We start from the raw sequence: 72,089 nt of genomic DNA, 5'->3' as shown, positions 1-72,089 counted from the left end.
TGTATATTTTATCCCCTTTAAGTTGGGAGGATTCGAGGAAAACCTTGAGATAGTTCGAAGGATAAATAATGAGACGCGGATAGACTGAGAAGACAAGAAAGTAAGAAATTAGGAAAATTGGATGAAGGAAGTGACCTTCAAGAATGTGAAGTGTAAGATCGGTGGCTTGATACCCAGAAAGGGAGACGCCAGGTATGAAAGATATCCCAACATTGAGGTGACTGTTGAGATTAACAACAAAAGTAAATAAGGAATTATTAAGAAGAAGTTCACGTTGAACATGACCAATATCTTCCAGAACATCCATGTTATCATTACCAAATCAGGAAAGAAAAGCGGATGACCATTGTTATCTTTTGGAGTCCATATGGATTGACCTCAATTTGAATAAGGATGCTATTATGAAGTTAGGTATAGACTATCGAGGTGGGAATGATGAATAAGATAATCTATCAAGGATATTTGACTTGATATATCCGTGAAAGGATGCAGGTACCTTTTAAAGGTGGAATTAAGGATAGAACATTGGTAACTTAAAATGAATCCTAGGGGACTGCATAAAGGTTGGCATGTCACCCTTAATAGGGATAGTATGAGTTTTGACAGTATGATTGGGAAAGGATTAAGGTAATAATAACCTTTAAGGATCAGTGGAGAAATTTTCAGAAGTATATAGACAATGGTTCTACTATTAGTAAATGGTATTGTGATATGCCCTGTATCTAGGGAATACAGGAGGAACGATTGAAGGATAACCTTAGAGGTTTTATAAGGAAAAAGGTAATATTCAAAATTCTCAAGAATAGAAATGTTGATAAAGGAAATATGACATAATTATAATGATGCCAGGTGGGGCACGTGTTAAACCACGAGAAAGTATGGATCGAACCAGTAAAGGTCGAAATTATTCAGGGCAATTAGGACTTAAGATAAAAGATGTTCTAAGTATGATTGAGAGTCAGTCGTGACAGTGATTAACCTCTAAAGACTGAGGCAATAACTTATGGAAAAATGGTGATATTTTTTTTACTCATCAGATTTTAAGGAATACATCTTCACAAAAGCAGTGATTGAAATAAGGTAGAAAATTTATTTGGAGGTGGTTAAAATGACATTGACTATAAGGAAATTTTAATATCAGGAAAGGCCAAAGAGGTGGCCGACACTTTAAAGGTAAGAGGATAATTATAGGCGCTTGTGCCAGAGGAATACAGTGATGATGGTTAAAACTGTGAAGGTTGTATTATGGTTTGGAAGATTGACATTCCTTCTGATGACTGTGCAATACCCAACCGTAATAGTAGTTGGTAAAGGTATAATTCGTGTAATCGCCATGAACGGGCTATCTATCTTAGAAGGTCCTATCTTGAGATAAGCCAGGACCATATTTCCAAAAGGACTAGACGAACCTTTGAGTTAAGTCTTCTATTTAAGGCATATGATTAAGAATGGTATTAACCTGCTATCGTTGCTTTGATTGAAACTCTTCTGCAATTTTATCTGCTTCATGTCATGAAAGCACGTTAGGATCTGGAGTGTTCTTCATGAATTATGAATGGGGGTTATGTTAACTCCTTAGAAGTATTCTATACGACATGTATGGACTCCGTATGGTTAGATATTAAGATTTCATGGAAAGTGAATGACGACAGTAGGTCAGTGGTGGACCATAGTAATGCAGCAATGATTCTGCGAGTAATGAGCTGGTTACAACCATGAGAGTTGTATTGGAATGGATGTTGAGATTAAGTACCACTAATCGGGTCGTGGTGATGTATAAGTTATCATTGAATAGACTAATTAAGTAGATTATTTACCTATTGAATATTTATTCATCCTTATCAATTGAGGGTCGTATGACTATACGAGGAAGGTTGCGATGCAAGCATAGAATTCTAGTAACGATGATGTCTAGAATGAGATCCCAGATTCGATTTTCAATGTCGAGGGAGTTTCAAAGGTGATTGTGTATAAGCTCGAGGAAGAGCATGGGTCCATAGAATGATGGACGGAATAGAAATATTTAGGCATGGGAAATACGATGCTATAATACTTGATGCTGATATAAATACGTATATGTTTTGTTCTCCTATGACAAACCTCTATAGTTCAGAGGTAGGTTCCAAGCCAGATATTTTGTGGCAGTATATTTTTTTTATATATACAATTCTCTTCAGTTCGTTCTTTTCTCTTCTTTTCATTTCATGTAAGTTGAGAAGAACAACCCTTCCAGAAGGGGAGGTATTGCCGAATGACTATCTATCTGTGTGATAGAAGCCTAGTAGGATACCAACTATTGTTTAATTGCTTGTCAAGTACTAAAGGCTGGCCACCTTCTGTACTAACTATGCGAGATAACAAGTGTTCATGATCATAGTGATCTCTCAATAAATTCTTTTACTTCTATATGAAGGATTAAGCTTTCAAAAATAGAAACAGCTGAAAAAGGAGTAGTAAAGTTATGGTGGTATTCAGAATGGGAACACATTCGTAATACTAAGGTTGACGTGGTTATTAAAAGGTTATAGAACGCTAACGAGCAAAAGTATAACCAGTATAATATTAGGAACGGAAGGTAGTAGCGATTACGAACTCGAAAAGAATGGGTATTGAGAAGCAGAAGCTCTAATGCTAAAAGCTATAATGAGAGTCTGTGCAATAGACTTGAAAGAAATTGGAATGATCACTTAACACGGATTGAGTTTTCTTACGACAATATATCATATGTCATTATCGAGGTGTCACCTTATGAGATCCTTGAGGGAAGATAATGTCGATCTCCCTTATGTTAGGATGAAGTTGTAGAGCGCAAGATGCTCAGACCAGTAGTGGTCCAAAGGACCAAGGATATAATAGATCTAATCAGAGGACGGCTGGTAGTAGCCCAAGATAGGAACACGAAGTATGTTGATTTGACACGAAAGGACAAGGAATAGGAAGTGGGGGACCTAGTGTTGTTATAGGTATTCCCTTGGAAAGGAAGGATGAGGTTCGGAAAGAAAGGGAAGCTAAGTCCACGAATTGTTGGACCCTTGGATATATTAAGACATATTGGGAAGATAGCATATGAGCTAGCCCTACCCCCGAATATGTAGCAAGTTCATAATGTGTTCCACGTATCAATGTTAAGAAAATGTAATTCGGATGCCAGATAAATAGGGGCATAGGAGCGCATAGGCATGCGACCAGACATAACCTATAGGGAGCAACCAGAAAGGGTTATAGATCGAAAAGGGACAAGTGCTTAGGAGAAGGGTTATCAAACTAGTCAGAGTTTGATGGTAGAACCACAATGTGGGAAAATTAACTTGAGAGTTAGAAAGTGCAATACTAAGAAAGTATCCCTATTCATTTCTATCTGATTCCGGGACGGAATCCTTTTAAGGAGGGGAGACTGTAATAACCCCAATTTTTGGAAATTTTTGAAACCCTTATGAATAGTGTTTTTGCTGAATGAGAAAATTTTTCATGCCACACTATGTAGGGGTTCTGATATGGATATTCTGAGATTTTATTAGTACTTTATATAGGATATAAGTGTATGTAAAGATCGTCAGAATCCAAATCCGAACACTTTGATTTTTCCCGGAAATCCAATAGATACGGAAAGAATTGAGTATAAGGTAACAGGATAAAAGGATTTAAATTAAAAGATTATAATAGAGGATCATAAAAAGGAATATAATGTATTGAGAAAGGTTAAGGGAACCTAAGTAATAAGATCCCGGGTATGATCCCTCAAACGATAAACGAAAACGAAAGTTAAGCGAACAGTATAACAGATCAGCGGTCATTAGGCAAACAATTAGGAAGTTAATCAAAGGGATTAGAGAGGATGATGTCACCCAACCAATGAGAAGAGGACAAGGAGGGGAGGATGACATCATGAGGATGACACAAGCATGACATGGGAAGGAAGGAGATGTGGTGGCTTTTTAACCACACAAAATCAAGGGCAACTAGGTAATTTACTAAAACAAACACAAAAATCAAACCAACCAAGCCAAGCAATCATTTTTCATCAAAATCAAAAAGAAACCAAGGCATTGTTCTTCATGCTCTCGGCCAAAACAGAACCAGAACACTAAAACTGCTGTATCTCCTTCATTTCTCACTCAAATATTGTGTTCTATAGCTCATTGGAAAGGTATTGAGATGGCCTACAACTCTTGTTCACAAGTCTCGTCCAAATAATCATGGTAAGACCCTCATTTTTACAGTTCTTTAAATCGGACTTTTAGAAACTTCAAAGCCTAACTTTGTGTTCTTGATTTCTTTGGAAAGATCAAGCTTGTAGGAGGCTCCCTAAGGCTTCCTAGCAACTTAACACCTCCCAAGGAAGGTATAAACTTCAAACCCTAGCCTTTACTTTATTTGTTAGTAAGTTTAATGGTTGGTGTTGTGAAATGAGAAGCATGTATTGTGATTATTAGTAGTTTGGTTTGATTTGGAAGTGTTTTGGTAATTGAAGCTTGATTATAGTTCATAGGTCTTGATTGTGGTTGTTTGAGTTGAAAACCTTGGAGATTATGGACTGATGTGGTATGGTTTAGGTGAAGTTTTGTTGTATTGATGGTTATGAGTTGGTTGGTGGTTAATTGGAGTAGTTTAAACATTGGTAATCGCGTAAACATAGCCGTCGTAACGTCCGATTTTCTTTGGACTGTTTTTGTGCATAGCATTAGGACCCGAGAACCCCCTGCTAGATTATGACCACTGCCATCTTTAGATAGCTCATGTTATGAGCTTCGTTTTTATATATAGTTCGTTCGATTCCGATGCACGGTTTAGGAGAAACGACCGTTTCAAGTAACGGCGTTTCGCGAACGAAACTTTTCCCCTCGCCTTACTTTGAAACATAGGTTAAAGACCAAAAAGGGTTAATTAATGCATGAAACATTTATGGTAAGTGTGTTAGGCAGTTGGTAAGACACTCGCGAAAGAATCGCCTTAAAACTCGTAAAGGATTAAATTATTAAAAATGGTGGAGCCGAGGGTACCCGGGTGACTTAAGCAAATCAGTAAGCGCAAAACAAGCGTTAGAGTCTAAGTTAGTTAAAGTATAGATTTACAAGTGACTTTGGTTTAATTCCAACTTACTTGTTGTTTATAGGTTACCAGACTCGTCCCGAGCCTTTTATCACCCCAAGTCGCTCAGGCAAGTTTTCTACCCGTATAACTGTTGTTGTGATGTATATGTGTATATGCATGATCTTGCGATAAATGCATATTGGTTATTAGCAAATTCTTGCGATATATTGTAGCATGTGATATGGTATATATGCATGCCTGTTTCATATTCTTGATTTATATATCTGTTGGTTCAAATGCTTATAGTTGCATAATACCTATGCTAGAGGATAGCGGTAATTTGCATATACCCTTAGTACAGGGACCCAAAGGTGAAAATATTTTCTAAAACCGGGAGTCGAGGATCCCGAGTAGATTTTGTATATATGGATATATATATATATATATATTTATATATATATATATGGTTATAGTTTTCCAAACTATTAATCGAATAAGGTTTATTCGATAACTTTAACTTTATTTTATTATTGAATATTATTTCGAATATTATTCGAAGGCGTATGACTCCTTTTATTTATTTATTTGAATATTATTTGAATATTCATTCGAGGGCTTATGACTCTTTTATATTAATTATTGAATATTATTTGAATATTCATTCGAAGGCTTATGACTCAGTTTATATTATTTAATGAATATTATTTGAATATTCATTTGAGGATCTATGACTCCGATTATTTGCTGAGATATATTCTTTATTTTATTAAAGAATAAGGTGTTAATGATCAAACTTATTTTTGATTATTAAAATAAAGATAATACTTTCATATAAGTATATCTTTGGTTATTTAATACTCGTTTCAAGTATAAGTTTTAATACTTCTACTTCAATTATTTTTATAAAGATTATTCTTTATGGGAATATTATTTAAATAATAATATTCAGTCATTTTCTAAATATTCTGGGGACTGATTTACTTCATTAAATCAGCTTTACTCCAAACACTCTATAAAGTGTTTTCGAGTCTTCAAAATGATTTTTAAAGTCAGAGCGGATCCCAAAATTCATTTTTATATTTAAGATCTTCCTTTTTAAGGGGATTTAAATACTCGCTCAAAACCTGGGGAATCCGGCTCTGTGGTGTATTTTATATTCGCAATGAGGTTGCAGTTTTGGTAAATGAATTGATTACTTGCCCAATGTTCGGGAAGTAAGCCCATCTAATTGAGTCGGCATAAGCGACAGGCCGGGGTACGGTCTATCAAAGTGTAAGTGGCTGGGTGGCAGTCCATCAACGCGTAAGAGGCCGGGTGGTGGTCCAGCACAAGGTCCTAATGAGGCCAGGGTGATGACCGGTGGGGGATTCATCCATCTACTAGTAGAAAAGGTTACTTATTGGTATCTTTGCCTGATCAGCAAGATATCTGGTTTATGCCAAAAAAATTCTTTTCCTTTCCAAAATTCATTGGATATTATAACTCTGTTCATACTTTACATGACAGAGATTTTCAGGAAATGTATGAGATATATATATATATATATATGGATATATATCAGGACTTAATGAAGTATCTCGTAACTTCATTATTTATAATGATATTTCAAAGATTGAATCTATTCAAGTCTTATCTTGTAGTCTCATCTGGGTGATGAACTTTGAAACTGATTATAACTTGAACGGTGGTAGTTCAAGTAGTATTTGGATATAAAGTATATTGGAGTATCTTATAACTTCATTTTTTTTAAAACTTATATCTAGTAAATGATTATCTTATGCATGACAAAGATTTTCAGAAAAACGTTGAGACAAGGTTAGATATATGAGATCACCTTGCAACGGTATTTTTATACAGTTATACACTGGAACTCTGTGTGTTTTATGCATGGAATATGTTGAAAAGTATATATGTATATATATATATATACTGAATATTTTGCGACTTCATCGCATTAAGATATCAACTTGGTTCATTTCTTTTGACCAAGACTTTCATGAGTACTATGAGAAGGCTCATATATTGTTAATCATTATACATATTATTTTGGTGGGCTTGCTGCTCACCCTTGCTTTCTTCTTTCATCACACAACATCAGATAGATAAGATGAACCGGACCAAGCTCCCGATTCGCAAGAGGTTAGGAGACGTTCCGCAGTTTTCTAGAAGCACTGATGCCGCCGTAGCTGAGGTAGGAGCTACCAATAGGCTAGGCTTTCAACTTCTGATGTACCAGATTTATGTATATTTATGAATTGTAATAATGGCAAAGAAATGTAAATTTAGTCAGAGAACCTTTTAAGGTGTATTGGCAGATAATTATGGAATATAAGGACTTGTGATTATTTTTTTGGATGTTCATCTCTGAGACTATAACGTGTGGTGTGTGTGTTTATTGTGGGGTCACAGTGCAGAGTAGTTGAGTAATTATTAAGATTGGATGTTATTAAGGGAAATGGAACTCGTGACGACCCGGATCCCCGACCCCGGATCTAGGGGTGTTACAATTAAGTTGCCAACAACCATAGGTCAGGAACCAAGGCAAGCAATACAGATGTTGGACTTTGTGGTGGTGAAGACTAGTTCGACTTACAACGTTATAATGGGAAGAATAGGGATACATGCCTCTAAGGCAGTCCCTGCTTCCTACCATTCAGTAATGAAGTTTCCCACCCAGAATGGGATTGGAGAAGAAAGAGGAGATCAAAAAATGGCTAGAAGTTGTTATGTGGCCTCACTGAGGGCAGATGGAGTGGGGGGAAGGTTTTGCCTATTGAAGATCTGGATATTCGAGAGAATGATGAGAAAAAAGGGAAGCCAGTAGAAGACTTGGTCTCGATTCCTTTAGCTCCCGAGGATCCTGAGAAGGTGACTTTTGTTGGAGCCACAATAGAGGAGCCCCTTAGAGGGAAGTTGGTGAAATTTTTGTAAGAAAATAGTGATGTGTTTGCATGGTCAGCAACTGATATGCCAGGAATAGACCCGGAACTGATCACTCACAAGCTGAATATGGATCCAAATTGGAAGACAGTGAAGCAAAAGAAAAGTAGTTTTGACCCAGAGAGGTAAGAAGCTATAAAATAGGAAGTAGAGAATCTCTTAGAGGCTGGTTTCATTGAGGAGATACAATTTCTAGAATGGTTAGCAAACCCTGTAATGGTGAAGAAAGCCAATGGAAAATGGAGGATGTGTGTGGACTTCACTGATCTGAATGACGCATGCCCTAAGGACTGTTTGCCGTTGCCAAGGATAAATACTTTGATAGATGCCACTGCTGGACATGAGATGCTGAGCTTCATGGATGAATTTAGTGGATACAATCAGTTCAAGATGCTCACGAACGACATCCCAAAGGTATCATTCATCACTGACTTTGGTGTTTATTGTTATCTTGTTATGGCATTTGGTCTCAAGAATGCAGGAGCCACCTATCAAAGGTTGGTAAATAAAATTTTAAAGGATCTTATTGGCAAGACTATGGAAGTCTATGTTGATGACATGTTAGTTAAGAGTCTAGTAAAGATTGATCATATAACCCATTTGAGGGAAGCTTTCGAGGTCCTGAGGTACCACAAGATGATGTTAAATCCTATGAAGTGTGCTTTCGGAGTAGGGTCTGGAAATTTTTTGGGATTGATGGTCTCCAAGAGAGGAATCGAGGCCAATCACGATAAAATAAAGGCAATCCTGGATATGAAGCCACCAAAAACTATCAAAGATGTTCAAAAGCTCACTGGAAGGGTTGCTGCATTGGGACGATTTATCTCAAGGTCTGGAGATAAGTGTTTGTCATTCTTCAAGTCTTTAAAGAAGGTTAAGGATTTTGTATGGAGTGAAGAAAGCCAGAAGGCATTCGAGGAATTACAGAAATATATGGCTCAGGCCCTGTTGCTGGCCAAGGCAGCTTCAAATGAAGTTTTATACTTATACTTGGCCGTTTCAGAGAGTGCCTTGAGCGCTGTATTGGTCAAGGAGGAACTAAAAATCCAGAAACCCTTGTACTATGTCAGTAAAATTCTGCATGGAGCTGAGTTGAATTATTTAACTATTGAGAAGTTTGCTTTAGCCTTGGTAATGGTTTCGAGAAAGTTTTTTCCTTACTTCCAGGCTCACAAGATTGAGGTGCTAATAAATCAACCTCTGAGAAATATCATTCATAGTCCCAAGGCTAGTGGGAGATTGATTAAGTGGGCAATAGAGCTGGGAGAATTCGACATCAAATATAAGCCACGAACGGAAATAAAAGCCCAGTTAGCTGACTTCGTGGTGGAATGTACCATACCCAACCAAGAAGTCGGGGGGCAGGAAGATACCATACCTCAAGACAAGGAAGTTGCCATACCTCAAGACAAGGAAGTTGATAAGGGAGACAAAGAACAGGATGATAAGGAGAAAGAATATTGGGTGCTCTATTTTGATGGAGCATCAAAAACAAATTCAAGTGGAGCAGGCTTGGTTTTACAAAGCCCTGATGGGTTCTTGATTGAGTATGCCATGAAGTTAGACTTCCCGACCACAAACAATGAGGCAGAATATGAAGCTCTGATAGCTGGCCTCGGCCTAACAGGGACATTGAGAGTCAAGAACTTAAAGGTCTGTGGAGACTCAAAGTTGGTTATATCCCATATGAAGGGAGAGTTTGAGGCAAGGGATGATACAATGGCTAAATATGTCCACCTAGTAAGGGCTGTAATGACCCAATTCGATGAATGCCATATTGAGCATATTCCAAGGGAGGAAAATTCTAAGGCAGATGCCTTATCAAAGTTTGCTTCATCCGAGATAGAGAAAAGTTCAGGAAGTGTATACTTCCGCATTCTGAAGACACGGAGCATTGATGTTAAGCTTGTAGCTCCTATAGGTCTGGGGACGTCATGGATAGATCCCATTGAGACCCATATTCAAACTGGTTGGTTGCCAAATGATGCTACTGAAGCACGAAAGTTGGCTGTTCGAGCACTAAGATACTCTTTGATAGATGGGATTTTGTATAAAAGATCTTATGTGGTTCCTTACTTAAGGTGTCTCAGTCCCGATGAGGCACGCTTGGCTCTTGAAGAAGTACATGAAGGTATCTGTGGGAAACACTTGGGGGGCAGGGCCCTAGCTCATAAGTTAACTTGTTTAGGCTTCTATTGGCCAGAAATGATGGCTGATGCCAAAGAATATGTGAAAAAGTGTGACCGCTGTCAGAAGCATGCACCTGTCGTTAGACAACCCCCCGAGATGCTGACCTCCATCAACTCGCCCATCCCCTTTGCAATGTGGGGAATGGATATACTGGGACCTTTCCCTATGGCCACGACATAAAGGAAGTTCCTGATTGTAGCCATTGATTATTTTACTAAGTGGATTGAAGCCAAACCTTTGGTCAAAATCATAACTAAGCAGGCTGCACAATTCCTGTGGGAAAATATCATGTGCCGATATGGAATTCCCCGCATCCTAGTCACTGACAATGGAACACAATTCAATAATGAGGAATTCAAAAAGTATTGTGAGGAGAATGAAATTGAATTATGATTCACCTCTGTGGCTCACCCGTAGGCCAATGGGCAAGCGGAAGTTGCGAATCGGATAATCCTGGATGGACTAAAGAAGAGGATCGAGAAGTCGAGGAATAACTGGGTGGATGAAATACTTCCAATACTATGGGTATATAGGACTACCTGTAGGGTCACGACTGGAGCAACTCCCTTCATGTTAGCATATGGGGCAGAAGCAGTTGTTCCCGTAGAGATATCACGTTCCTCCCCCAGGATTCAAGCTTTCAATGCTGAGGAAAATGAGGAAGGGCAAAGGTTAGCCCTAGATCTAATTGATGAAGTGTGAGATGAGGCACATGCAAAGATAGTGGAATATCAGAAAAAAGGCTTCGTTCTACTACAACCTAAGGGTTAAAAAAAGGTTCTTCAAATAGGGTGACTTAGTCTTGAGGAAGGTGGAAGCTTCTGGTGTAGGGCAGAAAGGGAAACTTGCCCTGAATTGGGAAGGGCCATACAAGGTCAAGAGTGTTCAAGGTAGAGGAACCTACAAGCTGGAGACTATGAATGGTTTTGAAGTCCCGAGGACTTGGCATGCACAAAACCTGAAGGTTTACTATGTGTGAAGCAATTGAGCATGATTATCACTTGTCAAGATGACAAGTAGGTTGAAAAGCACCTTGAAGCTTTGCTTGCTTAGGATTTACATGTTTTAGCTTTATTTTGAGGTTTATTAAGACTTGTATAAGGGATGAATCCCAATAATTTATGAAGTTCAGAAAGTTTTCGAAATATGTTTAAATCTCTGTGGCAAGGCAAGTAAACTAAAGCACATGAAATGCAAGCATGAAATCAGATAAATATGAATGGATCAAATAAATAATACAAAGTTTGATAAAAAAAATCTCAAAAATAAGATAAAATAAATAAGCCACGCAGGGCTAGAAAAGCTCTAAGGAGCTGAGGTGCCCTCGGCATCCATATCATCATCCCCTCCGCTCTCGCTCGAAGTCTCTGTCGTATCGGAGGATGAAGAGCTGTCATCCTCAGCAGGCCTGGAAGACGACTCGGGAGGAGGAAGAAGCGGGTCCTGAGGGATGCGATCCGAGACAACTATTCGGGTATGAAACATCTGTAGCAAAGCCTCGTCATCAGGGCAGACATATTCCACCGGGTTAATATCAGGACAAGCCTCATTCACGGTCCCAAGGGCCGTGTCCCAACCAGTCCTAAAAAACCCAGGAAAGACTGAGTCGTCCCTTACCCTCATGGACTGGGTAAACTCCTCAGAGTCCAGATAGTTATCAATCACCTTATCTTTCTTGGACCGAAGCACCACCAGCTCGGCGTTAGACTCTCCGAGCTCTTCCTCCTTACGCTTGAACCTCCTTTCTAGAGCAACATACTTCTTCTGCTACCTCCCGAGGGCATTGTCGGCTTTGTCACAAGCCCTCTTCTATGATTCGGTTTGCCTCATAGTGCCTTGAAAATAGGCGTTAGACTGAAAGGAAACAATAAACAAAGGTGTAAGGCAAGTGAATACTACAAGTAAGAAAGATAAATTCCAAGAAATAATCATACCGAGGCTAAGGATTGAGCTCCCATGAGCTTGATCCTCTCCAAGTCAGGAGTAGCCACCACATCGGTGAAGTCCTTGGGAGCTACATTGTGGTAAGACCAATCCCAGGCGTGCTTCGTGGATCCAACCACGGTATCCCCTCGGCGGAATCCCCAAAGAGGCTGAAAGGCGCCCGTAGCAGCAGGGACAGGAGCAGTGATAGGGGCACTGTGGCCCTCAGCTCCCTCAGCTGGAACCTCCACCATGGGCTCCTTGTGCTTCCGTAGGAAGCTAGGCTCCGTAGCCTTTCCTCGAATGTCTAGGCCCGCAAGACGAGCCTTCTTCATCCTGGCAGTCTCCTCAATGGGAGGCACATTATCCTCGTTGATCTCCTTAGCAGCTGCAAAACAAGATAAAAAACAAAATAAGTGGTGTCAATAATGCATGAAACGAAATAAAATTGAGAAGGGAATAAAAATACCCTGTTGAGAAATAGAGGATAGCCCCACTTGGATGAGGGAGAACTCCTCTAAGAGAGTCCATCTAGTAGTAGTACCGTCATCCCGAGTAAGCTCATTATAAATGATAGTTTCCTCGGGGGTTAAGTGAATGGATTTGAGGCTACCATCACTAACCTTCCCGAAGGAAGATCTGAAGAGTGTGCCCTAGTCGCCATTCTCCTACCTTAACCCGACAAAACTATTCCTCCAATTTTGGTTATTGTCGGGAATAGAGGCGTTGTTAAAAATATGCTTACACTTGGGCCTTTGTTTAACATAGACCCAACCACAATTACCAGAAGAACTGTTATAACATTGAAAAACCTTCCTGAAAATAGCTACGGATAGGGGAAAACCTTCCCTAAGACAGCAAACCATAAAACATAAGATGTTCCTTCAAGCGTTTGGAGGAAGCTGGCATGGGTTAATTTGTAAATCAGCTAAAAGGTGAGGAATGAAGGGATGAAAAGGAAACCTAAGCCCAACATCAAGGGCATTTGTGTAAATAAAAAGAGTATCGGGTTTCCAGTGGCAAGTATGGTCGCCACCAGAAACTGGAACTAGCCTAAGGGGAGGACGAACGTTATAACGAGCGTTTAACTTATCATAATTTATATTGTGCCAAGTGTTGCAATGATTAAAAGAATCAAGATGTGCAGTGGAAGGATATTCGTCCCCCTAGTATTAATCATATTTATTAAAAACATGTAAGAAGAGCGGATTTCGACACCCTTACCTCGTTTTAAAGCCGAGGCTATTTTGGCCGCTCTCTCGGAATTCTTATCAGCCATTGATGAAGCTTGAAAGGACCTGGAAACCTTGGAAGGAAGGGAGGCTGAAAAACTAAGGAAGAGGAGTGTTGAGAGTTGGGAGGATAGAAGAGATTGAAGAATGAAATGAGAAGTGTGAAATCACACTCCCACACCTCACTCTTATATAGCCCTTGATAGGGCAAATTGGGCCTCAAAAAAGCCTATTTAGTCCCAAAATGGAAGAATCTGGAATGTTCCAGAAAATTTTGGAAAGATTTTAGAAAATTATTGTATTATTTGGCAAAATCTGGAATAGTCTAGAAATTCCAGAATATTCTGGAAGTCGGGCTTAAGGATTAAGGCCCAACCCAAGTTTAAATGGGCCTGGGATATTAAAATCTGTAAAAGCCCATGACAGAAAATATAATAAAAGGGCCCAGGTAAATTAAGCCTAGAAAAAGGCCCAGCTATCCAAGAGAAGGCCCAGTTTAGAAAAAGCCCAGTAAAGGGATCAACAAACCAAGCCCAGGGTCAATACTAAGTGCCCATAAAAGAATCCAGGCCCAAATCATGAGCCCAAATTCAAGTTGGAATAAATCCAGCCCAGATTTAGGGCCCAAATCAAATATGTGGAGTTACAGGGATAAAGAGTTTTCTGACCCTATTCAACCAAAAATTATATAGAAGTTCTGGTCGAAGTTCTTGAGGTCAGAATGGTTTCGATCAGGGTTATCTATGGAAGCTAATTCGGTCAAAATCTTATTTCCAGACTGAAAAGATCAGGATCCTGATCGAAAATCTTATCCCTGAAAATTTTGTCGACAAGAAAGCAAGGCAAGATCCTGATCGAATCGATCCTGTCCAAAAATTTGTCGACCTGAACTTAAAAGAGGGCTAATTCGGTCAAAAACGGGGAATCCTGACCGAAATGAGATGAAAAATCCTGGTCGAAAAATTTCCTGCTCGAAAATTAAAATAAATAAATATATATATATATATATAAATCCTAGTCGAAATTCGACCAGGAATTGAGGTCGAATGGATCCTGCTCGAAATTCTGTCGACCAGGGTATATTGATGGATAATTCGACCAGGATCCTGGTCGAACAGGATTCTTGCTCGAACCAGGTATATATAAAAAAAAGAAAAAAGAAAAGGGAGGGAAGAAAAATCCTGGAAAAAAAAATCGAGGAAATTCCTTAAAATATTTTCTGAAAATATAAATATTTTCAGAAAATGAGGAATAAATCTAGAAAATCAAGGAAAAATCCCAGAATTAAGGGAAAAATCCAGAAAATTAAGGATAAATCCCAGAATTAAGGGAAAAATCCAGAAAATTAAGGATAAATCCCAGAATTAAGGGAAAAATCCAGAAAATTAAGGGAAAAATCCAGAAAATTAAAGGAAAAACCCAAGAATTCAGGGAAACTTCTTGGAAATTAAGATAATTCCTAAATAATAGGGATAAAAGAAAATCATTGTAAATGTGTAGGTCGGTCCACACTTTACGCAAAGCGATACCCTGTAAGGGAACGAATGAACTTAACTTCTGCGAAATCTAGTCACTTTTTCCCAAAAGTTGAGGGGCAAATGATAGGGAATAAATAAATCCTGATTATGCAGTTAATGTTGCATTAATTACACGTGAGTTGGGCTACAAGGCCCAATAAGAAGATGTATGACATTCAAACCAAAAAGGTTAACACATTGATCAGGCCTGATGGACCAGATCAGGCCTGATGGACCAGATTAGGCCTGATTGAACAAAGAAGGCCCAAAACCCTGAATATTAATTAATTTCGTAATTAATTAATATGGGAGAAAAACATCTATAAATATAAGTCCTAGTGGGGATATAAATCCTTGTAGACTGGCCTCCAAGGAACCTGGTGGGATAAGGAATCAACTTCCTACCTCTTAGGACTCCAAAGTGCATTCTAATTCTGAGACTTGCCCACCAAGTCTCCTAACCCAAGTCCAATTCAGGGACTCCCAACATCTATATAAGGGGCCTCACCCCACAATCAGAACTACATTTTTTGACTTGATCATTGGCAATCAGCGAGGTACGTAGGTATCTTGTTAAGGCAGATTGAGTTACGAAACACAAGAGCAGTCAAATTGAGCCTCGAAGCTCACGTTCCTTAGTAATAAATACAGCAGTTATATACTTTACTTTTTAATCCATAACATCTTCGATTTCTGGAAACCTTACAACAGCAAACAAATACTATAACTTAACAACAAAGAACTCTTCAACAATAATTCAAAAACCAATATAATCGTGAACCACACCAACCACCTGATCCACCAGTACCACCTCGATAAATTGTCACTTTCAAAGCTTTTCAGAATTTAAATCCACCTGCATTTCATGATACCACTGATCCGGTAATAGCTAATACATGGATTAGGGAAATGGAAAGAGTTTTTGAATTGGTTCAGTTAGGAGAAGATCAGAAGATGCCATATGCTACTTATTTTCTGAAATGGAAAGTCATCTATTGGTGGGATTTAGTAAGAGCTATGGAAGCAAATCAGCCGGTTTTGTGGGAAAGGTTAAAGAGGCTATTCTAGGAAAAGTATTACCCTAAGTACATGCAGAATCAGATGGAGTTAAATTTCTTGAATTGAAGCAAGGAAGTATGTCTGTATTGGAGTACGAGAAGAAGTTTACGGAGCTGTCAAGGTTTGTGATGAAGTATACCAACACTGAGGAAGAGAAAGCAAAGAGATTCTGACAACGATTAGAGCCTTGGATCAGAGATAGAGTGGCTATGTTCGAACTTGATACTTATGCTGGAGTAGTACAGAAAGCTACACTGATCGAGAGTAATGGGATACGGTCAAGGAAGGAAAAGGATAACAAGAAGAGAAAGGTTCCATTTTATGGAGAGAAGTTTGAAGCCGGAAGCTCTCAAGACAGGAATGTGAAAAAGGATTGGATTCCATAAAGGTGGAAATTTTCAGAAGAAGGGAAATTTGAATAAGAGACATGATCCTAAAGGGAACAACCAGCTAAGACAAGGACAAGTTGGAGAAAATAGATTTCAGAGACTAGAATGCAAGCATTGTGGAAAAAGGCATCCAGGAGTGTGTAATAAGCTGAACATGACATGCTACAAATGCAACCAGAAGGGGCACTTGGCTAACGAGTGTAAGGTACCGAAGCCGGGAGTTACATGCTGTAAGTGTGGAAAGACTGGACACATAGCTAGGGAATGCAAGTCAACTAGACCAGTCAAGGCTTTGATGAATGTGGCAAGTACTAGTGCAAGCATGCCAGCCGAGGCATTGACATTACCTCCACCATCTACATCAACTCCGCAAGCAACAGCAAGGACATTTGATTTAAAAATGAAGGATGCTATTCAGAATTCTGAGGTGATAGCAGGTACACTTTTAATGAATAATGTTGAAGCTAAGGTATTGATTGATTATGGAGCTACTAGATCTTTTATATCAGAAACTTTTGTTGATAAACTTAAATGTGATAAAATGACTTTGAATGAGGTAATAGATGTAGTAATTGCGAATCAAGAGAAGATTTCTATGAGTCAATTCTGTCCTAAATGTTAGATTGATATTTCAGGACATAAATTTTCAGCAGACTTGATACTTTTCAAGTTAGGGGAGTTTGACATAATCTTAGGCATGGATTGGTTATGAGAGAATAACGCTCAGATAAATTATAAATCCAAGAAAGTGTATTTAAAGATGGAGAATGGAGAGAAAGTAGTATTTAAGGGTCAGAGGAAAGAGCGACTGTTTCTTACAATCGTCCAGGCTAAGAAATTGCTTAGGAAAGGTTACGAATCGTTCCTAGCCTATGTAGTAGATTCAGAAAGAGAGAGCCTCAGCATGGAAGATATTCCCGTAGTCAGCGAATTTGCAGATGTGTTTCCAGATGAACTACCAGGTTTACCACCCGATCGACAAATAGAGTTTGAGATCAACCTTGCTCCAGACACGGGACCAGTTTCGAAGGCTGGCACCAGCAGAAATGAAAGAATTGGCGAACTAGCTACATGAATTGTTGGAGAAAGGAGTGATACATCCAAGTACGTCACCATGGGAAACACCTGTTCTGTTTATAAAGAAGAAGGATGGAAGCATGAGGTTATGTATAGACTATCGAGAATTGAATAAGATCACGATTAAGAACCGTTACCAGCTACCAAGGATAGATGATTTATTTGATCACTTGAAAGGAGCTAAGTGATTTTCCAAGATTGATTTAAGATCAGGATACCGTCAATTGAAGATCAAAGCAGACAACATCCCGAAGACAACATTCAGGACAAGATACGGACATTATGAATTCTTAGTAATGCCTTTTGGGTTGACTAATGCTCCTGCAGCATTTATGGATTTGATGAACCGGGTATTTAAAAAGTATTTGGACAAGTTTGTAGTGGTATTCATTGATGACATTCTTATATATTCAAAGTCAGAAGAAGAACACATGCAGCATCTATGGATAGCATTGGAGATACTCCGACAAGAGAAGTTGTATGCCAAGTTTTCTAAGTGTGAGTTATGGTTAAAGAAAGTTCAATTTTTGGGACATGTTATTGGAAGTGAAGGAGTCAACGTGGATCCGGCAAAGATTGAGGCAATTATAAGTTGGGAGAGACCAAAGACACCTACGGAAGTGCGAAGTTTTCTAGGATTGGCGGGATATTATAGAAGGTTTGTTAAAGATTTCTCGAAAATCGTCACACCATTGACTAAGTTGACTAGGAAGAATCAGAAATTTGAATGGAATGTAGAATGTGAAGATAGTTTTCAAGAATTGAAGCAGAGGTTGGTTATAGCTCCGATGTTAGTATTACCAGACAATCAAGGAGACTTTGTAATTTTCAGTAATGCCTCACATAAAGGTCTGGGTTGTGTGCTAATACAACATAGCAAGGTGATTGCGTATGCATCAAGATAGCTAAAACCACATGAATTGAAGTATCCTACGCATGACTTGGAATTAGCAGCTATTGTATTTGCACTTAAGATTTGGAGACATTACCTTTACGGAGAAAGGTGTGAGATCTACACGGATCACAAGAGTTTGAAGTATATTTTCACTCAGAAGGAGCTCAACAAGAGGCAATGGAGATGGTTGGAATTGATTAAGGACTATGATTGCTCGATAAATTATCATCCGGGAAAAGCGAATGTGGTAGCTGATGCTTTGAGTAGGAAGGAGAGGTTGAATATGGTAGCAATACCAAAGTAATTATCTGAAGAAATTATGAGATTTGAATTAGAACTTTGTGATTGCGGAAAATTTGAAGAGATTTGTCATACTATGACTTTTCAGCCAACATTGTAGGAAAAGATAAAGAAATGTCAGGAAGAAGTGATGAAACAGGAGAATAATCAACTGATCGGAGAAGAGATTTGTACTCAAAGGGATGAACAAGGTATATTAAGGTTTTCCTCAAGAATTTGGATTCCTCATGTGACTAAATTGAAGAATGAGATATTGCAAGAAGCTCACAACTCTAGATTTTCAATCCATCCGGGAAGCACCAAGATGTACCAGGACTTGAAGCAGCACTTTTGGTGGCCAAATATGAAGCGAAAAGTAGTAGAATAGGTTACAAAGTGCTATACTTGTCAGAAAGTGAAGGCAGAACATCAAATACCAAGGGGATTAATTTAGCCCTTAAAGATTCCAGAATAGAAGTGGGAAAACATTGCCATGGACTTTATAGTAGGATTACCACGAACGAAATCCGGACATGACGCTATATGGGTTATAGTTGATCGCCTTACAAAGTTGGCACTTTTTCTTCCAATTAATGAGAAGTCTTCATAGGACAGATTGGTCCATCTGTATGTGCGTGAAATTGTATTACGACATGGCGTGCCTGTATCGATAGTTTCGGATAGAGATCCGTGATTGAACTTGAGATTCTGGAAGCAATTTCAAGAAAGTATTGGCACAAAGTTAAACATGAGTATGGCATATCATCCGTAGACTGATGGTCAAAGCGAATGGACAATTCAAACAATTGAAGACATGTTACGTAGTTGTGCGATTGATTTTGCAGGAAGTTGGGACGACCATCTGCCATTGGTAGAATTCTCCTATAACAACATCTATCACACCAGTATTGGCAGGCCACCATACGAAGCTTTATACGGACGAGAGTGTAGATCACCAACCAGTTGGGATGAAGTGGGAGAAGGAAAGATTCTAGGCCCGGAATTGGTGCAACAAATGCATGAGATAGTCAAATTGATTCAGAAGAGATTACTTGCTGCTCAAGATAGGCAAAGAAAGTATGCAAACCCGGCACGTAAGGATATCAGATTCCAAGTAGGTGAAGCTGTATTGCTGAATGTATCACCGTGGAAAGGATTGTCTAGATTTGGAAAGAAAGGGAAGTTAGCACCTAGATATATTGGTCCTTTTGAAGTTTTGAGTCAAGTGGGAAAGGTGGCCTATGAATTAGCTTTGCCACCTCAGTATCAGAATGTGCATAATGTGTTTCATGTGTCATTGCTTAAGAAGTATAATCCTGATGCCAACCATGTGATAGAGTATGAACCTATAGAGATTCAGGTAGACCTGTCATTTATGGAGCAACCTGTCAAAATACTCGACTGGCAAGAGAAGAGTCTTAGAAATAAGTAGGTCAAGTTGGTAAAAGTACATTGGAGAAATCCCAAGGTTGAAGAGTCAACGTGGGAACTAGAGTCGGAAATACGTAGCCGGTATCCTCACTTATTCTCCTAGATTCTGAGGACAGAATCCTTTAAGGGGGAGAGGATGTTACGACCGGTATTTCTAAATCTTATATATATAATTGTGTGTTTATAATTGAGATTTAAATTATGTGAAATTATAAATGTGGGTGAATATTGTGTTGAGTGCCTATAAATTAAGTGTTTAATGTATTAGTATATATATAAAATTTTTGAAAGGAGAATTTATTATTTAGTATTTTTAAATGATAATCAAAAGTACTTCATTTTTTATGAAAAATCGATTTTAAAAATCTTTTAACAACAAATTTTCAAATCTTATATCATTAAATTTCTAAAATCATAAGCTATTTTATGATATATATTTTATGATTTATGGAAGTGCATTTATATTTATATAAATTGCTTTACATAAATTAGTTGAATTTTAATTTGCAATTTACTTAGTTGCCCATGCATGCATTTTGATCCCAATACAAGTTAAGGGCAAACTTGGAAATTCCAACCCCACTTACTACTACTTTACTAGCCAAATTACTACATTATCCTTGCATGCAAAATAACACAAGCTTGCTTGAGGGTTACTTATGTCAATTCTCACTTCCACTCACTTTCTAATCAAATCAAAACCATAAAAATCAAGTACAAGTTGTCATAATCACACTCACTTCACTCCACTCCACCCTCACCTCTCTTCTCCCTCACCATCTCTCGTCCCTCTCTCTCTCGGCCTTCACTCTCGGCCGAAACCCCCTCCCCCCTTTTTGCTTCATTTTTCATTCAAACATCCATCTTCCATTTAAGTAATTTACTCCCCATATCTTGTTCTTTAATAATCCAAAAATTTTAGGGTGAAAAGTCTATGTTTTAGTCTTGCATGGTAGTCTTTTGTTAAACTCAAGTGAACACCCTTGATTCTTGTGAATTTAAGGTTTTCATCGTGAGATATATTATCATAGGGTTGAGAATGGCTAGACATGAGTGTTTCACACTCAAAAAAATGTTGTTTTCACCCTAATCCATTCGGCCATGACTTGTTAGGAGCCGAACTGATGGTGTTTTTGTTGCCTTGTTGATTTTTGTGTGTTTATGTGATAATAGCTTGGTTTTGGAAATAAAAACTTGATAAAAAACTTTACATGCTAAGTGATCATATAGTTATGGTTAATTCTAGGCTTTCATGTTGATGCTATGATGAAATTTATATGGAAACCATATTGTTTTTGGCTTGTAAGTTCGAAAGCATGAATGCATAGGTCCAACTCATGATTTTCGAAAGTGCTTGATCATTTGGATTGATTTTTGTTAATAGTCTCTAATTTCAGTTGAGTTAAGATATTTATTATTATTTTTGCTCCTTGTTATGTGATTTTAATTCGTATATATATGGAGGATTTAAGTTGTTATTTTCAAAGTGTGATGACTTGTAATTAGTGTATTGTGTTAACTCTTATTTTGCTATATTGCACCTTAGGTAAGGATGATCTCCACTAAGCCAATATTGTGTGTGGGAGTGTTAGTTCCGTAGGTTTCCTTGGTTGAGGATTATTTTGGGTTTTGGTTGATGTTTGGTTTGGTTTGTCAAGTGGGAAACATGGCGGAAAGGGGTACAATAGATTCTGCAGATTTTCAGTTTGGTATCATGAGGTTTAGAGTGAGATTTGACCATGTAATTGTAATTCACTTTGAGGCCCAAGTCACCAGAAGCTATTACAAGGGGTATACTTTAGATTTCAGGTGTTTGTTAAAGGTTTGTAGGTTGTTTGGTTAGGTGCACGAGTGAAAACACCAAATCCGTCCAGCAGGGGACAGTTTTGCTACAACTTAGAAATGAGGAGTTTTGACCATGTCATGGGTAGGCCCTCACTAGGCCTTGGTTGGCCTTAGTTAGAGGGAGTGTCAGAGGTGTTTTTCCAGCCATAGTCCATAGGAATTGAGTTATAATCATGTGTCACAAGTTAGGGAAAAACATGACACTTTTCTGTCTAGAAAACAGGGGAAACATGGACTTTAAGCTTAGGCCTAGGGAGGCCTAAGCTAGGCCCTTGAGCCACACCGAGTTTGGGAGTTGCCTTATGATCAAAAGAGTCTAGTGTAAACGTTTGTGAGGTAAACTTGAAATGTAAGGGTGTTAATTGTACTTAAAAACCCATTGGTGTCATCCTAAAATCACTATAATGAGCACATTCACTTCACATTTAGTTTTAGAGCACTTACGAGTGAGGCCTAGGTTGATCACCATAGTTGTAAGATAGTATAAGGTCAGTAGAGTGTAAGGCCTAATTCAGGGTCAATAAGAACTTGATGGTTTAGAAAAGGCACTTCGAGTTATGAGGTCAATATTAAGAGTTTTGGCTAGTTTAGCATAACTAAGTGAGTTGAGTAAGTCGAGTGAGATCATCCAAGCTTAGTGATGCAATATAGCGTGTTGATATATTAGTTTGTACTTAAATGTGTTATGTGAGCATATGTGTCTATGTGAACTATTATGCTTATAAGATAATTGCAAGCATATATGTGTATATATGCCTAAGTGCCAAAGTGATTAATTTCGGTTTATAATTAGGTTGAGTTGGTGAGAATATATTATAATGGGATTATTATTATTTTGTGTAGGCTCACGAGACGAGGGTAAACTTTCCATTAAAGTGGAGTAAAGCTCCCAGTTGCTCCCACCTGCCAGTCAAGTCAAGCCTTTCTCAAGGCAAATGTTTCAACCTACCTTTTTGTTTACACTGCAAGTGTGTGTTAGCCCAGCTTTTATATATATGATGCAAGTATTATAATTCACCTTGATATATATGAATACATGATCCAAGTGGTTTCAAATCTATCTTTCATATATTATATGCAAATGCCACGAACCCTCAAGTATCTATTGCAAGTAGTTTAACTTCGCTTGGAGATTGCCCTGCAAGTAAATCAAAAGTCATACCATGCTAGTATACCAAAGTAATTGTGATGCTGAACCCTGTATAAGTCATACTTAGTAACCTTATCTTGACACCTAAAAGTCAGTTATTCCTCAAAGATGCTTCATATATGCTTGATAACTCTATTCTTATTCTTAAACCTTGATACCCTGTTATGCTTTGATCAGATGCTCACCTCCTTTATATTTTAAATACCGATATTTTATCTGGAACCACTACATTGAACCTAGTTTGACTTAGTTCCTTTATACCATTCAGTAACCCTATTAAACCCTATTACCCAATCCCTTGTGAATAGAAACTTTGCAATTTCCTTTGATAAGGTAGCAGTCTAGTTGATCATGGCTTTAAAATTTATTGAACCTATTCCACGTGCTTCAAAGTTGATCTAGAACCCTTGATAAAGATGATCACTGTTTAAGAAATTAACCATCACTTGGCATCAGTTTTTAAAATGAAAAGTTAAAAGTGGATTTTTAGTCCCAAAGGGGGATGAATGTTTTCTTGAAATAGTGGATCTGGACTGAGACGCAAGTCCTTTCCGCTCTTAATTTATAGGCTTAAAAGTTGCCTAGGGATCCCATTAATGTTCCATAACCCAGCGAGGTTCGGGATTACTTCACGGCTGATCACCAGCTGTAATCCGTAGCATCATAAAATGATTTTTGATAAAAAATGGTTTTGAATGTTTTATTACAAGAAAAAGATGCCATCACCCTGAAAGTTTATCTCTTGATACTATATTGTTGAATCTTTCATTTCCATTGTTATTCTTTTATTCTTGTTTATGTATATTATAGCACTTGTTGAGCATTTGGCTCACTACTTGATTTACCCTGATATTACAGCTAGCAGATATGGTTAGATTCAGGAAAACAGCGTGTAAGACTTGTGATGTCGATTCGTATGTTCGAGCTCAGGTAGATTAGTGATCGTTTGTTTGAGGACTCGAAGTTAAAATCAGGTTGTAATAATTAATACTGTTGGGCTGTTCCAAATCCTAAACTGTAAGATCTTGGATTCAGATGTAGTTATTTCGTTTTGTTAACTATTGTAATAATTCGTATAGTTTCTTTTGTTAAATTTGGGGCATGACAAATATTATATAATTTTGATATAAAAATGAGACGCGATTTGGTTTATTGTTTATATAGTTATACTAAAGCGCAGTAGAATAACGTTAGCAAAACATTGTAGACATAACTATACTTTATATGTTTAACGACAATGTAAACTCATTATTTGGAAGCAACATACTACATTCTTCACGGTTAACTATTTTACAAAGTGATCTAAACATATGGACTGTACATATTTTAATTCTTAAGATTTTAAATTGGCAACAATATTAAGTTTGGCCTAATGTGGGTAATTTGATTGAATAAAAACAGAATGTTTTACAACTCTAAACATGTTGGTTGGTAAGCATTCTTTATTGCAACTTGTCAACGTGATGAGATAATCGGAAACTTCGAGTAACATGACTGTTGAAATCAGATAAACTAAGAGAAATTAATAACTATCAATCAGTTATTCTAAATTTAGGTAATTGTTTAATAACTATCAATAAGTTGTTATAAACTAAAGAAAACTGCCCCAAACATGTTGGACATACTCATACATATATATATATATATATATTCTTGGGTGTTTATTTATATTTTGATGTATTCTAAAAATTATAAAATGATTTCACGAAGAGAAAAGAGGAAGAGATGGTCTGGCATAAGGAATGTAGCAGAGCAAGACTTGCATAATCTGGCTATAAAGTACGTAGAATTCAATAATGATATCAAGAAGCAAAAGTTTTCTACTCAGAGATGTATGCTACAATGGAAAACAGGTAGTCTGAATTGTTTGCTCGTTCGGTTGGCCTTGAGGAACAATTCAAGTAAAATGTAAATGTGTATATGATTTAATGATTTACATTGCTTTATTATACAAATCCTATACCATTAGTTTTAATGTTTTACAGCGAATTAGAAGATACTCTAAAGAATGGATCAAGGAAAAAACATGGAGAGTCTTCCCAAAGTAGTACTGAAATTCCACATTCTTATACGGGGAATTCACTCAGATTCCTGGGTGATACGTCTACGTCTCTACTTGGTCATGAGAAGAACTTCAAACAGAACACGGAAGAAATGATAAGTGCATTCCAAAAGTTTGGAGATGGGTGGAAAAAACATCTTAATAATTTGAATGCTCGTGTTGATATGTTGATTGAAGAAAGTTGAAAGCTTCACATACTATTAAATGATTATGCTCAAAATATATAAAATATGTTGCAGTCAATTTCCTGTGATGGTATATTGTAATAGTTCTAGTAGGAGAAGTGTACTAAACGCTTTTATGCGAAACATTTAAATATGAATGATTGTTTATGTTGGATTACTATCATGTTATATTTACTGTAGATGCTTTAAATAATATATATATACATTGCACAACCATTTTTGCAGTTTATTCTATTTACATATATGTTTTCCTTACATGAACTGTATACATCAAATTACATGGATTGAAAGATTTCTATACTTACACAACCTGACCATCGTTTGCTGGTTTCGGATCATTGATTACAATATCTTGAAATCTTGCTTACTCTGGCCCAATACCTAAATCCATGTTTAGGAAATTTTGTATATCTGCAACAGGCCTATCAAATGTGCGAAGGTCATGCGAATCCTCTCTGCCAAGGGTTGCCAAACGACGCGCAACTGCATTCCTATGAGGGTGAACAAAATTAAGTTCATAACAAATATTATTATCATTAAGCCTCGAAAGAATAAGCTTGAAAGTCTGTCTAGTATGTGGTGTAATTCCTTCTTCTTTGTAATATTTGCATTCATGATATGCTTGTATATTGTCGGTTTCAATGAAAACACGTTCGTAAGAATCCTGGAATGCACGATGCATGCCTAGTAGAATAGCCCATAATGCACTATTCAGATTTGTAAGGCCTGGAATTGTGCCATAAGTCAGTCTGAGAAAATGACCTCCTGCGTCTCTTACTACAACACCAATAACGTTTCTATTGTCGCCTTCAGGAACATCCTGAATAAACTCACTATGCATATTGATCTTCACCCAACCATTAGGAGGAAATTGCCATACACGCTCAACATGTTCCATTCTCCTTAAATGTGTAAAATAACAGATAACGGTTTATGGTGGTAAATTGATTAAATCAGATGTTATAAACTGATTCTTGCAAGTAGTATGTAAAGAAAATAGTTCAAAAGATGTGTCTGTTGCAAATAGTTGTAGAGTTTTAAAGAACTAAGACATAAAATTAGAGAGTTGAGGAGATATGTCTATTACAAATATTTTAGGAGCTTTAAATAACTAAAACTGTTGGAACAGTTTAGATTACAATGTTGTTTATTAAGGTGTCCAAAATTTGTTGTATAGTCTATAGAACCAATTTACCAGAAATCAAAAATATTTTTAAAAGGGAATATAAGTATTACACTATCCATTGAATGGCTTTTAGAAATGTAGATAATAAATATTCTAAATTATGTGAGAATTACGGAGCAATTTGTGCTTGGTAGATCTCACATATCACATGTTTCAATAACTATTTTTAACAAAAGAGGATCATACATATGAATCTTTCATGTTAAAAAAAGTTGATGTTATAATGTTTCAACATTAAAATACAGTAGTTCATCAGGAGAAATATCGTCAAACGAACATATTACATTTAAATAACAGAAACATTGAATGAAATTATGTCATCTTCTTCGTCATTTCAAATCTTAGTTTATCATGCACTGAGAGTTTACTTTCGTTCAAAAACTTATCCATCCAACAGAAAATCGAGGCTTGGAATGTATACAAACCACTCTGACCTTCCAACTGCGTCTATTGATTATCAGATGAACCTTGTTCATATTCACCCATTTTTGATCCTCCGGAATTATCCATGGTGGAATATACTATTTAAAATGAAAAATAACATATCAATTGAACTCCCCTAGTTTGAACAAACAGTATGTGAAAAAATGTAAAGTAATTTCGTACCACTCCATGAGAATTCTGATCTAGATTTGATCGTATGAGCACAACATCGAATACCCGATTGTTGTAATTCTGATGAATTGTTCGAATGACAGGGTCTGCACAATATATTAATACAATGTAAATATCAAATTGGAAGGCTTGATATGAAAAAACAATTTAGAAAAGGGGTGGCGAAATAAACCATCAGTGCCTGTTGATATAGGGAAGGTCCTTTCAACTCTTTTTGGAGAAAATGGAAACAACAAACTCATTCTTGGAAGTCAGTTGGAAGAGAAGAGTATCACCAGCTTTCAAATATTTCTTATTGACGACTGCTCTGAGATTTATAAAATTTTTACTCATTGCTGAGAAAATAAACTCATACTTATTTCTGTTACGAAGTATGAGAAAATTCTTCCTTTTCAACATATGTCGAAACTGTTGAATAAACTCTGAAGGAAATTCCTGTTGTACATAAGAAAGTGGAATATAATTGTCAAGTGGAACTTTAGATTATAATCTGTCAGCTTATTAACTTTAATTAACCAAAGCTTAAGTCTTACGATCTCAGCAGCAAGTAAAACTCTCTCATCAGTATGAATCATAAAATTCTTCCTAATTCCATCATTATTGTCTATTTTTGTAATGGGAGATGTTAGACCATATATTTATTATCTTAATATTATAAGATAATGTAATAGGTACATTGCATATAGCCTACAAACATAACTTCCAAATAAACAGGGGCAAGAAGCAACTTATTTTTGGATGGATAATCAATCTCCATACCATTATGGTCAAGTATGAAAATGGTGAATTTCCCGGAACCCCTATAGTACACCAATGCATAAACTCCTTCATTGGTTTTAAAATCTTGGAAAAATAAACCAACATTTTCAAACTTCTTTCCTTCTTTGTTGAAACGACATTATTACTAGTATCCATTGGGTAGTTGCACGGTAATATGTTCGGGCACATGATCTCCACAACGTTTCACAAAACGCGAGGGTAATTTCTACACAATAAATCTTGTTAAGTTTTAATTAAGCACTAACAAAAATATCTTACTAAAATTAAAAGAGTAAAATAGTTGTATAATTACAGAATTTTGATAAATGTTAAAAGTAACTAACCATGTATGTCTTTGTGAAATCATTGCCACATAAACGAATGAAGAATGAAGGGTGTTCTTGTGCTTGATATTCAAAGTTTACAACTGGACATGTTAAGAAAGGACAACAGCAAAATAGAGCTTATCTATATATGAGTTTAGCAGGAGTAGCTACCAAACAGAGTACGACATTTGATTTATAATTTGTCAAATTAACAAAGTATATGTTAACAATGACAAAGTGTACTTAATCAAAGGTACCAATATTTGGAGATTTAAGCCAATATTTGGTAATCAATCAAGTACATTGTAATTTAATACAACCCTTTTGTTAAATTGCAATGGGTTTAGGCAAAAACTTATACTCAATCCAGCAAGATCGTGAACAAAAAAATAAAAATTGGAAAAGCTTATAATGACAACTTTATGCATTGGTCCATAAACTTATATCAGATTAAAATCTTCAAAAATAACATAAACTAAATTCTAGCTAATGTCAAATATGTAACATGATCTATAGCTACATCTTTGTACAAATACCAAAAATAACAAAACACTCTTCATTGCACTGTACTTGATAATACTATGGCACACATTAATTTATTTTAAACTACATTATTTGTATTCAATTATAACAACTGACGTTCAAATTGATTACTGATACATTGATTTCTTTTACATTGTAAATACTGCTTTATAACAACTGATGTTATATGTGACAGCCTCAACCCCGGGGATAGGAGTTGACATCACTCACCATATTAACTACCATTATAATACAATCAACTCACTTTTATTTCAATATAAACAACCCTTTCACAAGATCATTTCTAGGTTAAGTATAATTTAGGTTACATACCTATCACAAACCAACTTACTGAAAACAACCTGACATAACAAATTTTCTACAGCAACTCACAGACTACACTTGGTCTGACACAACACACTCAGAGAAGCTCAACACAGGAGGAACTGGAAACTGGCCCTTACAAAGACAACAACCTCTTCTAGGCATCTGCAATGCGAAAATATACAAAAATATTTGCAAGAGTGAGCGATCAATCACTCAGCAGTACCACTATATGAATATTAATCAAAATAGTTTATGTTAAACAATTGTAGGAACAGAAATCACAACTTGTTAGTAGAAAACAAGTAAAATAAGTGTAAATAGATAGAAACTGATAAACTGATGAAAACTGGATATCAACAGTTAGCATGCCCTATAAAACATTTCATTAATTGTGTTCTGTAAATATCAGAGTCCAATTTTAGCATGCTACTTTCCTTTCCAAATCTTCCATTCCATCACAGGAACCATAAAACCATTTTTCCCGTTACGGGGACCCAAAATCGCTTGTTCCGTTACGGAAACTATAAAATCACATTCAGATATAAAAGTATTGGATGATCCCTGGTGAGACAGCTGATCAGGCTATCTCCATAGGACAACTCTATCTTGGCCATCCTATGAAATTTATTCCGGAACTCAGAGACTAGCTAGGTCTCTATCACGCTGGGCCGGTGGTTATAATAAGGTGCGCAACCACTTCACCTCTTACGCTATCTTCCTGGCCGTTACGGGCCCTTGCGCACACTCATCCAATTATCTGATCATTTTTTTCCAGTTTTCCAAAACACTTACCTATCTCTTTTCAAAACAATACTATCACAGCACACTTTCCAAAACATTTTCATTTTATTTAAAAATTTAGAGATAGGTACTTTCAGAAGTTACTTTTCCCCCAAAACAAAGTTAACAAAACAAGTCTAACACAGGGGATACGTATCTTAAACCGTTCTGTTCCAATGCATAAATTTAAATCAACAATTATTCATATATTACTGATCCATAAAGATATGGTCAGGGGTACTTGCCTCAATACGCTTTAACAACTATTACTGGATGGCTTTGCACCGACCGGGATGCTAAGAATTTCGAATGGAACCTACAGGAACCGAAATACCCTAAATTAGACGTCCGAATATGCTTGACTATCCTCGCTAACAATCTACCCATACGTTAACAAACCCGACTCATAACATACTACATATAATAATACACATATCAATTAAGGTTCACGTCCTCGAAAGTCGGTTCGGGGTTTGTTTTCAAAAATATGTAAATTTGTCCTTTTTCAAATTTAGGGTTATCAGTTTTCGCAAAGTATTTCATCACAACACATAATCAGGTTTCATATAAAGTATTCATATATAACTGATCGACGTTTTGATAGTCATTGGGTACGGCCTCGCATTTATGTAATTTAATTTTCCGGAAATCGGGCAGCACCTCCTTTAATTATCTGCTAACCCGTCGAACGTACCGACGTCAAATCAATCAACCATAATCAACCACAATCCAATTCCCAACCACCAATTTCAGTCAACAATGTCAATTCAAAAATTCACAAACACCAATTGAATACACTTATTAATCATTATTATCCGTATTTTTATGTTTTAATTCATATTTTGTATTTTAAATCATAGGACTCAGATCGTATCATCATAGTCCACCGTCGGCTCGCCGAAACTCATCGCCGACGGCGATAAAATATACGGGTTCCCGTTTATACCGAGCATCCTACGTAAATTTCATCGATTAATTACTATAATTCTCGTAATAAAATATTATATTTCACGAATCACGAATCAATTAACTAATTTCTTCAGAAATTAAGTAAAATAATTGGAATAACATAATCAAATACACATATACAATCACAGGCAACAATCAGAGAAATGTCCCGCTACCAACACGCGCGGCAGCGATAACAAAACCACCGGAACCAGAAGAAAAACGGCTGAAACTGAACAACACAAAAGAGAAACATGGAACAATCACAAGATATACACGTCAACCATATGCATATATACGGACAAAAACCACGTGCCACAACTATCACCTCGCCAGAAAAGCGATGGAAGGCGGCGGCGGCGAAAGTAAGGGCAGGAGCGGTCGTGGACTTACCAGAAACCGGCGAAAACGAGGAAGAAGAGAAAAAGAAAGAAGGAGAGAGGGAGAGGGAAAAACGAGAGAGATTGCAGAGATATGAAGGAGACCCGAGAGAGATTCCAATTGAGAGAAAAGAGAGACGGGGGGGGGGGGGGGGGGGTTGAGAAGATGAGAGAGAGATTAGATGAATCAATTAATTTTATCTTTTAACCTTATCTGCTAGTATAGTCCCGAATACATTATCGACATAAACCAATTAACGAACCAGTCATGGGTAATTAAAACCCAAAAATTACTAAAATATTTTATAAAGTATCACAAAGAATTAAAAGTTATTTAAAATATTTTTTTCATAATTTTGAAATTATTTTTAAAATGCAACTTATATCTGCATTTATTGATCAAATAAAACAACACGCGGGTCGAACTAATCCCAAAAATTTCCGAACAAATTTTAAAATTCTCGAAATAATCCAAACCTAATAAAATATGAATTTCATAATTTTTGAAGAATTTTAGAATTAAATACGGATTTTACAATTAAATGAAATTAGAAAATCATTTAAAGATAAATAAACTATAAAATATTGATTTCTAAATTTTATAAACTCCTAAAAATAATAAATAAAATTGTGAAGCGATAAAAAATGATTTTAGAGACAATCCAAATATTTATGGAAATAAATTTTGAATCAAATCACCTTTAACTATAAAAACAAAATAACACAGCATTATAACTAATTACACAAATGATCCTCGTACACCAACAACCACACATAATTAATAAAAATATTAACAAAAATAATATCCAACTGACAGAACCCATACACATAGTTTATTTATTTAATTAATTAGTATTTACACATTTAAATAACACAGAAATGCACGAGTCGTTATATCCTTCCCCCCTTAAAAAGACTATGTCCTCAGAATCTGATCTAATTAAACAAATGAGGATATTTGTCAAGCATATTTGACTCTAACTCCCAAGTGGACTCTTCCACTCGAGGATTCCTCCACAGTACTTTAACTATGAGAATAGACTTATTTCTAAGGACTCGTTCTCTACGATCTAAGATTTGGATCGGTTGCTCCACGTAGGACAAATCTGGCTGAAGCTCGATCGGTTCATATTCAATAACTTGATTCGAATTAGGGATATAACGCTTCAGCATAGACACATGGATTAACATTGTGGATATGTTGTAACTGCGGTGGCAATGCCAACTCATAGGCAACTTTACCAACTTTCATCAATATTTCAAAGGGTCTAATATACCTAGGACTCAACTTGCCTTTCTGTCCAAATCTAACCAATCATTTCCAGGGTGATACTTTCAGCAATACCAACGTCCCTATTTCTATATCCATGTCTTTTCGATGAAGGTCCGCGTTCTTTTTCTGTCTATCTTGAGCTGCGTCCAATCTTTTTCGAATCAATACAATTGCGTCCTTGGTCTGTTGAACCAACTCAGGGCCTAATAACTTCTTTTCTCCTACTTCATCCCAATAAAGTGGGGACCTACACTTACGTCCATACAAAGCTTCGTAGGGCGACATTCCTATACTGGCATGATAATAGTTATTATAAGAAAACTCAATCAACGGCAAATGATCATCCCATTTTTCTTTAAAATCCAAAGCACAAACTCTCAACATATCTTCTATTGTCTGAATGGTTCTTTCACTCTGACCAACTTTCTAGGGATGGTAGGCGGTTCTCATTTTCAACTTAGTCCCTAAACATTCCTGGAATTTCGTCCAAAATCTTAAATTAAATCTTGGATCTCGATCAGACATAATTGAAACAGGGACTCCATGCTTGGTCATAATTTCATCCAAATACAACTTGACTAGCCTGTCCAAAGAATACTTTTCATTGATCGGAAAGAAATGTGCAAACTTGGTCAATCTATCAATAATTACCCAAATAGCATCATGGTTCGATTTCGTCTTTGGTAGTCCCACTACAAAATCCATTGCAATTTCTTCCCATTTCCATTGTGGAATCTCCAAAGGTTGTAACAATCCACTTGGTCTTTGATGTCCTGCCTTCACCGTATGACATAAATGACATTTGTTAACCCAGTTTACAATTTCCTTCTTCATTCCTGGCCACCAAAAGTTCATCTTCAAATCTTGATACATCTTAGTGCTTCCCGGGTGAATGGAAAACTTAGAATTATGAGCTTCCCGCAAAATCTCATTCTTCAGTTCAGTCACATCGGGAATCCATATCCTCGAGGAAAACCTAAACATACACTTGCTATCCCTTTGAGTACAAAGTTCTTCTCCAATTAAACTATATAATCCTTGATCCATTATTTCATCCTGACACTTTTTAATCTTGTCCATCAGTTTTGGCTGAAAAGTAATCTCATATAGTTATCCTTTATTTTCATCTGGCACTCGAACTTCAATTTCTAGCTTCTCCAATTCTTTTGCGAATTCCTCGGAGGCTTTGATCGCATTCAATCTTTCCTTCCTGCTCAGAGCATCTGCCACTACATTGGCTTTTCCTGGGTGGTAGTTAATGGAACAATCGTAATCCTTAATCAGTTCTAGCCATCTCCGTTGTCTCATGTTTAGATCCTTCTGGGTGAATATATACTTTAAGCTTTTATGATCCGTATAAATCTCACATTTTTCTCCATACAAGTAATGTCTCTACAACTTCAACGCGAACACGATCGCTGCTAACTCCAAATCATGCATTGGATACTTTTGCTCATGAGGCTTTAACTGTCTGGAGGCGTAAACAATGACTTTATCATGTTGCATCAAAACAAAGCCCAAACCTTTCAAAGAGGCATCACTATAGATTACGAAGTTTTCCCTCTCATCTAGAAATGCTAGCACTGGAGCTGTTACTAATCTCTTTTTCAATTCTTGGAAGCTTTCCTCATACTTCTCCGTCCAAATAAATATCTCATTCTTTTTGGTCAACTTGGTCAATGGAGTCCCAATATTAGTAAAGTCCTTTACAAATCTTCGGTAATAACCCGCTAACCTAAGAAAACTTCTAACTTCCGTTGGGGTCTTTGGTTGTTCCCACTTGGATACAGCCTCAATTTTCACAGGATCCACTTTAATTCCATCTTTTCCTACTACATGACCTAAGAATTGAACTTCATCTAACCAAAATTTGCACTTCAAAAACTTTGCATACAACTGCTTCTCTCTTAGTCTTTGCAGGGTAATCCTCAGATGGTCAGCATGATCTTCTCTAGTCTTCGAATAAATGAGGATATCATCAATAAATACAATCACAAACTTATCCAAATACTCTTTATACACCCGGTTCATTAAATCCATGAAAGCAGTTGGTGCATTAGTTAATCCAAACGACATCACTAAGAACTCATAATGTACATATCTGGTTCTGAATGTAGTCTTTGGTATGTCTTCAGGCTTAATCTTTAACTGATGGTAACCTGATCTTAAGTCAATCTTTGAGAAATAGCACGCTCCCTTAAGCTGGTCAAACAGATCGTCTATCCTTGGTAGGGGATACTTATTCTTGATGGTGAACTTATTTAACTCCCGATAATTGATGCACAATCGCATACTTCCATCCTTCTTTTTTACAAATAATACTGGTACACCCCACGGAGATACACTTGGTCTAATCACACCTTTATCCAATAATTCTTGAAGTTGTTTCGCGAGTTCTTTCATTTCTCCTAAAGCCATGCGAGAAGGAGCTTTTGAAACTGGTTCTGCTCCGGGAACTAAATCAATGGAAAACTCGATCTCACCATCTGGTGGCAATCCGAGCAACTCATCTGGAAAAATGTCTGGAAATTCTCTTACTATTGGAATCTTGTCTAGATCAGGTACTTCTTTCTCAATGTCTACTATATGTGCTAGGTAAGCTTCACATCCCTGTCTTAACAATTTCCCTGCCTTTATTATCGAGAGAAATTTCTTTTCTTTCCTTTTCCCGTGATAATTGACCTTAACATTATCCTTGGTAACCATCACAATCTTCTTTTTCTTACAGTCAATATTCGCCTTATACTTGGACAAACAATCCATTCCTAAAATCACGTCAAACTCTCCTAGCTCGAAGGGTATTAGGTCAGCCGAAAAAGAATACCCGTGGATTTCAAATTGACACTTAGGGCAAAACTGACTCACTGAGATTCTATTCTGATTGGCTACTTCTATAGTCAAAGGTTCAGCCAAATCTTCTAACATTAAGTCCATGTTAACCACACAACCCTTTGATATAAAGACTTAGATGCTCCCGAATCAAATAAAACTTTAACATGTACGGAGTTGAGAGAGAGCGTACCTGCCACTACGTCTGAGTCTTGAGCATTGGACCTTTTTGTCATTTTAAAAGTTCTGGCTTTAGCTGTGCTGGGTGCCGGTCCTTGAGATGCAGTACCTTGAGTAGTTGTCTTACAATTATGAGCAAGATGCCCCACCTTTCCACAGTTGTAGCAGGTAACTGCGGGTTTCTCTGAATTACACTCTTATGCGTAATGACCCTTTTGATGACATTTGAAACACTGAACATCCCTTTTGCATGAGCCACTATGTATTTTCCCACATATCTTACAATCCATCACTGAGTTTGCTGACTAAGCTGGAGTGGAGGCAATTGAGGTGGTAGCTGGCCTAGCCTGAGGAAAATTATGTCTTCTAAATCTTTTATTCCTGTTTTGGCCAAACCGCTTCTGAAACCTCTTCCTGGATCCTCCTGGATTCGTCTCACCAGTAATACCTTCAGATTTTCGCTTCTTATCACCCTTTTCCTTGGCAGCTAACTTCTGATCACTTTCAATTACTAGCGCGGCCTGAACTATAGAGGGATATGTCTTGAGCTGCAAGGCTACAACCCCACTACGAATTTCTGGCTTCAGTCCCTGCTGGAACCTCTTCGCTTTCTGAGCTTCAGTACTCACATAGACATACACCAATCGGGCCAATTCCGTAAACTTGGCCTAGTACTCAGCCACACTCTTTTCATCCTGCTTCAATTCCAAAAACTCAATCTCCAACTGGTTCTGCAAACAGTATGGAAAATCCTTTTCCAAAAACAACTCTATAAACCTGGCCCAAGAGACAGGGCCTTCTCCTTCCAAGGCATGGGTGGATTCCCACCAATAATTTGCTTCACCCTTGAGAAAATAACTCGCATAGTCTGATCTAAGATTATCACTTACTTGCGTGAGGGTGAAAGCTTTCTCCATTTCCTTTAGCCAAATTCTGGCAGCAACTTGGTCCACCTCGCCCTTAAACTCTGGGGGCTTTACTGACTGAAAAGATTTAAAACTCACAGTTTGGGTCACTTCTCTTTGCTGAGGTTGTTGCTGAAGTTGCAGCTGTTGCTTTTGAATTTGTTGTTGTTGCTGCTGTATAAACTGCTGTTGTTGTTGCTGTTGTTGTAGAATTTGTTGCTGCTGCTGCTGAAATTGTTCTTGTTGCTGAGCCATCTGATTAGACTGTTAGCGCAACAAATCTAGCAACTCATTCATGACTGGGCCCCCATCAGAGTCTAGATTAGAGGAATTGGATGGGATATTCTTCTTTGACGGCATTCTCCTGAAACAAAACAAATGGTTTTAGTTTAAAAATTGCTCCCGGGTAGCAGCATTTTCATGTGCCAAGAGAATGTTGCCGCAATAAATATTCCCATCCTTATTTAGTTGGGGTCCAGCTGTAATAAGTGGCTAAATTTAAAAAAATCAACAACAAATGCAACAATAAAAATAACAAATAAATAACAGTGCATCATTAACAGCATAAGCTAATACTCCTTAACAACCGCTGACTATATAGCAACCTACTAACTAAATTCACATGGTCGGACTCGTTCTCGCGGAATGAATGTCTAGGAATCTCTAGCGGCCATTACCAATGGCACCTATACCAGGGAAACACACTAAAGATCAGGGCAGTTCCAGAATCCTCAACACATGCCAGGGTTACATCTTTGAACCCTCTACTAAACTCTTAAACTTGTTACTCTAGATGTGAGTTGCTGATTCACACCCTATACACCAACTCTACACCTTTCTGACTCTATTCCTAACCCAAATCAGGGACTCAAACCTATAGCTCTGATACCAACCTGTGACGGCCTCAACTCCGGGGTCAGGAGTTGACATCACTAACAATATTAAACTACCATTATAATACAATCAACTCACTTTTATTTCAATATAAATAACCCCTTCACAAGAGGGACTATTGACAAAACCTTATTCTATCTCAACCATGGAAATGACTTACTTTTGGTGAAGATATATGTTAATGATATCATTTTTGGTTCTACAAATGACAGACTTTGTAAATGGTTTTCCAAGCTAATGCAGTCAAGATATCAAATGAGTATGATGGGAGAACTTAGCTATTTTCTGGGCCTTCAAGTCAAGCAGAATGAAGAAGGAACTTTTATTTGTCAATCTAAGTACACCAGAAATTTGTTGAAGAAATTTGGAATGCAAGACTGTTCAAGTGCATCCTCTCCTATGGCCACTACAACAAAATTGGATAAGGATACTGGTATATAAGTAGATATTACTGATTACAGAGGTATGATTGGCTCACTACTCTATCTAACTGCAAGTAGACCTGATATCATGTATGCTACCTTTCTCTGTGCAAGATTTCAAGCAGATCCAAGAGAACCTCACTTAACAGTTGTGAAAAGAATTTTCAAGTACCTTAAGGGTACAACTGATCTGGGATTATGGTATCCTAGAGAATCAGACTTTAAGCTAATAGGTTACTCAGATGCAGATTTTGCAGGATGCAAAATTGACAGGAAAAACACAAGTGGAAGCTGCCAATTTCTTGGAGGCAGATTGGTTTCTTGGTTTAGCAGGAAACAGAAGTCAATTTCCACATCAACTGCAGAAGCAGAGTACATTGCTGCAGAAAGCTGTTGTGCATAGATTCTTTGGATGAAGAATCAGTTACTGGATTATAGGTTAACATATTCTAAAATCCCTATTTACTGTGATAATCAAAGTGTTATTGTTATGACAGGTAATCCAGTTCAACACTCAATAACAAAGCACATCAGCATTAGGTACCACTTCATAAGGGAGTATGTGGTGGAAGGTACAGTGGAATTGCATTTTGTTCCAACAGATCAACAACTAGCAGATATCTTCACAAAACCACTGTGTGAAGCTACTTTTACAAGATTGGTAAATGAACTTGGAATGGTTTTAGATTCTTTCTCTAAATCTGCTTAGTTTATGTTCTGATACATTAGACCTCATGATCAGTATTTATAGATATTACTATCTTTATGTAGTCTGTGCTTAAATTGAAATTTCCTTCAGTGCCGATTGTTGTCTGATGTAAATTTCTAAACTCTGATAGTGATATGAATGTTTCTGTGACTATTCAATCCAATGAGGATAACTGCGCTAGATGCTGACCTAGTAATCTTTAATATACTAATAATCCCATGTTTGAAGTAATTGTTTATGTGGAAATCTTTTACCACAAGGAAATTCTGATATTGAGCTTGGTTAAAGTTTACTTTGTGTATCTTATTACTAAGTCAAAAACTAGAATAGTGCTTCTTATCTGTTAAGTTCTAATGTTAGTAAATCTGATGGATGTGCTAAGTGCTGATAAGCCTCACTTATCAAAAGAAAAAGAAAAAGAAAAGAAATAAAAATCAGGTACTCCTTTGAGATCTAGAGAAAAATACATGTGAAAGGGAAGACCCAAGTGCATTGCTGATATTAAGTAATATGAATTAGAAAAGCAAAATAAAATTTTCTTGGTGACTTTTCACATTCTCTGATTACTGGAGAAATACTATGATAACAACATAAATTCTGATAAGCAGTCGTGACTCACTTACACTGAGAAGCCACTATAAAAAGGAATTTCAAAAGATGCATAAAATGAGCACAAAATAGTTGAGGTGGACTCATGCATGAACTCATTCTATAGTAGTCTTCAGAATAATGACAGATTTTTAGCAAAGTTCTTAGTTATGCCTTATTTCTAAGATGTACTAAAGTGAATCAGACTTTACCCTTTGTCTGATATTTAGCTTATTGCACACACATACACTCCATATGAATGATGAAAATTATTGTGGTGATAAATGTTGTTTCAGATGAACAGTTTAAGTGTCAGTTGCATAAATTCTGAGGACAAGTTCTGATGAAACCATATCAGTATTTATGTGAAGAATTACAGAAATAAACATTCACTTTTCGAGTTAAGGAGCCATATTCTGATGACTTTTAAATTCTGATAATAATCAAGTTGTGATGCTCACGTGGCCATATTTATTTACTTGATTTATTTTTGGTCATTACTTGAACGGTCATATTTTTACAGAATATCGGTTTATGTGAGATAAAGCAGCAATAATCATTTGTTTAGTGGGAACAGTTTTTTTTTTAAAACTGAACGTGCAATGTAATCATTACTTATTTACCGTGCCCATTAACTTTTGCCTTAACTGTTGCATGGCTGACAGGTGTAAAGGTCTGTTCCACTTCTCAATAACTGTTGTCACGTGGGTTGTCTAAGTAAAAGAGATAAAAGATTTTCAAATCTTTTATTCAAATATCTATTCTATTAACTCTCTCTTTTTCTTATTCTCTCACGTTTTCTGACGGTTTTCTATACAGACATTTCATCAAACACCTTTCAGGAAAACTATTTTCTCACTTATTTCTGATGGCGCCCAAGGATTTAATTATTGATGGAGCCAAGTTTGTACCAAATAACTATGCTGCAATCCTGAACAAGGCTGAAGCTCCATCAGATCTGCACTTTGTGCAAGATTTCTTATCTAATTGTGAGATTGGGTACGCTTTGACCCAACCTCAATCTATTTCAAGCAAACAAGTGCTGACATTTTGGCGAACTGGGCTATTTGATAATGGTGGTGCTGTTGGTTCACCAAGCATCATTTTTACATCAGGAGATGTCGAGCATGTGGTTACTCCAGGAGAAGATCGTAAAGCTCTACACTTACCTGAAGGTTGTACATTCTCAAAAGTGGAGGATCCTGTTTTACAGCAGCTTATGGCCAGTCTGGGCTATGAGAAAAGTTTGGGAAAGCTGGGTCAACTGAAAAAATCAAATATCAGAAAGGAATGGAGCTTTTTCTTTGATTGTATCACTAAGGCATTCGCCAATAAATGCTCCAACTTTGATGCTATTCCCATCATGAGTCAGCAAATCGGGTATGCCCTTATCCATCAAACTCATTTTGATTTTGCAAGTGATGTGCTAGGTTTTATAGGGGATAGGATGACAGATAATAGGAATGTAGTATACTTTGCTAGATTCTGTCAACTTATATATACTTTTTGTTGTGCTGATGAGCCCCCACTAGCTAGTGATTTAATTCCACCCTTTAAGCTTGCAAAAAGGGCTTTTAATGATTTGTTAAATGCTGACATTAAGAAACAAGTACTGAGACCCTTACAGATTCCTCAGTCAGTAAAACAGATCTTGGTAAATGCTGATCGACAAACTTATACATCTGTCTATCCTGATGTCCAACCCACCAACTCATCACAACCAACACAACAACCATCAGAACATACCATCTCTCACCAACCTCAAACTTCTCAACCTCAACCAACTCAACCCTCCATCAGGACATATTACAAACCAACACAGTCATCTTTACCTCAACCTTCAGCACATCCAGTGAAGCCTTCATCTTCAAAACCCAAGAGGACTAAGATAGTACCTCAGTCTCAACAGAAGAGAAGGAGATTATTCTTAGAGATGAGTTAGATAAAGAGAAACATGTTCCTATATCAGAACCTATTGTTGTAGAAGCTGAAAATATCTCTTCCCAGAAAGATACTGAAACTGCGAGTTCTAAGCCCCTCAAAAGGCTTAGAAAGCTAAATTCTGATGATGAAGCTCCCAAAGTCTCAACTTCAGCAAAGATACTTAAAACGCAAAGAGCCAGGAGGGCTGTAAGTAGAGATGCACAAAAGGCCCACCGGGCCGGGCCTTGACCGGGCCTTAAAAAGCCCGGGCTTTGATCGGGCCGGGCTGGGCCGGGCTTTCCGGAAATTTCAAAGCCCGTTTGGGCCCTCGAGGCGGGCCTAACCGGGCTTTTTTTCGGGCCGGATCGGATCGGGCCGGGCTTTTTTCTAATTTAAATCGGATCTAGTATTATTAGAGATTTCGAAGAATACATGTGTTAGCAATTAGATCATCGTAAAAATGTATTAGTTTACATGGAATATTTTAGGAAAACATTACTTCGTTGAAAACATTTAAGTTCGGCAAAAAATAAACATGTTTATATGATATATTTTATCATTGTTATGATAACAATGATAACAATGATATCATTGTTATGATAATAATGATATCCAAATATTCATGACAATGACATCCAAATATATATAGTGTACTTATTATATATTCTTTCATTATTTATGCAACGAAGTATATAAATAATATTATTAATCACAAATATGTAAATATATATGTGTTTAAAGTATTATTTATATGTATAGTAAATGTGAATTTATAAATATATAAGAAAATATATTAGAATAATCAGATTATAACCGGGCTTTTTCGGGCTTTTAATCGGGCCGGGCCGGGCCGAAGCCCGGGCTTTTAACCGGGCCGGGCCGGGCCGGGCTTTGCCTAAAAATATAGGGCCCGTCGAGGCCCGAAGCCCGGGCCGGGACCGGGCCAGGCTTTGACCGGGCCGGGCTTGACCGGGCTTTGACCGGATCGGGCCGGGCCAGATTTTCGGGCTCGGGCTTTTTGTGCATCTCTAGCTGTAAGTGAATCATCACACTCTGAAGAAGTTCTGGAAGCAGCAGCTAAGGAAGGGGGTCAGGAATCTCTAATCCCAACAGAACCTATAGTAATTGAATTACTTCCCACTGCTGAATCAGACTTTACTCAAGCTCAAAAGTCTCTTATTCAAGAGCAAGAGGATATTCCAGAGCAAGTGCCTACACCTCCTGTGTCTCCTATAATTGATCCAGTACATGCTGAAGACCCAGGTACAAGTGCTGAAATAGACATACATAACTTGGTTGTGCCTGAGATACTGTGCTTAGAAGCTCCACCAATTCAACTCACTCCACCAACAACACCACTTCTAGATGCTGATTTCAATGCAGATATTCCAATAACACCCAATCTGAATCTAAATGATGAAGATCAGATTGTTAGGTGGCCATCAAAATTTGGATGTTGATCGATACTTAGTTGCAGATCAAAATTTAGAGGATGATGTTGAAGCCTCTATAGCCTCACATACTATTATTTTATCAGAGGATGCTGATACTGCAGGCTCTGTAAGTTCTGATGCTGACAATGCTGAATCTACCGGTGAAGCTGCTACAAATCTAGATGCTGATGCAGCTGGTCCTTCAGGACATGCACCTCAACAAACAGTTAATAAAGCTGATTTAATCAAGAAGTTTGTTAGAGAGGATGCACCAGTACCTTGGAGTGAAACTCCTAGAGGAAAAGAGTGGACTAAGGAATGGAACAAAGTTAGTTTTGCTCCTACTGAAAAAATTCTTGCTGAGCACCTGACTAAGGCTGATGAAATGCTGATAAATGATGATTTCAAGGCACAACTGAGAGTTACTGCATTGAGTACTAGGCACCTTCAAGGTCAACACTCAATAACTCATGACAAGGTGAACAAAATTCAAGAATCACTGATCCAGCAAGATATGAATATAAAATTGGAAAAGAACAGATTTTTCAAGCCAGCCTTTGACCGAGTTGGGTATATTGAAAAGACTCAGGAGAAGCAACAAGATTAGATTTCTAAAATTCTAAAGAATCAAGCTTCTCAGCAAACTCAACTCAATGAGATCCAATCCTCAGTGGAATTGCTTGTCTCTCTTCTTCTACCTGCTGATGCCAAAAAGGGGGAGAAAGTGATTAAGTCCAAATGCAAATCTAGTCAAGTACTGAAGGGTAAGGATGATGGAAATGATGACCAGGGAAACTCTGAAAATGGTAGAGGTCATGGTCAAGGTAAAGGTACATCATCAAGGACAGCTGGAAATTCTATACAGAGATCAGGCTCTGATGCTGATAGAAGAATAAGTTTTGGTAAACAAGTTCTGACAAAGCCTGATGTTCCTACACAGGGTGAAAGTCAAGAGTTTATGTAGAAACTGAAGCTCAAGGGGAAGGAAACAATAGTTTACTATTAAGACCCTAAGTTACAGAAGCTGGATGAAGAAATTTCAAAGAGATTATTTCTTAAAGAAAATCCAGGAATGGACTTTGAAAGTCTAAAGGAAGAAGAAGTCAGACTTAAAGCAGAAAATGTCAAATCTAAGTCTAAAGCTTCTATTTTTGAAAAGAAACTTCCCAAGCCTAAGGGTATTGTGATTAAGGAGAAGACAAATTCTGAGGCAACCAAAGCCAAATCACAAGTAGATCCAACATCCAAGGGCAAAAAAAAAATTGATGAGCCTGTAAAGGTACACATGCCAATCATGGATGAAGAAATAATTAATGATGAAGATGCTAGTCTGATTTTGAAGAAAAAGGATATTCAAACAACCTCTGACAGAGCTCATGTTGTTCAAGATCAGGACTTAGTAAATTCTGATATTACAGTGAAGTAAGCAACCTTTGACATAGCTCAAGTTTGCTTGATATCAGAAGATAAAGAAAAGGAAACCTCTGACATTTCTCATGTTAAACCTTCAAAGATGCTACTTCCAGGATTCACAAAAGCTCAACAGACTCAACCTTTGAAGACTACATCAAGTGGTTTTGAAGCAAGAGTTGTTCAAGGAAAGGAAGCAAGAGACAAATCAGGATTGGGTAGTTCTAAAGAGAAGAGAATACACAACACTACCAGTGATCCAACTTCCTTGAGTGAACCAGGAGTAGGAGCAACTCCTGAAAGATTGAATCAACTTGAATTTGTACAAATGGTTTACCACTCTATTTTGAAAGAAGATATTATGTTATACTTTATGACAGATGGAGGGTAATCCAAATCAGGAAGAATGCTATTCCATTGAAGTATTTTGAAGAACTGGAACATGTTCTATTTTTACTTCAACTGAAAAACAGATCAACAGATGATGCTGCAGGTTATTTAAAATCAAATATTCAAAGACAAAAGAAACTTTACTCTGTAAAGTCTGACAGCCCATACTGTCCTAAGTACAGATCTCACAGTGGAGATATTGTTGAAATGAAGCCTAATACTGCTAAAATCATCACTACATTTTCAGGTATTAAGGGACTTGAATTCAATCTAGAGTCTGATAAAGCCTATATCATCAGACTGGATTAGGATATAAGAAAAGCTAAAATAAATGATCTCAGGGCTGCTATCTTTCAAACTGGTGAAGATACAGTTGAACTGAAGAATGCTAAAAGGAGGATGGTCAATGAACTTGAATATGCTGATAGAAGTCTGTTGAAGAATTATCTCAGAACAACTCCTGACATCAAAGAGATCAGAAATTAAAGCCAAGTCAAAGATCTACAACTGCTTAAATTCTGAAGTGTATACAGACTGAAGCTTATATCAGACTTTAAGGATGGTAAAGCTACAAGGACTGTAAGTTGTAGTTATCTAGTCAAATTCTCATGCATTTGTACTTAATGTTTTTGACATCATCAAATATCTGTTAAACTTGTATATTATGCTAATTTACAAGTTAGGGGAGATTGTTAGATATATTTGTGATTTCATGGCTAATGATGATTTGTGTTTAGTTTTCAGATCTTACTTAGCAGGAAAAATTAGTACTTATACTGAAGTCAGGACTTAAGTTATCAGAACTTAAGTTATCAGAAGATATTTATTAGTAGAGATAATATCAGGACTTAAGGAGACTTTCAGATAAGGAAGGCGGCTAATTGAAGGAAAGAAGATCGAGACTAAAACAAGAAGAGATATGCATGAAGAAGAATTCTATGAAGAATAGAATACTTGGAAGAAAAGATAACTAGTTGATATATATTAGGAAGCAGAATTATATTCTATATCAATTAGAAGATTATCTTGTAACTGTGTGTCTATATAAACACAGCATAGGGTTTACACTATATGTGTTATCTAATTCGAGAATATTATTCATTGTAACCCTAACAGCTCTCATGATATTTGTTCATCACTGAGAGAGGACGGTTCCATTGTAATACTATTTTATTAATAATATTATTCTGTGTTTCATACTTGTGTTCTTAATTCGATTTGATTGTAGTACACAATGTATTCAACCCCCTTCTACAGTATATGTGACCTAACAGTATAATACATATCTGATTGACATTATTCCATATATGGATAAGTTCAAAATGGCAACATCAAGATGTAAGTTATTACATCTGCTTAGGCAACTTCATTCAAATAAAAGTTGTTATTAGTAATAGATATGGACATGGATTATATCAGGTAAAATCAAACGTTATATTTATGTACAAATAATCTGTATAGAAGAGAAAAAGGCAAAGTTGAATTTAAATAAGATCAAATATCGTCAAGCTTTGGTAAATTATAGAATACTTCCTCATATACAACATTAGGCGTAATGTTTGAATAACATCCAGTATTATCTAATATCAGAATATGAAGTCCTTCTGGAGAAGTTACTCTTGAAATAACTACATACAGTTGGCCATGAGAGAACACTGATCTCGGTAAATACAATCCAACAGTATCGAGGGACCGTCCTTGGATTTTGTTAATGGTCATGGCAAAACAGAGTTACATGGGAAATTGAGTTCTTTGAATTCAAATGGCCATTTGGTGTCGGTTGGAACCATGTCAATTCTTGGTATAAGGTGTTTTGATCCAACATTGGAACCACAAAGAATCTCATATTCTACAAATTGTTTTTGCATGCAGTGACTATCATTCGTGTACCGTTACATAAACCAAGAATCTGATTCAAATTCTGCATTAACATCACGGTACAACCAACCTTGATCTGTAACTCATGCTTTGGCAAGCAAGGCATGTTAATTGAATTCAGGTTTTCTACTGGAAAGGCAGTATCAAAATCATTATCCTCCTCTCCATTGTCATCTATGGAATCCTGACTGAAATAGGTATGAGTTTTACCTGGAATTTTCTCAATCACAAAATCATTTATATCATCCACCATACTATTTGTAGGAGTAAGGATTGCTCTAGATCTAAGATAATCGTAAGAAGACATGTTCGATAGAAAATCTGGATAGGTTATGTCAAATAAAGACTGAATTGGATTATCTGTTCTACAAACAATAAACTGTTCTAGAATTTCAAAATCTACCAAACCATCATCTCTAGGATTCTCAGTAATGCTATGGACCTTGCCATCTCCAATGGCAAGCTTCCATTTAGCAAATTCAGCAATTTTCTTGTTGCGCTCATCTGAAAGTCCCGAATGAAATCTCATGTTCTAACGTAAGGTGAAGATTTACAGAAATCCCACAACTTTGATTGATTCAGTGTTGATCCAACGGTCTCTCCTCGGGAAGCTTTTTGGATAATCGGTAGTGTTTGGCGATAATCTCCACCAAATACAACAGTTAATCCACCAAATGGCCTTGATGATCTACTGGGATCAATAGGAGCCATAATATCTCTTAAAAATTTATCAACACTCTCAATACTATGCCGATGCTGCATGGGTGCTTCGTCCCAAATGATTAAACTTATGTTCTGTAATAATTCAGCAAGATCTGTACCGTGCTTTATTCCAGCTTCAGAGCATTGGTCTACAATGATAGGTATATGAAAGCGTGAGTGAGCCGTCCTACCACCATCTAGCAAAACAGCTGCAATTCCTGATGAGGCTACTGGAAAAACAATTTTACACTCAGAACGAAGGCGACATAGAAGTGTCTGCCAAATAAATGTTTTCCCACATCCGCCACTTCTATAGACAAAGAACTGTTCGCCTTTGTTAGAATTTACACTTTTGACAACAACCTCATACACTTCCTTTTGCTCTCTATTCAACTTGATATAATTCTCATCATGTTGCCTTTTCATATGCTCAGTATCGTAACTTATTTCTTCAGCAATTAAACCATTGCCACTGTTATAAAGAAAGACTTCTGGAGGATAGGGCATTGTCGGGAAATCTTTTAAGCTCTTTCCAATATCATTCAGAAGTTTTTCAATTTCTGCAAGAATAATTATAAAATAGTTTAACGTTTTTAGTCAAATTATGTATTCAAAATCTGTAATTATAGAAAATACAGATTGTTTCATATTCCGTTCATCGCAAAAAAAAAATTGGAAAATAGTAGAAAAAGATATAAGTATTGAGAATGAATACCAAATTTAAAGATAGTCATACCCGCAAGAGCAAAATTTTGAATGTCAAAATGTGATATCCCGTAAATTTTTAGGATTTAATATTATTAATATCTAGATGATTTTATATGATTGTTTCAAATTGGGAGAGAATAAAATTGTGGATATTTAATTCCTCTTTGATGAATTCGTGTCTTTAAATGATTTATGTGTTAATTGATAATTATGGTATCGATCTCTGTCATTGTTGTGAGAGTATTTAATTACTTTTACTGTTTTCAAAAATATATTTAGTTTTATCTAGATTCTACCTCGTAGCGGGTGAATTGTGAAAATATTAAAAAAAAGAATTGTATATAAATACTATTTTTTATGTGTTAAGTGAATAATATTATATGAGTTATTTGAATTTTATGATATCTACATGAATTAGTGAGTAAATTCTTAAAAATTAATTATTCCAGTTTAGCGAGTTAGTATAAGGTTTAAATTATCAGTATATGATTGAAACGTGAAACTTATCTTATTATCTCTAGAATATCCCTAGAGGCATTTTAAAAATAATAGTTAAATTTATATTGAGATTGGAGTATTTTAAAATGATTTTATGAGATTTATTTCTATTTTTGAGTATTATCTTGTAAAATTTGTATAAAATAAACCGTTCGCTCAAAAATTATTTTAAAAATATGGGTAGAAATCTAATTTCGTGTTCTACATTTTAAAAATATACTTAATATCATTTTCAGCTATTACATAACACTTTTATAATTGTTAATTTTGTTTTCAAGTATTTTAGCATAAAAAAATTGCAAAATAAAAATCAGATTTTAATTGTTAATTTACAAAATTACCCCTGGAGCTTTAAGACTCCAGCCATCTCCTTCTTCATTTCTCCATCGGGGCTTTTCTCTCGGACTCTCTGTTCCCTTCTCCCATCTCTTCAATTTTCCTGCCAAATCTCCGTTTTAAGACCAGATTTGAGCTCCTAATTGCCTTCCCGACTCTGTCTTGTGTAAGCCTGCTTGTATTCTTTGATTTCAGTGAAAACCCAATTCAGATTAGTTTTAAAATCCGAACTTTTAGTTCGGTTTTGACGAAATTGTGACGGGTCCTTGCTTAAATTCGAATATGTATTTGATTTCACTTGAGTTTTTAGTTCAAAAATGATATAATTCTATGTAAAATTTCTTGGTTATGTGGTTAATCGGTGAAGGTGTTGATGCACGCTTGAATTATTAAATTTCAGATTTTTAAAATTCTTGTTTATAGAGTTTTATTTCTCTTTCATAGAATTTGGGTTCGTTTGAGAATGAAAGTCCGATATATGTAAGTTTTTGGATTCATTGGTGATGACTTTTAACTGAATCATGATATTATTAGTGGTGTTACTAGTTTGTTGGTAGATATCGTGTTTATATTCCCGTTAAACCGTAGTTCGAGAATTGATGAAATTGGAGTAATGGTTGTTGTGATTGTTGATTAAATGGACAGTGTATATTCGAATATATCATGCCAAATTTTCGGTAGGATTTTGAAAAGATGTATAATGTTATAATGACAGATATTGAGATATTGAGATTTGATTATATGGTTTGCATGCTAAGTGTTTGATTATGAGATTAATAGAGAATATGGGTTTATTTAATTGTTGAGAATTGATTAAAGTTGTTAATAAAGTTGAAGTGCAGAAAATTCAGCATTTTCTAGGAAATTGTCCAGTTTTGGGTGACCGTTCTGAGACATTTAGATACCTAATTTTTTGATGGTTAAAAAATAATAATTATAGGTTTATGTTTGAATTATATGTCTGCAAAATTTGGTTACTATTAGACTTGTACAAGTTGAGATACAAATTATTTAGTGCAAGGTGCACAGAATTTCTGGACAGGGTTTGTTGACCATATTGACGACTCTGTTTAGGGGCTCTAAACACCTTGATTTCATCTGAAATTTTTATGGTAGCTAGGTATGTGAGTCATCTAAGTCTCCACCAAATTTCAGTTAAACTGACCTGTTTTAAAAATTACTAAAAATCGTAGAGTGGAGCTGACTTATAAGAAAATAACATATATTGCATTTGGTATAGAATTAGAGTAACATTGTTGGCTCCAAATTATTTGACTTGAACTAAATGGTTTATGCTTGGTGTGATTATAATATGATTATGTGTATACATGGACAACATGGTGCAAATTTAAGTAAATAATATATCGGATTTATTGGTGTAATTAGATTATGGGTTGAATTATAAATTGTTAATTAATTTATATTTAATGAAGAATGAAAATTTGATAAGGAATGGATTAAGGATTTAGAATTGGCAGTCATGTTTATGTATGCTTTGGGTTTTAAATAAAGTCATAAGTGCTAAATGTCTGCTAGTTGAACTACTACGTAAGCCAATGTGTTTTTGCTTTAATATTATATAGTGACTTACTTTTGTATTGCTTTTAGAATGTGGCAAGTGGTCGTAAAGTTTTTATATTAATATTATACTACTATAATTTAGTATTATGATAGCAACGATGTGTTTTATGGAAATACATGTTAGTATATGCCTATTTGAGATTGAGTTTCGTTGCTAATTATTAGAGTGTGATTTGAATATTTGTATAGTTACTAGTCTATGTGATATATGTGCAAGGTGATTTATTTAAGTGTTTACTCAAGTTGAATTGGTGATGCTAAATTATATAACTGTAAGTTCAAATATTATAAATTATTAAGTATACTTAATTGTTTAGGTGCCGCAAGTCTGGGCGAGTAATTTTTCTTAATTGTTTAGGTGCCGCAAGTCTGGGCGGGTACTTTTCTTACTTGTTTACTTTTATGTTGCTGCAAGTTGAGGCAGCTTTATTTTTGTATTGTTATAAGATTAAATTGTGGAATTGAAAAACAGGTGGATAGTCCTAATTACGAATACTTCATGCCAAAGTTTTCTAAAATTCCCCTGTATCTAAATCTATTTGACTTATTTGATTTCAGTTATTTGAAAGCATGTTATGATTATTAGCTGTAACACATATAGGATATGTCTGGGTAAGAACATTGAAATGACTTGTGGGTTGTATTTGTGGTATCGTTATTCAGGGTATTGTCCATATTACGAATAGGTCATGCCGAATTTTCCGTAGAAATATTATTATAAGTTACACATTCTCGTGTTAAATAATATTCTAAGTTGGTAGTAAGTTTTAAACTATAATGTGTGCTACTTGTTATGTGCTATATAATGTGCCATCACGAAATGGTAGAAATATGATAATCATTTCAGAAGGATACTAAAGTAGTATCTTTTTGCTTATGATAGGATCGGGCATTAAGGGCGTGAGACCAAGCAAAAGAAAAGAAAAAGGGAGAGTTGCATAGTGGTTCAGTAGTTACGGATGGTTCGAGACGAACAGAACCAGACGTTGGGGATCAAGACTGAAGTTGAATAAGATTTTGTATTTAGCGACATATCAAAGAATTAAGAATAGGAAATGGTGACGTCTTGAGAAAGCATCATGAGATATTTGTGTTATTGCGAGTGTGTATGATTGCTAAGGACCAAAGGCAAGTATCCCTATCATCACTTATTGTTCAAGTGATATTTATTTTGCATCTTATTATGCAAATATTGTTTTCCTTATTCTCAGTTCAGAATAGATAAATGTTTTACATATCGCTGAATTAAATGATTCTGTTTATGCAAGTACCCTCTGCTATTCTATGTTCAGAATAGTTAAATGTTTTACTTATCAAATTACTGGATTTATAAATATTTTGGATTTTGAGAAAGATGATTTTGTTGCGAGAATTCCTGTCCAAGTGAATGAGGGAATAAAAATTATTTAGAATGTCGATTGATTCGGCTCCTTTTTCAATAAAAAAAGTTTATAAGATTGGAATGGTTACTGGTTACTGGTTACAGCATAGGTGATCGAGATATCGGTCCAGCTGTAATATCTTTCAAGGCGAGTATATGCCTTTTATGGCACCCTATAGGTACCGTATGACTGCGGGATACGGGTAGTACCTATATTTACGGTATGGCTGCGGGATACCGGTGCTGTTTCATGACTGATCTTTAGGAACAGCATGAAATATAATTGGTTCCAATCTAAACTGTGTTTCCAAATTGTTTTGATAATCATAGAATAAATAATTTATCAACTGATTCTGTTTTGGATTAATGGTGAAATGCAGTTTTGATTCAATTTCTGATTTATCCTGATACTTACTTTGTTGTTAAATATCAAAGGTGGTATTAGTATAGATGATTGATGATGACTTCGGTATGGGATGTTTTGAGCATCAAAGTTTGTATTGATATCTAATTTGATATGACAACAAAATGAGTATTAATATCAAGAGTTCGGTTTTGAATAAAGTTTACGATTCAATCCATAATCATTGCTTTTTGTTATTATTGTTTACGATATTTCCGTAAACATTGTTTTACGAGTTTTATTCTCGTCAAGATTTAAAGTATTGCTGAAGCATTTCGCTCGAAAATATCCAAAAGAGTTTTGAATACAGTGAGAAACAATTATCCGATTATTTAATAAATTTTCTTTTTCAGCAATTATGTTTTTAAAATGATTTGCGCTATTGCAGATGTCGGTTTTATATCAAAACGACCATATATATATATTACAATGATCTTGCTGAGCATTTCTTCCGCTCATACTTGCCTGTTTTTAAATTTAACCTCCAGTGAGGATTAGCTTGCGCTGTTTAGCTGCGTAATTCAAGGAAACAAAGAAGAAGCTCTTGGAAGGTGGTTGGTCCAGGGTTTGCGAACTAGTGTAAGTTCTTTTGTATAAAGTTGTTTATATTAAATTATATTATAGTTGTGTTATTTTATAGTTGGGCCTAGTATACTTCTTTTCGAAGTTATACTAGCGGGTCAGTATTGAACTGGAATTTATTGAAAAGAGTTTTAAAATGAAGTTAAAATTATTTACGGAATTTGGAATTCTTGTTTCTACAACTGTAACCTTAAAAGATCTTGGATTAGTTTGGGGTTAGTATGCTAAATATCTTCCGCTGGCATTTGTTTATTGATTAAACATGTTAATTTGGATTGAGTTTTTATAGTGACGACCAAATCTCCCGACGCCGGATTTGGGGGCGTTACACAAAATATGGGAGTTGTAAATTCCCGTTATGACATTTTTTACGTGTTAGGAGGATGATATCGTTAGACATACATTTCTACTGAGCATTCCATAAAAACAGCGGACCAGAGATTGAGCAATATGCCAAAATGTTAACAAACATTTCACAGAGCTGTTTCGTAAGAGATGAGTGCGAATTCTCAACCATTGCTTTATGCCATTGACTGTCATTCTGAAGAAGCCCTATAGTAGCACATGCTTCCTTGAAACTTTCAAAAACATGACCTTCAACCGTTCTTAGCTCGTCAAATGAAGTACAACCTTTTCTCCGTATAAGTAACATGCAGAGATACTACAAATCACCGCATGTAGCATGTACTTATGTTAATCTTCCAACTACATCATCTCTTTGGCGAGGTCTCCATTTACACTCTCGGGGTAGCCACGTAAAATGCGTAGGAAATTCAGCATAGGTAAAATCTCGAGTGGCTGGAAATTATTTATTAGCTTCAAACCAAGCCTCAAGTTTTGTCCTTTTACTATCAGCTTGCTGAACAACTTCAGATAGTGTTGTACCTGTTCTAAAACTGACGTACTTGTTGCCAGGTAAATGAATAGGTAATCTATCAACAGATGGCCACCGAGAATGTACATCAAAACCAAATATTCTCCATGCTGCTTCAGAGGCACAAACATAACGACCATCAAGATATTCCTTTACTTCATTTAAACAGGATTGCTTCTCCGATACACTACTATCAGGCATTGATTTGTTTTTTTAGGACCATAGTAGCAGTATCATGACCTTTAAGACAATACTTGAATAGATACTTAAGGGACCGAGCACTGTTAAATACCTCGAGATTTATATGGCATTAAAAAGAACCAATAAGTCTATTAAATGGAACAACAAACCTATTATCCAAAAAAACACCTCTCTTTTTTAAACTTTGCCAGTGTTGCGTCTGTGATAAATGGGAAAACCACAATCATCAATATACGTGTTACCATTGAACCTGCAATGAATGTACCAATATTTCCTGTTAAAAAATAATCCAATTCTAAATATGACAACGATGACTACAAAATGTCAATAACAATGTTTAAAGAAAACAAAGAGATAGTATGATTATGCAGACTCGTACCAAGACCGTTATCATCAAAGGTAGTAGAACATTTGCTCCCATTCATAGCTTATTTGGTATGTAATTAGTCCTATCAATACAAACGTATAAAAAATAGAGAACAAAACCCTTGATTATGTAGATTCATACCAGTTCCGAGGTTATAGAAGATAGTAGATTGTTTCCTCACATTCAAAGCTTTAACCTACGCGCCTGTCATGATGCGAGAAATCCAGGTTATGTCATTACTGCACAACAAACATAATATCTTTGGTTAAACATTATCGGACAAAATCTTGATCAGAAGATAACAGAAAACGTGAAATAAAAAATTGATAGCAGATGATGAATGATGATGTATATAATATTCATGTATATTGCTTGTAAAAACTAAAGAAGAAGAAGATAATGATTATCAAGGAAAGTAGTAATGAATTTTGAATTTGAATTACTGAAGACATGATTTGTGGATTTGTAATTGATTGGGTATAAAAACAAATAAATTTTAAAAATATGTTTGATCTTTTTAAAATTCAAAAGTGATTTTTTAGTAGTTATAAATACCATTTAAGATATGGATACTCCATGGATCTTTGCAATTTTGTATAGGAATTAGTTGATTTAGGAATATGGGTCGACCCACTGGTCAAATGTTGAAAATATGGGTCAAAATAATTACCAAAGTGCCATTATTAGTACAAATTTTAGGGTCTCTTCACTTGTTCTCATTAAGATATAATAGATTCAGTCCCAATCTCTCAAAATCCCTAGCTCTCTCTCTCGCCTCTCTCGCCTATTTCCATCTCTCTCTCTCGGTACCACAGGTTCACCATCATTCTCGTCTGTTTTCTTCGATTCTTGGCTCGATTTGATTCTTATTCTTCTCCCTCTCCTTGATGTGTACCTGGTTGCGTGTATACTTGTATGTATATATTGATTTTAAACCACCCATTTCGGGTTGGGTTCAGAATCTTTGATTCATTTCGATTCGTACTTCCTTACTTCTCTTACACGACGATCTATACTTGTATGAATTGATCGATTTTCTAACAAACCCATTTAGGTTCGGGTTTGGATTTTCTGATTTGCTTCGATTTTTGATAAAAACGAGCGGCCGGTGTATGTGTATACGCGAATCAGTGAAGTTTCGGTTGCAAACCAGATTAACGGGCACCACCGGAACTTTGCTGCCGCCGGCGATGAGCTCCAGCGAGCCGACGGTGGAAGGTGATGTTAAAAACTGAGTCCTAAAATTAAGTAAATAATTTTTTATTCATTGTATGCGAGTATTAAGAATTTTCGGTTCGTGTTATTAAACAATTAGTCTCGTTTTATTGAGAAATTTTTTATTAGTAAATTAATTGGCAATTTTGGATATGGATTTGATGATGTTGGATATATTTGAGATGTCATGTCTAATATGTTTCATGTTTAGTTTTCAAATCTTAACTAACAGGAAATATCAGTTCTTACTGAAATCAGGACATACTGGAAGTCAGGACTTAAGGATATCAGGACTTAGATTATCAGAAGATAATATCAGAAGATGGATATCAGAACTTAAGTACTGGAGGACTAACATTTAAGGAAGAAAGCTGATTTACAGGAAAGAAGATCGAAACTAATACAGAATAAGATATGCATGGAAAGAGTTCTTGTACTAGAAGAATTATATAAGATATCTGGTTGATATATTTTAGGAGACAGAATTATATTCCATATCAACTAGAAGTTATCTTATAACTGTGTGTCTATATAAACATAGATATAGGTTTACTCTATAAGAGTTACGATCATTGAAAAGATCATATATTGTAACCTAGCAGCTCTCGTGATATTTGTTCATCACTGGGAGAGAACAGTTCCATTGTAACAGAGTTTGTTGTATCGAATACATCTGTTTTCTATTACTTGTGCTTTAAATCGATTTGATTGTATTCTACAGTGTATTCAACCCTCTTCTACAGTGTTGTGTGACCTAACAAGTGGTATCAGAGCTTATCTGTTAATACGCATACAGTAAAGATCCAAAATAATCATGTCTGAAGAAGAAGAAAATCCAACCAAGCCCGCTAAAACTGAAGAAACTCCAAAGACTCAAACCCATAGTCGATATGAGACTATAAGGGTTCCCATGCTGAGACCGTCTAAGTATCCCATATGGAAAGTGAAGATGGCTATGTTTCTGGAAACTAAAGATCCAGAATACCTTGACAGAATTTATGAAGGACCGCATAAGCCAATTAAGCTCTCTGTTGTCGTTGCAGATCAGCTAGCAAAGACCATACCAAAGGAGAAAAGTGAATACACAGCTGAAGATATCTCATCTATTTCCAAGGATGCAAAGGTAAGGCATTTGCTGCATAGTGCCATTGATAATGTCATGTCAAATAGGGTAATTCAATGCAAGACTGCAAAGGAGATATGGGATGCTTTGGAGACAAGGTATCAGGGAACTGATGTAAACAAGAAAAATAGGAGGACTATACTCACTCAAGAGTATGAGCACTTTGACTCAAAAAGTGATGAGTCATTAACTGACTTATATGACAGGTTTGTCAAACTCTTGAATGATCTGTCACTGGTGGACAAGGAATATGACATTGAAGATTCAAATCTAAAATTCCTTTTAGCTGTTCCTGAAAGTTGGGATTTGAAAGCTATTATTATAAGAGATAACTATGCTCTTGATGAAACTACTCTTGATGAAATTTATGGAATGCTCAAGACTTATGAACTTGAGATGGATCAAAGAAGCAAGAGACATGGGAGAAAGTCAAGAACAGTTGCTCTTAATGCTGAGGAGGAATCCCCCAAAGTGGCTGTCTCAAAGAAAGGAAAAGGAAAGGCTCTCATTATAAAGTCTGATTCAGAATCATCAAGTTCTGATGATGATGATTCAGAAACTGAAGGTCTACCTGAAGTAGATGCTGATGAAGAGATGACGAAGCTGTGTGCTCTTATGGTGAAGGGTATCACAAAGATAGCCTACAGGAAATTCAGAAGGGAAAAGAAGTTTTCCAGGAAATGAAGAAGTTCTGATAGGAAGGGTTTCAGAAAATCTGAAGGCAAAGGAGGAAAGTCTGACATAGGAGATTACTCAAATGTCAAATGCTACAACTGTGGTGAGAAAGGCCACATATCTCCTGACTGCAAGAAAGGAAAGAGTGACAAAGGCAAGGCACTTGTCATAAAGAAGAAAAGCTGGACAGATACCTCAGATTCTGAAGATGAGGAGAACTATGCCTTGATGGCAAATGCTGATAGCAGTTCTGATGCTGCTGAGTTAAAGGTACCTCAAACAACATATGCCTTTCATACTGATGATATTACTGAGTTGAGATTATATCTTAAAATCATGTTTATTAGCTATAGAGATCAAACTTTAATATGTGAAAGATTAACTTCTGAAAATCTTGCTTTTAAAAAGAGGAATGATTATTTAGAAAAAGAGTTAGTTATATTCCATCAAATTCAGAAGGATAGAGATGATGCTTTCTATGTGAGAGATGAAGTGCTAAAAATGAATAAATCTCTAAAAACTGAGTTAGAAAAGGAGAGAGAGATTATCAGGACTTGGACTAACTCTGGCAGAACAACTCAAAATATACTAAGTAGTGAGAATTGGAAAGAGGGCTTAGGTTATGAAGATGAGAAAAGTGAAAAAGGAACTGAACAAGTTAAGCCAAATATTGTTAAAAGAACTACTAAGACAAAGGTAAATCCTGTTAAATTTATAACTGAAACTGTAAAGTCTGATTATGAAAAGATGAAAGATGTTGAGACAGAAGTGATATCAGAGTCAACTTCTGACAAATTAGAACAGGATAAACCAACTGAAGTTAACATAGGCTTAATGACACAGAAGCAGCTTAAACATAAGCTGAAAGAGATTACCAGTGTAAACAAGGTAAAGGAAGCTAGGAAAAATAGGAATGGAAAGGAAAGTGTGAATACAAGCAACAATTATATGCATGTTCCTAATGCTCCTAGAAAGAAATGCTATAACTGTGGAAATTCTAACCATCTGGCTTATTTTTGCAGGAAGAATAAGAATATAAACTCCTTACCTTCTAAGTCAGGAGTTAAGAGTCAGTTTGTTAGGTTTAAGCCACAAAATCCTTGTTTTTATTGTGGTAGTGTATGGCATTCCATTTATACTTGTAAGGAATATCATAGTTTGTACTATGATTATTTTCAGATAAAACCTTCTTTGAAGAAAGTTACTTTAATTCCTTCTAGTGTAAAGTATGATGCAAAGTCTGATAATGTTAATACTGATAAGAAAATTGTTAGCATAAACTCTGATGTTAAATCCTCTGCAAATGTTAACAAACTTAAAAAGGCCAAAGGATCCAAGCAAGTCCGGGTCCTTAAAACTAACCTTTAGTGGTCTTTATGATTACAGGGCAACAGGAAGAACATCCTAGTTCTGGACAGTGGATGTTCAGGACATATGACTGGAAATAAAGCCCTGCTATCATACTTTGTGGAGAAAGCTGGCCCAGGAGTTTCTTATGGAGATGGCAACATTGGGAAAACTCTGGGATATGGCAAGATCAATCTTGGGAATGTCATCATTGAATCAGTAGCTCTAGTCTCAGGACTTAAACACAATCTGTTGAGTATAAGTCAAATTTATGACAGAGGTTATCATGTGGATTTCTTTGAAGAACACTGTGAAGTTATAAGTAATTCAACAAGCAAAGTGGTTCTGAAAGGATATAGGCATGGTAACATTTATGAAGCCAGACTTTCAACAAGTAGTGATGGTTCTGCAATCTGTTTGTTGAGTAGAGCATCAATTGAAGAAATCTGGAATTGGCTCAAGAAACTCTCTCATTTAAATTTCAACAATATAAATGACATTGTAAAGAAAGATCTTGTGAGAGGACTGCCAAAAACAGTATTTGCTCCTGATGGCCTTTGTGATTTATGTCAGAAGGCAAAACAAAGAAAATCTTCTTTCAAGAGCAAAACTGAGTCATCAATTCTTAAGCCTTATCACCTACTGCATGTTGATCTATTTGGTCCAGTCAATGTCATGTCTATTGCAAAGAAGAAACATGTTATGGTTATAGTGGATGAGTTCACAAGGTACATATGGGTGTACTTCTTGCACAACAAGACTGAAAATGCATCTACCCTAACTGATCATGTCAGACAGCTGGATAAATTGATCAAAGATTCTGTTAAAATCATAAGAAGTGATAATGGCACTGAGTTCAAGAATTCAATCATGGAAGAGTTCTGCAAAGATCATGGAATCAAACAGGAATTTTCTGCACCTGGAACTCCACAGAAAAATGGAGTTGTAGAAAGAAAGAACAGGACTATCATTGAAGTTGCACGAACAATGCTTGATGAAGCAAAGCTACCAACCTATTTTTGGGATGAAGCTGTGCAAACTGCTTGTTTTACACAAAATGCAACACTCATAAATAAGCATGGAAAACACCATATGAAATGGTAAAGAAGAAGAAGCCAAATATGAAATACTTTCATGTATTTGGTTGCAAGTGTTTTGTTTTTAAGACTGATACTGAGCAGCTGTCAAAATTTGATCTAAAAGCTGATGAAGGAATTTTTGTTGGTTATCCACTTTCCACAAAAGCCTTTAGAGTCTACAATTTTAGAACAAGAGTTGTCATGGAATATATCAATGTCTCCTTTGATGATAAGAAGATTACTGGACTTGAAGATTTTGATGATCATGATCAGCTGAGATTTGAGAATGATGATTTAAATTCTAATTCTGAAAATTCTGATCCTTTAAGTTCTGATGGATTAAGTTTCGATGTCATTGAAACTGTGGTAACAACTCCAAAGGAAAATGCACTTGTCCAGGGGGAGCAAGCTGAAGATCCTACCACATCTCAAGACTCTCGAGAAGCATCAGAACCTGTCATTGGCTCTTCAAGTTTTGATTCATCTAGTTCTGATGAGCCAAAGTCTGATAATTCTGGAAGCTCTGATTCTTCAATTTCTGAAAAATCAAATTCATATTTTGAAGTCTCAGAGAGCATAACTACAGGGGGAACATCAGAAAATGCTGATGGAGATAACATGGATAATGGAGGATGATCCAGTTCTAGAGATCAACTTCCATCTGTAAGGAAGTGGACTAAAGCACATACACCTGATTTAATCATTGGAGATCCTGAAGCAGGTGTTAGAACTAGAACTGCAACTTCAAATGAATGTCTCTATCATTCTTTTCTATCTCAGACTGAACCAAAGAAAGTGGAAGAAGCTCTTCAAGATGCTGATTGGGTGCAAGCAATGCAGGAAGAGTTAAATGAATTTGAAAGAAATAAAGTCTGGACCTTAGTGCCAAGACCAAAGAACAGATCAGTTGTTGGTACAAAATGGGTGTTCAAAAACAAAACTGACAGTGATGGCATAACTACAAGGAATAAAGCAAGACTGGTTGCTAAAGGTTACTCTCAGCAGGAGGGTATTGATTATGATGAAACATTTGCACCAGTTGCTAGATTAGAAGCCATAAGGATCTTTTTGGCTTATGCTGCTCACAAGAATTTTAAAGTCTTTCAAATGGATGTGAAAAGTGCTTTTCTCAATGGAGAATTGGAAGAAGAGGTATATGTTGAACAACCTCCAGGCTTCGTAGATCCTAAATTTCCCAATCATGTCTACAGGCTTGACAAAGCACTTTATGGCCTTAAGCAAACTCCAAGAGTATGGTATGAGACTTTAGCTCAATTCCTTCTGGAAAGTGGATTTCACAGAGGCACAATTGACAAGACTTTATTCTACCTCAACCATGGAAAGGACTTACTTTTGGTACAAATATATGTTGATGATATCATATTTGGTTCTACTAATTCCAAACTGTGTGAGAAGTTTGCAAAGCTAATGCAGTCAAGATATCAAATGAGTATGATGGGAAAACTCAGCTATTTTCTGGGCCTTCAAGTCAAGCAAAATGAAGAAGGCACTTTTATCTATCAATCCAAGTATACCAGAAATTTACTAAAGAAATTTGGAATGCAAGATTTTTCAACTACATCCACTCCCATGGCCACTGCAACCAAGTTAGATAAGGATACTGGTAAATCATTAGATATTACTAACTAAAGAGGTATGATTGGCTCATTACTCTATCTAACTGCAAGTAGACCTGATATCATGTATGCTACCTGTCTTTGTACAAGATTTCAGGCTGATCCAAGAGAACCTCACTTATTAGTTGTGAAAAGAATTTTCAAGTACCTTAAGGGTACAGCTGATCTAGAATTGTTGTATCCTAGGGAATCAGATTTTAAGCTAACTGGTTACTCAGATGCAGATTTTGCAGGATGCAAAATAGACAGGAAAAGAACTAATGGAAGCTTCCAATTTCTTGGAGGCATATTGGTTTCTTGGTTTAGCAAGAAATAAAAGTCTATTTCCACATCAACTGCAGAAGCAGAATATATTGCTGCATGAAGCTGTTGTGTACGTTACTGGATTATGGGTTAGAATTTTCTAAAATCCCTATTTACTGTGATAATCAAAGTGCTATTGCTATGATAGGTAATTCAGTTCAACACTCAATGACAAAGTACATCAGCATTAGCATAAGGGAACATGTGGATGAAGGTACAGTGGAATTGCATTTTGTTCCAAAAGATCAACAGCTAGCTGATATCTTCACAAAACCACTATGTGAAGCTACTTTTATAAGATTGGTCAATGAACTTGGAATGGTTTCAGGTTCTTTCTCTAAATCTGCTTAGTTTTTGTTCTCATGCATCAGACTTTATGATCAGTGTTTACAGACTATATTATATGTAATATGTGCTTAATTTGGAAATTCTTTAAATGCTGATTATCTGATGTGGATTTATATACTCTGATAAGTGTTTTGAATGTTCTGTGACTATTCAATCCAATGAGGATAACTATGCTAGATGCTGACCTAGTAGTCTTTAACATACTAGAAATCCCATGTTTGAATTAGTTGTTTATGTGGAGACTCTTAACACAAGCAGATTCTGATATTGAGCCTAGTCAATTTTACTTTGTGTCTCTTATTACTAAGTCACAAACTAGATTCTTGTTTCTTATCTGTCAAATTCTGATGTCAGTAAATCTTAAGAATGAACTAAGTGCTGATAAGCCTCACTTATAAAAAGAAAAGAAAAGAATAAAAGTCAGGTACTCCTTTGAGATCTAGAGTAAAAATGTGGAAGTGAAGACCCAAGTGCATTGCTGGTATTAAGTAATATGCATTAGAAAAGCAAAAAAAAAAATCTTGGTGACTTTTCACACTCTATGATTACTGGAAAAATACTCTGATGACAGGATAAATTCTGATAAGCAGTCGTGACTCACTTATACTGAGAAGCCACTGTAAAAAGGAATTTCAAAAGATGCATAAAATGAGCACAAATAGTTGATGTGGACTCTTGCATAAATTTGTTCTATAGTAGACGTCATGAATGATGACAGATTTTAAGCATTTTTCTTAATTATGCCTTATTTCTAAGATGTACTTAAGTTGATTAGACTTTAATCCTTATCTAATATTTTGCTGAATGCACACACTTTCACTCCATATGAATGATGAAAATTACTGTGGTGATTAAGTTGTTTTTGACAAACAGTTTAGTGTCATTTGCACAAATTCTGAGGACAAGTTCTGATGGATGTTCTGATGATTAAACTCTGAAGAAAACAAGTAAGTATTTGAATGAAGAATCACATAAAAAGATATTCACTATTTGAGTACAGAAGCCATGTTCTGATGACTGTTAAAATATGATATGAGTTAAGTTCTGATATTAAATCCTGATGGAATTTTTTATGCTTATGTGGCATTTTTCTTTACTTGACTTATTTGTGGTAAAATCTGAAACAGTCATATTTAAATCAGAATAAATTTGGGTAAGTTAAAAACAGTCATAATCATTATAGGTTAGGGGCTAACGTGTATGTCTTGAAAAACTGCATGTGCACAGTAATTGTTAATTATTTCTCGTTCCCATTAACTCTTGCTTTAGATATTTTACTGACTGTTATTATTACACATCAGTCTAGGGAGTCGAGGGATCATTATTTTTACTTGTTATTGTTAAAAACTCCTCGCATCCCTTGGTATTCCATTGCCTATTTAAATGACTGATCATTCATCAGTAAAATCACATCTTTTCATTTCTCTCAAACAATGGCACATTTTAGTTGGTTTCACTGCTATGGCACAGAAACTGTGACCATTTTTCGAAATGGAATTCCGACTCTATATCCTATCAACAGCATTCCATTCGATATCTAGAATCAACTTCCGGGCAATATTAAAAATTATCTACTGTCTTTTCAAAGAGAAGTTCATCTTCGTATTCTTAAACAGCAGGAGCAAATCATTCGTCTTGCTGTTCTCTTTGTTGAAAATAGGAAGAAGAATTAATTGTCATCCATTCGTTTCTCTTCACCGTCAGCTTTGTAAGTCTTCTTAGACTAGGACTAAGGCTGTTGATGTTAAGAATCTTAGAATAGAACTATCTTGTAATTTTTGCATGTAATTGATAAATTTCAGGAAATGTACTCATCTGATATATTAATGAAATTTCCTTTAATTGCAAGATTTGTTCTTTGTTTCTCAAATTATATGACTGTGCATGTTTTAATTGCAATTTGTTAATCTTTACTTCATTATTTTTAACTTTATCATGTGATGAATGTTTTGATTTAATTGTGGTCAATAATAAATTTTGATGATTTGAGGAAACAATTGAAGCACGAGTTCATGCATTTGAACCTGTGATAGTTGAAGCTGAGAATGTTACTTCTCAGAAAGAAACAGTAGCTCAAAGTTCTAATACTTTGAAAAGGAAATTTGTAAATTATGATGCTGCTGAAGCAACTCCTTCATTGGCAAGGAGATTGAAAAAAAATGAAGGCAATGAGGTATTTGGCTAAGGCTATATTAGAAGATACTGAAGAAGCTGAGGAAGGGGATCAGGAATCTCTGATCTCACAAGAACCAATTATTATTGCAGCCCTTCCAGCTCAAGCCAAACACACTGCTAATGACACAGTTCTAACCCCTCATGTCTCTCCTATTAAAGCTACAGATGATGCTAAAGAACAAACTGATATTTCTGAAATAGATATTCATAATTTGAATATACCTGAAGTTCTTTATCTGGAAGCTCCATCTACATCAAAGACACCAGCTCTGGAGATAAATTCTGCTGATCAGAATTTAGATGATGTAATTCCTGAATCTCCAGTTGCTTCACACACTGTTGAGCTCTCAGAACAGAATGAGTCTTCCTCAAGTTCTGATGACAGTGTTTCTGCTGAGACTCCAGTACCTATTATGGGCAAGGAAGAATTGGTGAAGAAATATGTTGAAAAGGAAGCACCTATTCCTTGGGAGGAAACTCAAAGAGGTGTTGAGTGGACCGAGAAGTGGAATGAATCAGATTTTATTCCATGTTCTAAAATTTTGACAGTGCATATTGCAAAAGCTGATGAGTTGCTCACAAATGCTGATTTCAAGACACAACTCAAGATCACAGCTCTGTCTACAAAACATCTTCAAGGTCTACATACTGCTACTAATGAAAAGGTTGATACACTCAGAGAACAAGCTGATAAGCTCGATCAGGTGCTCAAGCTTGACAAACAGAGGTATATCAGACCTATTTCTGAAAAAGTTGCAGCCATTGAGAAAACTCAAGAGAAGTAACATGCCCAAATTGCTGAGGTTCTGGTTAATCAAGCTTCTCAGAAAGCTCAGTTGGATGAAATCCAATCTTCAGTTGAACTTCTTCTTTCTCTCTTACTTCTTGATGATGCCAAAAAGGGGGAGAAGGTAGTTAAGTCCAAATGCTCACCTACTCAAGAACTGAAGAAAAAGGATGATAAAGGTGATGACCAGGGAAACTCTAAAAAGAGCAGAGGTCAAAGAAAAGTTCAAGGAAAATCTTTTATTCAGAACAAGTCAAATTCTGATGTTATGAATGATCAAAGACTGAACTCAAGTGGTGATAAGCAAAGTCTGGTGTCAAGTTCTGATATTCTGATTCAGTCAGGTTCTGAAGACTCTCAGAAGTTCTTGCAAACTCTGAAGTTAAAGGGGAAATAGACTATTGTTTATTACAGAGATCCTAAAATCCAGACACTTGATGAGGAGATAGCAAAAAGATTATTTCTGAAACACAATCCAGGAATGGATTTAGAAACTCTCAAGGAGGAAGAAGCTAGATTTGCTGCTGAGAAGACAAATCCTAAGTCTAAAGCTTCTGATGCAAAGAAACCTCCAAGTCGAAAGGAAAAGGGCATTGTGATCAAGGAAAAATCAAATTCTGAAACTTCAAAGTTTAGAACTAGATCACAGACTGAGAGTAATCCCAAAGACAAAGGGAAAGGAAAAATTGATGAACCAACCAAGTCACTGGACTTGAAAACTTCTCAGGATCTGATGAAACCAGTGTGTAAAATGGTTCAAGTATCTGATAATAATCTTGTTGAAGATGAAACTATTCAAATTCTGAAAAGAAGAAAGATAAGTGAAGATTCTAAAACAACCTCTGACATTGATCAAGTTGTTGTTCAGAATAAAGGACAGGAAGGTACAGAAGAAACAACAAATTCCGATCAAGCTATCAAGACATCAACTGCTGACAATGCTAAAGTTGATTTGAATAAATTGACAATTGCTGATAAGAAGAAGCTGTTATGGAAGAAATCTACTCCAGTTGAACCAAAATCCAATCTCATGATTAATCAACTTGCTACATTTGGGTTGAAAGCCAAGCAACCTAGAGATAGAGCTGGATTAGGTTCTGACGAAGAGAAGATTCAAAGAGGAGTAGAGGTTACTCTAGGAGATCCTTTCATATTGACAGACAAACCATATGAACAAATCAAACAAAGGCACCTTGACAAGGTGTTGTCTACTCAATTTGTGATAGATGTTCATGATAAGGAGAATCTGAAAGAGAAATTAATCTTAATTCTCATTGATGGAAGGACTTATAGATTAGCTGATTCTGATGTATTAAAGAAGTCTATCAGAGAACTTCAACATATTCATCATCTTTTGGAAGTAAAATCTGATGTTACAAGAAGATGGTTAGAATATATTTTGAAGGCTATAAGAGATCTATTCAGAATCTCTGGTACAATGACTTCTCATTACACTCCAATGATTACTGAAGGTGATGGTAGAGAAATTCCTATGCTGAAGAATTCTACTAAGGTGGAAGTTATTCTGAAAGGAAGATGTTTATGTTATAATGAAAACTCTTCACATCCTAAGGTTATCAGACTTGGTGATGGACTTGAAAGAACATCCATTCAAGCTCTCAGAATAACCGTTTATCAAATTGGTGACAGTAAAGAAGAAGAACTGATGCAGGTCAAAGCACAGTTAGCTGGAGTCCTGAAGAAAGCTGAAGATAATCTGATAAATGATTTTGTTAAGAATCATTATGGATTCAGATTGATTCAGTGATGTTGGTAAAGTTGGATATTTTGTAAGTTGTAATTTATAGTCTTATTAAACTCTTATTGCATTTGAACTTAAGTGATTTTGACATCATCAAATCTATTAACTTGTATATTCTTGCATAATTTACAAGTTGGGGGAGATTGTTGGATATATTTGAGATGTCATGTCTAACATGTTTCATGTTTAGTTTTCAGATTTTAACTAACATGAAATATCAGTTCTTACTGAAATCAGGACTTACTGGAAGTCAGGACTTAAGGATATCGGGACTTAGATTATCAGAAGATAATATCAGAAGATGGATATCAAAATTTAAGTACTGGAGGACTAACAGTTAAGGAAGGAAGCTGATTTACAGAAAAGAAGATCGAAACTAATACGGAATAAGATATGCATGGAAAGAGTTCGAGGACGAGAAGAATTATATAAGATATCTGGTTGATATATTTTAGGAGACAGAATTATATCCAATATCAACTAGAAGTTATCTTGTAACTGTGTGTCTATATAAACACAGACATAGGTTTACTCTATAAGAGTTACGATCATCGAGAAGATTATATATTGTAACCTAGCAGCTCTCGTGATATTTGTTCATCACTGAGAAAGAACAGTTCCATTGTAACAGAGTTTGTTATATCAAATACATTTGTTTTCTGTTACTTGTGCTTTAAATCGATTTGATTGTATTCTACACTGTATTCAACCCCCTTCTACAGTTTTGTGTGACCTAAGAGATGATGTATGTGATGTTGTGTAATTTTTTTTAGAATTCTTAATGATTAAATTGTGGAATTTTGGTTCGGTTTAATATCAATTAAAATGATTAAAGCCCGGATATGTTACGACCGAGTATTTAGTTATGAAAATAAGTGACGGGGAGAAATAATGTGATAATTATTATGTTGGTGTGTGACTGCAAGATTGTTGATCGATTAAATTGAATTGATTGTTGTTTTGTCGACTTGAGATCGACTGGTAGCTAATAAAATAGAGGAAGTGTTGCCCAATTGTTTTTATAAAAAATGATGTAAAATAATGATTTTAATTTTAGAAATAATGTGATAATTATTAAAAAATGATGTAAAAAATGATGTAAAATAATGATTTCACTTCTGGGTCAATATTCCATTGTTCTCGAAAATGGTTTATTTACTCAAATCGACTTGACTTAGTTGGTATTAAATTATATTTAGATAATTTTTATTTGATTTAATTGATCGGTTAAAAGAGTTAATCGATTAATTTTTTCGACTAGGGATTTATTTAAATATTAATTGACTCTAATTAAATTAAGTTATATTCAAATATTATTTTATATACTTAACTTAGTTTTATCAAGATAAATGTTTTCTTAAATTATTTTTGAATTGTGTTCACATAAGACTGACGTGCCTATATGTTATTTAGTAAGCGTTACTTCTATAAGTGTTTGAATTGGTATGTGTACGCGAAGTATATATATAATACTCATACAGGTATTTTACGTAAAGAGAATGGGTAGAATAGCGTTAGACGTTCAAGGTGAACGGTGATTGATTAAGAGGATACTGAAATAGTGTCTTTATACGTGTAGATTCGGAAAGTGAGAACACTCGATTTAGGAAAGGAAAGTCCACACTAGGTGACGTGAAAGTAGATTTTGTGGTCAAGAAAGGAAGCGAATAAAGCAAGTAACATTTCAATCCTTACCTCCTATGTTGTGATTCTATGTTGTGATTGAATACCTACTGTCACCTTTTAATTAGCCTTGTATGTTGACATAGCCTGTTCCTTTTCTTTTTGAATATTATACCTTATTTCAAATGCAAATGCCTTCAAGTTCATAATACCTTTGATTCTCTGAATGATGATTCTTTTGGTATACCTTATCCTTACAATATAACATAGTTTATTGGAATCGAAATTAAGAATTATTTCATACTTGGAAGAGTCTCAATGATTTCAAAAGGGACGGTAAAGATTTTAAAATAAAAATTATTTCATAAATGAAGGTTTTCAATCCAAATCATTTTTATGAATTTCCATTGATTGGAAGTGTAAGTGGTCGAGTGACGCAGGTCCATTATAAAGACCAGTGAGGGCTGGCATATTATGAAGACCAGTGAGGGATGGCATTTGAAGGGCTGAATACATGGCCTTATGGGTACCCTATTCACGTCCAGAAGGGTTGTAAAGTCCGGTATGGGGATTGTACATGGCTGATCACCCGTGCAGTCCAGAGCGTCATGCAATCCAATTGAGTAAACAAATGTTTTATATAAAGCAGTGTTCAGATGATTGAGGCATTTTCTTGAAAATGAAATTATTTCATGAATGAAAGAAAAGTGTTGATGAAAAGAAATGTTTCAAAAAGTATTTCTTTGATAAAGGAAAGTTTTATGAAAGTTTTAAGAAAGGAAATGTTTTTATAGAATAATGGTCGTAGAATGACTGTCTTGGAATGAACCTGATCTTGAAACCTCTTTTAAGATCCTTGTAACCTTGTCCCTTATCTTATTCTGTTAAATAGTTTTGCCTTTTTGTTCAACTTAGATACTTGTTGAGCTTTTGTAGCTCACTTTGTTATTTATCTAACCCTGACAGTTAAGCATGAGGAAGATGGCCAGGCTTAGGCATGACTGTTAAGATTATCTATAGTGGTCCAACCCTTACTGTTAGAATCGTTATACCAACTCAGGTAGGGGACACGCATGAATAATAGTTGGGAGTAAGCTATGTTGAATTAGATCTTTATTATCAGTACCTTTGGGTTTGGTTTGTATAATTCCTAGTCGGAGTTATAACTATGATGTTCAATAAGGGTTTGTAATAATTTTATATTATTTGTTAGTAATTGTAACTAGTTTCATACCATAACCTGTTTAAGATCCTTGTGGTGTAAAGGGGTTGAATAATTATTTTGTGATAATGTTATTAATTGTGAGAAGTGACTCCCCAATCTAGACCCCGGATTGGGAGGGTGTCACAGGTTGGTATCAGAGTTACAGGTTTTGGTCCCTGAAATAAGTTAGGATAGGATGATGTTAGGGAGACCACCTAAGTTAAGTGCACGTTTTCAACTCATATAGAGTATAGTTGAGATTATCGGATATAGTTTTAACTAGGTAAGTCTACAAGTTTAGGGTTGCGTGATTGAGTAACCTCGAAAACATTTGGATGAGGATCTTCCGACTAGTTACATGGTGACTGAGGCTTATAAGTTCTTTGACCGCAAAAGATGGATATCGATTGAATCGATGAAAGGTTTTAGACCTCCAGTGATCTGATGAAGTTTATTGTGGGGTTAAGAAAGTTGGTGAAATTTGTGGCATGTAATTATCTTATCTTGGTATTTGCAAGATGAGAGAGACTTGGATGGATGCCAAGTCATCAGGATGACATTAGTTGTTTTTGATTTTTTATAGTTATGGTAGTAGTTGGTTTGCAGCGGGTGGCACTTAAGGGGATGTTTCTCAAAATCCTTTCCCTTGTTTGACCATGTAGCCATGTTATCGTTTTTCTTTATCTTTCATTTCAAACTTTGTTTTGAAACCTTGACTATCGTTCAATTCTTCTACTTATTTCTTTCTCAAAACATTATTGCACCTTACTGTTCACTTCATACATATTTACATATCATTTTAAATAATACCTATGCTTAATACTTATGCTTTACAATAATCCCCTGAACTCTTACCCTACGATCACAATGATATGATGAGCAACTTATGTAGAAATAGGGCTGCATGTGCTAAACATTATAGATATTGGATTCTAAAAATTTGAATAAGGGAATAAGCTATGCTTAGCAGTTACTAATGAGGAAGAAGAAAGTCTATAAGATATTATTTTATGATGTATTTCCATGCTAGCATATTGCTTAATAAGTTGCTTGTCAATTTATCAGAAAAAGATGTCAGCTACACCAACCAACCCAAATGAGGGTAACCAGACTCATGGTCAGGATCAAGAAAATGAGGGTAACCAGACTCATGTTTAGGATCAAGATAATCCTACCATGACTCAGATTCTCCACCTTCTTCATCTATAAACCGCTGTTTTACACCAGCAGCCCCAAACTCCTCGAGTCGGAAGCTTTAAAGCTTTCCAATCCCTCCACCCACTAGAATTTATGGGAACAACAGATCCAATAAAAGAGATAGAAAATTCCTTTACTTTGACAGAGGTTGGTGAAAATAAAAAGACTAAATATGCAAGTTTCTATCTGAAAGATGAGGCAAATTTCTGGTGGGAATCCACCAAGACTTTAGAAGGAGATGGTGTAATTATGTGGCAACGATTAACTGAACTATTTTTAGAAAAGTATCTACCTCAATATTTACAAGATCAGTTGGAAGTCACATTCTTAGAATTGAAGCAAGAAGGTATGACTGTAGCGATATACGAGGCCAAATTTTCAGAACTGGCAAGGTCTGTACTAGAATATGTGGATACAGAACGTAAGAAGGCAAAACGGTTTCAACAAGGACTTAAAGCATGCATACGTAGACATGTGGCAGTTTTCGAACTCCAAACATATGCTGCAGTAGTTCAGAAGGCTATAATTATAGAAGGTGACAGTGAAGTGTCAAAAAGGGAGAATCATAACAAGAAAAGAAAATTTTAGGGTTCTGAAGAATGTTATGGGCAAGGAAGTGCAAATTCTAAGGGAAATTTCAGGAAGGGTTCTGACAACCCGACAAATAAGGGATTCCAAGGATTTCAACCCGGAAATATTGGACAGGGTAATCATTTCTCCACTCAGAATCAGCAACCAAAAGGCAATAGACTTCCGGTCCCAGAATGTAAAACATGTGGAAAGAAGCATTCTGGAATCTGTAACAAGCCTAACATCACGTGTTTTAAGTGTAACAAGAAGGGCCATTATTCTACAGAATGTACCAGTTCTTCAGGCAAGAAAGGTGTGACATGTTTTAAGTGTGGTAAGTTGGGACATATGGCTAGAGATTGCAAGGAACTCGTTCAACAAGAAAATGTTCTCAGGATAACTGGACCACCACCATAAGCACCTCAAGTGCAACCAAGGGCTCGAACTTTAAACATGACGATGAAAGATGATGTTCAGGACTCAAATATGATTTCAGGTACGCTTATTGTAAATTCTTTAGATGTAAAAGTATTAATGGATTTAGGAGCTACCAAGTCTTTTATATCCAAGAACTTTGTTGATAAATTGAATTGTGCTACTTAACCTTTAGAACACAAATTGGTTATAGAAGTGGCTAATCAGGATAGAGTCTATGCCGATAGAATTTGTCCTAGTTGCGACATACAGATTAGAAGGTCATCATTTCTTCGCGAACTTGATACCTTTCAAATTATGAGAATTTGATATTATCCTAGGAATGGATTGGCTAGAAGACCATGATGCTAAAATTTTGTACAAAAGCGAAAAGTGAGGTTGAAGTCCAAGGACGATAATGAAGTCATCTTTCGATGGAAACAAACGAATAAATTTCTTACGATGATTTAAGAAAAAAGATTATTAAGACAAGGATGTGAAGCCTATTTAGCACATGTACTGGATTCTAGTAAAGAACCACCTAAGATAGATGAAATTCTGATTTTTAATGAGTTTCCCGACCTTTTCCCAGATGAATTACCAGGATTGCCACCGGATCGAGAAATAGGATTTGCAATTGATTTGGCACCCGGCACTGAACCAGTATCGAAAGCTCCTTACCGGATGGCACCTGTAGAAATGAAAGAGTTAACTACGCAATTGCAGGATCTATTGGACAAAGGAGTGATTCGACCAAGCGTATCCCCATGGGGCGTACTGGTTTTATTCGTTAAGAAAAATGATGGAAGCATGAGGTCGTGTACTGACTATCGTGAGCTTAATAAGTTGACCATTAAGAATAAGTATCCATTAACACGAATCGATGATCTGTTCGACCAATTAAAGGGAACGACATATTCTCTAAGATTGATTTTAGATCTGGTTATCACCAGTTGAAGATCAAAGCGGAAGATAAACCTAAAACGACATTTCCTACGAGATATGGGCACTACAAGTTCTTAGTGATAGCTTTTGGGCTGACCAATGCCCCCGCCGCATTCATGGATTTGATGAATAGAGTTTTTAAGAAATATTTGGACAAGTTCGTGATCGTG

At 36.0% G+C, this 72,089-nt stretch overlaps 2 protein-coding genes across 2 annotated transcripts; one reads left to right on the top strand and one right to left on the bottom strand.

The window, feature by feature from the left end:
• Positions 1–46,407: 46,407 nt before the first annotated feature.
• On the bottom strand, positions 46,408–47,091 carry LOC141708047 (uncharacterized). Its single transcript, XM_074511520.1, has one exon. The coding sequence runs from the start codon at positions 47,089–47,091 to the stop codon at positions 46,408–46,410; it is 684 nt and encodes a 227-aa protein (XP_074367621.1).
• A 22,992-nt stretch (positions 47,092–70,083) lies between these two features.
• LOC141708038 (uncharacterized) lies at positions 70,084–70,578 on the top strand. The gene has a single exon (XM_074511516.1). It carries the CDS (start codon positions 70,084–70,086, stop codon positions 70,576–70,578), a length of 495 nt encoding a protein of 164 aa, XP_074367617.1.
• Positions 70,579–72,089: the final 1,511 nt, after the last annotated feature.

This window comes from Apium graveolens, chromosome 1, assembly GCF_009905375.1.
Source record: "Apium graveolens cultivar Ventura chromosome 1, ASM990537v1, whole genome shotgun sequence".
NCBI classification, from domain to species: Eukaryota; Viridiplantae; Streptophyta; class Magnoliopsida; order Apiales; family Apiaceae; genus Apium; species Apium graveolens.
The sequence above is the reverse complement of the archived record's forward strand: the minus strand, read 5'-3'. Positions and strand labels throughout refer to the sequence as shown.

Coding starts and splice junctions, on each gene's coding strand:
- LOC141708038 (XM_074511516.1), top strand. CDS start 70,084: ATGGGAACAACAGATCCAATAAAAGAGATAGAAAATTCCTTTACTTTG.
- LOC141708047 (XM_074511520.1), bottom strand. CDS start 47,091: ATGCCCTATCCTCCAGAAGTCTTTCTTTATAACAGTGGCAATGGTTTA.